The sequence below is a fragment of the Ptychodera flava genome, chromosome 8 (assembly GCF_041260155.1).
Source record: "Ptychodera flava strain L36383 chromosome 8, AS_Pfla_20210202, whole genome shotgun sequence".
Lineage (NCBI taxonomy): Eukaryota > Metazoa > Hemichordata > Enteropneusta > Ptychoderidae > Ptychodera > Ptychodera flava.
The window spans coordinates 38,501,718-38,573,806 of NC_091935.1; the positions used below are offsets into that span (position 1 = coordinate 38,501,718).

General features: G+C 37.1%; 2 protein-coding genes and 1 long non-coding RNA gene across 3 annotated transcripts; 1 reads left to right on the top strand and 2 right to left on the bottom strand.

The window, feature by feature from the left end:
- Window positions 1–2,879: 2,879 nt before the first annotated feature.
- LOC139137977 (deoxyribonuclease-2-alpha-like) lies at window positions 2,880–9,398 on the bottom strand. Its single transcript, XM_070706205.1, has 5 exons — window positions 9,326–9,398; window positions 8,786–8,947; window positions 8,246–8,419; window positions 5,668–5,939; window positions 2,880–3,401 (listed from the first exon to the last, which is right to left on the bottom strand). Exons 1-5 carry the CDS (start codon window positions 9,381–9,383, stop codon window positions 3,162–3,164), a joined length of 906 nt encoding a protein of 301 aa, XP_070562306.1. The 5' UTR covers window positions 9,384–9,398; the 3' UTR covers window positions 2,880–3,161.
- Window positions 9,399–25,762: 16,364 nt separating this feature from the next.
- LOC139139276 (uncharacterized) lies at window positions 25,763–34,544 on the bottom strand. The gene is made up of 5 exons (XR_011553766.1): window positions 34,221–34,544; window positions 30,268–30,383; window positions 28,991–29,248; window positions 26,447–26,589; window positions 25,763–25,836 (listed from the first exon to the last, which is right to left on the bottom strand). It is a non-coding gene; the product is annotated as an uncharacterized lncRNA (long non-coding RNA).
- An 11,524-nt stretch (window positions 34,545–46,068) lies between these two features.
- On the top strand, window positions 46,069–55,617 carry LOC139137978 (uncharacterized). Its single transcript, XM_070706206.1, has 3 exons — window positions 46,069–46,220; window positions 49,442–49,755; window positions 54,258–55,617. Exons 2-3 carry the CDS (start codon window positions 49,445–49,447, stop codon window positions 54,427–54,429), a joined length of 483 nt encoding a protein of 160 aa, XP_070562307.1. The 5' UTR covers window positions 46,069–46,220; window positions 49,442–49,444; the 3' UTR covers window positions 54,430–55,617.
- The last annotated feature ends 16,472 nt before the right edge of the window (window positions 55,618–72,089 follow it).

The following is a 72,089-nucleotide window of genomic DNA, read 5'->3' on the forward strand; positions in this document are numbered from 1 at the left end:
ACGTCAAAAGAAAAAGAGGCAGGAAGAAGGAATAAAAACTTCTAACTTCAACACTTTTTAACATATCTACACCAACATCAGAAAGACCAATGCCAGTGTCACAATGTGTCGCTAAAAGATGATTCAAAATTAAGTAAAGATACAGCTAAGAATAAGATGATGAAGACACATGAAGAAAAGCGAAGGAAATTTTGGCATTGGTTCAGAAAACAAAGGAGTCAATATCGCTTGTATTCAGGACAGACATGCATCAATTATAACTTTGGTATGAATGTCAATATTTTCTTTTCCAACTGCAGCACAAACAATCGGGTGCAATATTGCTAATTTTGAATTACAAAAATTTTTCTGTCAAAAGTTATTCCAGTGATGAAGTGACGACGGCAGTTTTATTTTGATAATTTGTAAACTAGCTATAGAGTATTTCTCAATATAGCGTGTATTTATGCATCAAATTACGATCTTATCAGTCTGTACCTTTTACCCCGTGTTGCCAGTTTGTCTTCACTACTTATGAATGTGGAACTCCTAATTGTGGAAGTATCTCGTCGACAGTCATATTTGGACGCGACTGCACATGGATGCCGTAAAATTGTATTGGATGAAGTGTAATGGACTCACAGTGTTAATGGTTCAAACAATCAGAGGCCTGGACCGGCAACGATCTGCATTTACACATAACTTAGCTTTATATAGAAAGACAAAAATTAGAAGGCGTTCGTCAAAATGTAAAATACTTTACAGGAAATAAACTATCATGGGCCAAAAAGAAGAAAAATACGTGACTGGATGACATATCAAATCTTACATTGGATGTAATTCTAACATTTATCATGTGACGTCAAGCCACACTTGTTAGTATTTACGATATGCTTTTGAAGTTGATGCCGAAATCTAAAACAATAGCACTGTTAAGTTCATCTAATATGCAGTTACATTATGACGAATTGTGGTGACAAAAATATCACAAATATATATAGCCATTGTGCAACCTTGTCTATGAAGTGTCAATTGAATTGAAGTACCAGTTCCACAGTAATGGCAATAAAGTTCTCTTTGTTTGTTGTTAATGAATCGTTAACTTGTCGTTTTTACCATTTTATTTTAAAATGGAAGACCGGTATAGCTGTATAATATTGTATTGAACGCACCGGTCGATATGCTTTCGTTAAAGGTATACTGTCACCTGCTCCAATTTTGCCACAGTTACCATGGAAAGAGAAAATCTAACCAATCACAGATTTTAGGCGGGTGGCCGCTTTCTAAAAACAGCGCCCTCACATGGGCATTTTGAATATCAAGGAACACCCCTTTGACCATATATGGGCATATTTAGATTACAGGTGACTGTATACCTTTAAACAACGGAAAGTAAAATGTTTACCACAGAGGGGCCCAGGTAAACCTTTACGGTTTTACCGACCATGAAAGTCTTTTGACACAGTATTGATTCATAAAAGTTAAAATATTAAATTTGTAACCACACGTATTGGATAGAAGTTTGTCGTAAAAAATACAACCTTAACACTCCCCTTCTTCAAAGAAAAAGTCCCAGTCTTAAAAACAAACATACCACAACATTTTGAATAAATTTGAAGAGCACATTTCGAGTTGCCTGTCCGTTGTTTGAAAACCATCATGTGACAATTGACCTATAAGAATGCTCCATTCGGAAGTCTTTATCTATTCATGAGGCCATAATGAATAGATAAAGACTTCCGAATGGATTATTCTGATAGGTCAATTGTCACACGATGGTTTTTTAAGCAACGGACAGGCAACTTGAAATGTGCTATTCAAATTTATTCGTGTCTACCATAATGCGAATCGCAATAGTGGGAGAGCACTGAAGTACAGGGAAAATGTGGGTAAACTCTACAAAAAAAGAACTGAATTAATAAAATGCTTTATTTATAACCTTAGAAATACGTGACAGATATTCATTACGAGGCAGCGACTTTTTATATAAAGCTTAACGTCCTTCAATTTTGTTCATCGAGAATTCGCCAACTTGTGACGAAGGCCGTGCCATTTTTGTCTGAAATATTAAAATCAAAACGTCAAAAATTGTCTCTTAAATGCTGTAAGAGCCTACATGCCAGCTGGTAAAGTGAATTTGGTATCATACACTTCTCGTCATTACGCTTACGGACTTCCAAAGAGAAATACTGCTGTTAAAGTTCAGTTCAGAGGCACCCAGCTCACTGAAATCAGTATGAAGTCTGTCATATTGTAAAACTGAAACACCTCGAGAAATTTTGTTTTCAGCCGAATCTTTCCAACGTCAGCTGCCCATTTTTTGTAACTGTGTTGTTTTTAGTACTCTCGTTTTCGCGAATATCTGAAAATCACTTTCGCTTTAAATCACATAAACAAAGGCGCCGAAGGCCTTTTTTGTGTCAACTTTTGTTCCTTTTTGTTTTAATACCAGTAGCATATGAAGTCTTAACAATCATGGCATAACAGAAAAATATACAAAGAAAAGAAATATACGTTGACACGTGAAGTTTCCTGATAATATACTCTGAAGTGAATTTGATGGCAAGCGAACTCTTCTTTTTAATTAAGAGACCATTTCACAAGTTTCGACTACAGACTGGGACTGGAAAATTGCTCATGGAACATTTATTCTTTGGTAGACGAGCATTATTACAATAATGCTAATAATGATGTAAGCTTACACTATTAAAAACCACTATATTAGCACAGGTAAACATGCAACTTCAGGTGTCATAGTAACATGGGTAAATAACATTAAATACACAAATATCATCTTAATTGTCTTTAGACGTCAATGATCAATGTTAGTGAAGTGAAATGAAAAAACAAAGTCCTTTTTATAGCCATTTGCCCTGTATATAATTTACTTATCTGTACACTTCTTCGCAAAACGTAATTAATTACAAAAGTGTAATTTTCATTCTGGAAGACAATATATTCTCTTTAAAGAGAACGGTTCACATTTACAGGGCTGCTGATTCTTCTTAAGTTATAGCTGAATACTCTGAAAGAGTATTAATTGCCATTGTAGGACTTGTGGTTTCTATGCTGCAGATTTTCCTCCAATTCTATACGCAACTACCTTCGAAAGGTAAACAGCACATCTGTTGACGTAAAGAGTGCTTTATAATTCATAGAGCAACGTTACTGCCAAAACATTTTTAATTTCTTGCACGGAGATAATTTGGGAGGTCCAGCGATCTTCTTGAAACGTCATGTTTGCGAAGTGGATCTGAAAAGTACGAAAAGACGTATTGCACGAAGTGAAGAGAAAAAACTCCCGGGCAATCTCTCCTGTCGATATTTGCCACTTCAATCTCACCACGTAGTCTTCTGAACTGCTCCCAGACAGCCAGATTGTTAAGACAAACGACACCACCGCCGCGCGTTCTCTGACTTACCTGAGAAAATGATGAATACAAGAATTTGAAGAAGATTTGTTTGGCTCACAAGTGTATGAGTCAAGAACGCGTAATAAATATATCCCAAACCATGCCGACATGGATTGTAACTGTTCACAGCATGTCTTGTAAAAGATTTTGAAAACATTTATACAATTTAGTATGGTTCTACTAAATTTGGGTCATAATAATTTGCCACAAAACTTGGACCTTATTATGCAAGCTATTCATCTCAAATAGGGCAACGTATCATGATCCTAAATTTTACGTTTTGTATAAATGGATAGAGCTTCTGCATTTACTTATCCCGATGCATCAAAATAATAATGGATCGATTCGCATATCCAGCGAATTCTCTATAGCGAAGGCATCGCATTCAAAACCACTCGGCTAGATCTCAACCCATAGAAAGAGGAATGGCAAACCTTATCAAATGAGATAGACCTATGCAAACCACGCCTTTAATATTGTAATGTTACTTGCACAACGTACCATTTTCAAGGATAAAGTGCAAAACATTGAGCTGTATTTATATTTGTAAGATATGTGACGTATATGCAAATCGATAATAATTAGTTCCAGAGACCAGCTCTGGAACTCTTAGTTTTTGCTCACTTTCCTTCTTTCTTTCTTTCTTTCATTCTTTCTCTATTTCCGGTATTACTACCATAGAACATGCTGAACACAAATTTTACCTTAATTACCCAGAATGCATTTCGACACGCTTATGACGTCATCGCTCAGCTCGGACGGATTTTACGGGCATTTCTTGTTTGTTTATGTATTTATTTTTTATTTTGCATTGCACAACTATCATATTACGTTCAGCTATTAATAATTCTAGCTTTCTTTCGCTTTGTTTTTTGTTGCTTTTTGCTTTTTATTTTTCTCTAAAAACTCGCCGTACTTGGCGCTATACTGTTATGTCATACGCCTTCCATATGGTTTAGACCGCTGGTTTTCACCCGGGTGCTCATGGGTTGAATGAGATTAACAATGGCGGCGGATACGAACGCTTCCCTCGCATAGAGAGAGAAAAGTAGGCTTTGCGTAAGTTTACAAGCGCGGCTGGGCACATCGTGTACCTAGGCGAGGTGGATGTGCTCGAAAACGAAGATCAATGCAAGTTTTGGACTCAAAATCGGCTGCTTTCGGCCGATAAAGTGCCCGCAGTATTTCCGAGGAGCCACCAGCGGGTTTTTTCTATATCAGTCTGCAGTGCTGTGGTGGGAGGCCGTTTAACGCCGGTAACACACAGCCCTGCCATGCAGAGCTAGGCATAGCATAGTGAACTGTCTGTCACCATACCGGCATGCGTTGGCTGCACGTAAAAGCAAACTCAACTTTCCAAGATCAAACGGTCAGTATCTTGTGAAAACAGCGACATAGCAATGAAAATTGTTTTAGTTAGTGCTTTTAATCAAATGAAAATGCATGTAGCCTCGGTTTTCAAGTTCAATGGCCTAGGTCCGATGTCTCCTCTCGTCTGATATACATTTCCGTGCTTTGTCGCCCCCGTATGTATCTGTTGCGTTTTTACCGTACATGTAGGCATTTGTAATCTATGTACTGTAATTCCCCGGACTGCCTTGCTTTTAGTTGTGTTTTGTTGTTATTGCTGACAACATTTTATTTGAACGATCAAAATTCCTATCACAGTTCAACTGTCGTGATGTCACTTCGGAACTCGAAATTATATGCATTAGTCGTACATAACACATCTCTTGCAAGGTTTAAAGGCCAAAGTTTGCGCCTGACTATACAATTTTGTTGAAATTCGTCTAGAACTCATTGATACAAAATTCGGTGGTCAGTTCACACATACATGTGGTGGAATACGTATAGGAGTGCTAAGAATAAACAAAATATTGCAGTCGTTTTGTTCAGGCATATTTGCGGAAAAAAAACAACATTATGGAGTTCCCGAACTTGAATCGCTTACAGTTGACTGATCAAGCATACTGTCATCCAGCAGTTTGAGTTGTTTGTTGTTTACAAACGCTAGTAAACCTTGTCCGACAAGCCCTCTCTCGTCTATACGTTATCTGCTACGCTTGCCGTGAGTCATACCTGTAGCATATACAACAGCGTTGTTGACGTAAAAAATTGTGTATCAGGATGAAATCTTCCTTGTACTGTTTTCAACACTTTGAGTAGAATGATCTGGGCAATATGTACATATCTTAGATTCGCATAACTCATATTAAGTATTCAGCCAAACAAGGAGGGTAAAATTAAACCACACTGAGAAAAAACCTACACTCACCATCCTATTGAGATCTCCGATGCAAACCCACGGCCTGCTACGATCATCTGAAACACACCACTTTGAGTGATCCTTTGTGCGTTCATATGTGATAGTACCACCATTGGGAGACGGAAATTGTAAGGTATCTATATTTTCAACTGAGTATTTTCCAGTGAACGTGTACTTCGTCTGACCAGTGCATGATGCTAGTTTTTCACCCATACCATTTCTCCATGTCTGCACGTCAAAGCCTGTTACACGAAGACGTTCGGCCACGTATTCATAAATATCTACAGCAATAAATATAGGTGAACATGGTATGAGGAAGGAACAAAACCGTTCAGAAGTGTTGGATCTATGTTAGGTCGAGAGCTGATGAAATTTTCGTTTGGTCAGGTCCATCGCAGTTTTGAGCTTGCGATGAAATGGCGCCATTAGAGGTATTTTTGCATGGGTCCAAGCCTATTGCTATAATTTCAGTAGGCCCTTCAACATCCTATTCGATGGAATGCCTCTGACATTCTAATGTTGAGAAGAAAATATTTGGATTTGAAAACAAATAGCTAAAACATCAATAATTCATGATATGGCGTCACAAAATTATCATGTACGACAAGCAGACATGCTTTTGTACCTCTAAAACACTTACGAGTAAGAGGGCGCTCGGATAAATGTGGTTACACAGAGTAATTTATGTGACATTTCGCAGAAGCTAATATTGATGAAGCTATCATTTTTCATGGCCACAGTAGGTGAGCAACTGCGCCCTCACACCACTTCTGCGAGATCTTAATGAACAGGAAAATACCACCGTTTGGCTCAATATCAGGCAACATTGTAGTTTTGTGATATATCTTGATATAAATTGTCAAAGTTTGACGTTTAAATGGTCTGCCGATGTCACGAACTCAATGGGAAACGCTGGCTTTTCAAAACAGGTTTGCATGTCGACTGCAAACTGCACTTTTAATTCCTGTGATTGGAGGTCAGTAGGCTGGTATAAGTGTAATCTGAACTATATTTTAATTTTGCATTTGGAACAATAACCCAAAGTAGGTAAGAACAGAAGCCCCAGAAAACAGGTAATTTGCATAAATATGTATCCTTTTACGTTTCTCTCTCACCCAACTTACACCGGCTTCAAGTGCAAAATATGTAACGCGTACTGTGAACTATTGTATGGTCAACAAAGTACTGAAAATGGAATGATTTCTTTTGTAAAAAGGTGATAAATAAGAAAAATAACGACGTGTAAAATGCAACATTCCTTAGAGCTATATTTACTCTACGTTTTGTAATTTTTTCCTATAAGATCGATGGTTTGAAATCAGCTGCAACTTATCTTAAGTGTGACCATGACATTTTTTTTTCAAATCACAACAAATGCAAAATTTTTGGACAACTAAGTAATTGTCGAGTAACAACTTGCGCCAGAATTTAATCGACCGAATCCATCACCACCAAAAAGACAAAATCATCCCTCCGAAGATTGGATGGCATTTTTGTAATAAGTAAAATGCAAAAAGATAAAGCTAATTGGACTGTAAGGCAGGGATTGAATAGGCAAATTGTGTCTTTTAAGGTAGAACGCACCTCGGGGACAGATATTCGGGCCTTCAAATTTTATCAATTTTCTTCTGACCTACCACTTGTGGGGGCTCATTTTGAAGCTCTTGGCGAAAGAAAAGTTTTCACCGTCTTAGTTTTTCGAAAATCGAAAATTTTATTTTTTTCCATAGAGTTAACACAGGGATGGCGGCCATTTTGAATTTCAAATATCGAGAAATCGCAAGTTATTTGTCTCTCTAGTGCCAAAGTTTGCACGGTGACCCCTGATTTTTATTTTTGCTTCGGTAAGAGAACGGTTGAAAGTTTCACTGAGGAAAGTTTGAGCAAAAGTTGAAGTCTTTCACTTTCGAGGTGCATATTACCTTAAAGAAATATTCATCTTACACGTGGTTTAACCCCTCTTTGTATGGTTCGTTCAATTTGATTCGATTTCCTGTATCCGTACCATTTTCATAATTGGAGGTTAGATTGGAAGAATGTGTATGTATTTTGCAGTAACGGTATCATAAAATTCTTTATACTACTGTAACAAATGTTCTCGCTGAAACATTACAAAATGCCCATAAACTAATGTTTTCCTAATAAAGGTCAAATAATGAACATTACTTATGTGTTATTGTCTATTTTAGCAATAAGCCACCAAAAGCAACGGGCATACCACGAGATTTTGACCAGTTTATAACGCACAAACGACATTGAGCTATCATATATGATGTCACCTTGATCATGACAGAGTGGTATACCCGTTACTGAGGTGGGTTAAATTTTATCATAATAGTATTTTGTAATTCTGAAATGATATGGTAAAAGTTTTATTCGCTGAATGAGAGTTGGCGCATGTTATGTTCGTGCTATATAGCTACTGTAGCAATATTATTCTCATATCTAGACCAATCAGACCGCTCTTTTTGCACGACACCTTGACAACATGCTAGCTGGTTTAATATAATAGTTGTACAATCCTACAATCGGTAATTTGGCACAAAATTTATGCGTAATTTTATATCAAAATAGCTCTATTGCTTACCCAAGTCATGTCCGTCTTGCTTCGCGATCGAAAGAAACTGACGGTCTTTCAACGTCACCAATGAAATCGGTGATGTCGATCCGTCAGCGCTCTGTGCTGCACTCGGCAGTGACAGTCCACTAGGCTGTGGATGACGGCTGTAAATATTAGGCTTGTAGAACAAAATTTGGTTTTCTGTAATGAAGAATATTGTCAATATTGATAGTCAAATGAATGGAAATTTAAATATGATATACATGAATGGCAAATTGTTTGACCAATAATTTTCACCACATAGACTGTACAGAAGATTTGCGAGAAGAGACGCACGACTGATATGATCAAGACCAACTTGCTCTATGAAGCGAATTGTGTCGACAATAACATCTCCTCATACTGGCCCTGTTTACATGAGCACATCTTATCAACAAATCCGTGTAAAGTATCGAAAATGTTATCTCTTGTGCCAATAACTTATTGACTTATTAAGGTTTCGTTATTAATATGCAAAAAATAACAAATCACTGGGTTGAAAGGTGCATATGCACCATGTCTACGTACTTATTGTATCCAATTCTTGACGGGGATATGTTACGCATAGAAATACTTGTCCATTGATATAACCATTTTCAGGCCATATATATTTCATAGATGGGTCGGCAGGAAATCTTGGCAAGGAATGGACCATCCAAAACCCCTCACTGCTATCAAATAAAAGAGCACCTGGAAAATGGGAAATATGGGAAAAGTACATAATAGACGTTTGCTGTAACGGGCTCGTAACCTTAACATAATGCTGTACTATCTTTGACAAGGATTTAAAGTTGAAGGTTGAGCGGCATCATTTAAAGTTTTGTAGACGTTTCACGTTAGTTCTCTATTAAGCTCCCACGGAAGACATAAATTCATATATCACGCAGAACGGTAGTTATTGCACAATGGCAAGCATTCATCGAAATTTAGAAAAAAAGTAAGAAGAGACTGAACTCAACAAGATGCAAATGTGGTATCGATATATTGATGTATCATAAACGTATGGCAAGTGCTCTTTTGGAAAAAAACGCCATTTTATTGATTTAATTGAAATATACTAGTATTAACCTTTTGCGTGAGCGGTGTGACTACTGCCACCATCTGGTTCCTGGTCACTGTACAACATATACTCAACATTACTCTGAAATAACCACAAAAATTACAGTTATGCCTACATTACCTTACACGTAATTTGTTTTAACACTGCAAGATCCGAGGTGCAAACTTTTTATAGACTACCCCTCGCTACGTATTTAAGTGTTGCGAGTGTAGCGAAGGCTAGGAAAAGAAGTCTAATTACAGAGAAATATATCAATGCGCAGCCTGTTTTAGATGGGACTATTTTCACATAGGGGTCTTGTATGGAACAGTTCGATCTTCCCATCGATTTACATATCGTGAATAATTATTCCTTTCATAAGAGAAAGAAAGTTTAGAGTAGTAAAATAGACAGGGTCAACGGAACTTTGTTTAAAGGACCAGGGACCCCTACGAATAATATAAAAACTATACTAGGGTACGTTGGCGATGGATGAAAGCTTAAACATGATAATTTTCAAGATATGTTGAGGTGATGTATGTAGATATTCAGTATGGAATACAGCATTCAAGTTGTAAAAGAGCAGTCGCGTCGTTAATTGCCAGAGAGACACCAATCTTGTAGCGTAGTTAAGAACGTGTAGCGAGGTGTAACCAAGTCTAGGAGTAAAATTTTGTGAAAATTGGAGAAGGGGGTGTAGCGAACGTAACGAAGTGTAGCGAGGTGTAAGGGGCTGTAAGATGGTCACTTTTTACTCGCCAGAGAGACACCAATCTTGTAGCGTAGTTAAGAACGTGTAGCGAGGTGTAACCAAGTCTAGGAGTAAAATTTTGTGAAAATTGGAGAAGGGGGTGTAGCGAACGTAACTAAGTGTAGCGAGGTGTAAGGGGCTGTAAGATGGTCACTTTTTACTCGCCAGAGAGACACCAATCTTGTAGCGTAGTTAAGAACGTGTAGCGAGGTGTAACCAAGTCTGGGAGTAAAATTTTTGTGAAAATTGGAGAAGGGGGTGTAGCGAACGTAACTAAGTGTAGCGAGGTGTAAGGGGCTGTAAGATGGTCACTTTTTACTCGCCAGAGAGACACCAATCTTGTAGCGTAGTTAAGAACGTTGTAGCGAGGTGTAACCAAGTCTAGGAGTAAATTTTGTGAAAATTGGAGAGGGGGTGTAGCGAACGTAACGAAGTGTAGCGAGGTGTAAGGGGCTGTAAGATGGTCACTTTTTACTCGCCAGAGAGACACCAATCTTGTAGCGTAGTTAAGAACGTGTAGCGAGGTGTAACCAAGTCTAGGAGTAAAATTTTGTGAAAATTCGAGAAGGGGGTGTAGCGAACGTAACGAAGTGTAGCGAGGTGTAAGGGGCTGTAAGATGGTCACTTTTTACTCGCCAGAGAGACACCAATCTTGTAGCGTAGTTAAGAACGTGTAGCGAGGTGTAACCAAGTCTAGGAGTAAAATTTTGTGAAAATTGGAGAGGGGGTGTAGCGAACGTAACTAAGTGTAGCGAGGTGTAAGGGGCTGTAAGATGGTCACTTTTACTCGCCAGAGAGACACCAATCTTGTAGCGTAGTTAAGAACGTGTAGCGAGGTGTAACCAAGTCTAGGAGTCAAATTTTGTGAAAATTGGAGAAGGGGGTGTAGCGAACGTAACGAAGTGTAGCGAGGTGTAAGGGGCTGTAAGATGGTCACTTTTTACTCGCCAGAGAGACACCAATCTTGTAGCGTAGTTAAGAACGTGTAGCGAGGTGTAACCAAGTCTAGGAGTAAAATTTTGTTAAAAATTGGAGAAGGGGGTGTAGCGAACGTAACTAAGTGTAGCGAGGTGTAAGGGGCTGTAAGATGGTCACTTTTTACTCGCCAGAGAGACACCAATCTTGTAGCGTAGTTAAGAGGTGTAGCGAGGTGTAACCAAGTCTAGGAGTAAAATTTTGTTAAAATTGGAGAGGGGGGTGTAGCGAACGTAACTAAGTGTAGCGAGGTGTAAGGGGCTGTAAGATGGTCACTTTTTACTCGCCAGAGAGACACCAATCTTGTAGCGTAGTTAAGAACGTGTAGCGAGGTGTAACCAAGTCTAGGAGTAAAATTTTGTGAAAATTGGAGAAGGGGGTGTAGCGAACGTAACGAAGTGTAGCGAGGTGTAAGGGGCTGTAAGATGGTCACTTTTTACTCGCCAGAGAGACACCAATCTTGTAGCGTAGTTAAGAACGTGTAGCGAGGTGTAACCAAGTCTAGGAGTAAAATTTTGTGAAAATTGGAGAAGGGGGTGTAGCGAACGTAACGAAGTGTAGCGAGGTGTAAGGGGCTGTAAGATGGTCACTTTTTACTCGCCAGAGAGACACCAATCTTGTAGCGTAGTTAAGAACGTGTAGCGAGGTGTAACCAAGTCTAGGAGTAAAATTTGTGAAAATTCGAGAAGGGGGTGTAGCGAACGTAACGAAGTGTAGCGAGGTGTAAGGGGCTGTAAGTGGTCACTTTTTACTCGCCAGAGAGACACCAATCTTGTAGCGTAGTTAAGAACGTGTAGCGAGGTGTAACCAAGTCTAGGAGTAAAATTTTGTGAAAATGGAGAAGGGGGTGTAGCGAACGTAACTAAGTGTAGCGAGGTGTAAGGGGCTGTAAGATGGTCACTTTTTACTCGCCAGAGAGACACCAATCTTGTAGCGTAGTTAAGAACGTGTAGCGAGGTGTAACCAAGTCTAGGAGTAAAATTTTGTGAAAATTGGAGAAGGGGGTGTAGCGAACGTAACGAAGTGTAGCGAGGTGTAAGGGGCTGTAAGATGGTCACTTTTTACTCGCCAGAGACACCAATCTTGTAGCGTAGTTAAGAACGTGTAGCGAGTGTAACCAAGTCTAGGAGTAAAATTTTGTGAAAATTGGAGAAGGGGGTGTAGCGAACGTAACGAAGTGTAGCGAGGTGTAAGGGGCTGTAAGATGGTCACTTTTTACTCGCCAGAGAGACACCAATCTTGTAGCGTAGTTAAGAACGTGTAGCGAGGTGTAACCAAGTCTAGGAGTAAAATTTTGTGAAAATTGGAGAAGGGGGGTGTAGCGAACGTAACGAAGTGTAGCGAGGTGTAAGGGGCTGTAAGATGGTCACTTTATGGAGGGAGAGGGGGTTTAAGAATGTAGCTGCGTTTGCATGATGTTAATTCAAGTAATACAACAAAAAGTTACAGAGTGTTGTTAAAAATGTTTACAAATTACTCGAACATATTTAATTTCAAAAATTGTCACTTGTATAGTGCCCTGTAGCCTCTATAGAGAACCTTTTCAGATTATTCAAATAACAGAAAATTCCCCAAAACGTCATTCTTTCTTCTTCGACCAAAACCCTCGATCTTAGGTAAATTCTGTAACCTTCGTACGGAGCTATTTAACCTCTCGAAGGCATGGCAATGTGAAGCTCACCGAGCACTCGCACATGCGTAATTATTAACAAAAACACTTCATATAGTACGCAAATACAAACACAGCAACTAACTTATACATCCGTAAATTGTGAAACAGATAGCCTTCCGACAGTAAGTGCATAAATTGGTTCTTAAGTATCGATGCCCTTATATTATCAGGAAGAGCATTTTCAATAAGGCATATTTTTGTCAAAAAACACTGATAGTTTCATCAAAATTTGTGACATAGAGCAGCTTTTGAAAAGGATATTATTGTATTATTGCTCTGTGACAGTGATTAACTTGCAGAGGATAAAATCATCAAAGTAAACCGCGTATATAAAGAAATGGCATCTTTATCAAGAACAACAAGTGGAACTGAATTAAAGCGCAGTGGTCGTCGCACTGCGCATGCTCCTGAGGGGTCCCCCCCCCCCCCCCCCCCCCCTTGTTGACAACATATCCGAGAATGCCGCATGAGGTTACGGGTTGATTATTATGTTTGCGATATTGTCGATAATATGGCGGCTGATTTGTCACAAGCATACCACCTTTCCAAATCTAACACGCAATAAAAGGTCAATTAATCTGAGTTAAATATCTTCTGAATATTGAACAGTAATTACACGCTGGATTGAGATCACATTTGATCATGATTTCCTTGAATCAGTTGAACGGGCCTCGCTCGAGCCATGGAGCTGAGTGTATGTCAACGCGGTGACCTTCTCCATTATCGAAGCAACAACACCTCCCTTGTGCTGCTCTGGCTTGCCGATCATGGTCTTGAGTGTAATTTTTGTGTTTAGGCATTGTGCTTGTTCCTGGTCTTCATATATATACAATGTTGATCATTTTAGTGATGCATTTTTACTGTGCTGTACATAGCATTGTGTACAACCAGCGTGACCGCGTGATCAAACCCATTTGTTCACTGTGACTGCGTGCAGTAAACTCGGCGACATAATGTGCAGAGTGTCTCAATGTTCGTAGCCTTACATGAGTTTATAGATAGAAATACACCACTGAAGTTCGTTTCCGATCTTAATATTTTACTATTGCATGATGTTGAGTCTTACAAAGGCGTTAACAAAGTGAGGGACCGCCCCCATCTCACTCCAATTGAAGTTGGCAAGACTTCTGTTTACAAACATTTATGTTTATCAACAAAAAAATCGCGCACGGGCAGCGCGACGACCACTGCGCTTTAAATTTCCTAAATACCACTCATACGTCATGAATCGGCTCTTCAATATATTTCATTTGCAATTTACTCAAACAATGACAATGAGAATGCAACATCGACGATGGACAGAGAGACAGACACTGAACAAATTAGGAAAATACATGTACAGCTGTTTTGCAGTAAAACAACGAAAACATCAAGAAGCCTCAGATCAGAGTGCCATGCACCAAAAGATGAAACTTCTCTATAAAATCATAAACATTGCGGAAGGTGGTACACGGATCGGTATTAGCTGTTCAGTGTTTCCTTACCTGCCCAGTGTCTGTTTTCTCTGAAACAACAGCACTCAATAGCTTGAAATTTAATTTTAAAGTGTACATGCAGGTTTGGTCTATGACAGTTTTTCTGAGATATTAATGTTATAGCTCAAGAAATATGAAATTGAGTTCGAACAAGAAAAGAATTAATAAAAAAAGCCAAAACTACCCGACCAAGATTTGTTTACATTTCCCAAAAATATAGCCTTACTGGGTGGCAAACCTAAGTTGTTTAAGGAAAAGCCAAGTTGATCAATTGGTATACAAATAAACATAGGGAGTGATCGCTCTATGACTTTAAAATTTTGTCATTTGTTTTTATGTTGTTGTTGTGCTAGTTTGCTGAACCAAGTTGATGACATAACTAATAGGCAATTGTACAAACATAATCCTAATAGTAATAAAAAATTCTAAAATAAGAAAGTATTTTCGCTGTAGTCTTATAATAATGTCGTATGAGCAAACTGTCGTTGCAAACAGCATTTTCATCTTTTTGTGTCCAAAAAATTTAGTTTGATCCTGAAAGGGGCTGAAAACATACTCAATTCAACTCAATACAACTTGAAATTATAAAGGTGGGTTGATCATGTCAAATGAGGGAATGGAAGGGATAGGAACAGGAATACCCGTGGTGTGCCGAATATGACTCCGTTCTACGACTAGGGCGATGTTCGGCCTCTGAAATAAACCATTTCATAGACAGATTGAAATATATGTGAGATGACAACTTTCACACCTCGGGTAGCATTCATTGATTAACCGATCGACCGGTAAGTTATAGGGTTGACCAGCTTCTTTGATAATGAGTCATGCTGTCGAGCGTCTGCAATGTCGCATTTGTCGTAGAAAAGGCGATACAATCTATACAAATAGAAGAAAGAAATTAGGCTAATCATCAATTTTCAAACGTTTCTTCACGTTGATGAAGCGCGCTTTGGCCCTTTTCGAAATGAACAAGTTTTCAACGCCGGTGAAACTATGAGAAATTGGTAAAAACTCTTGTGAAGATGGTACTTTGCGGACAGTCAGTATTTTCATATACAAATGTCATTGTAAATGATAGTTATCTTAGAAAAATGCCTATTTTCATTGATGTTAGGTAACTTGTGTGATGCCGATCACCTTTCAAAACTGCAGGTGGGAATTGGCGACTGCAACCTTATTTCCAATTTGCCATTTTCCGACTTCCTATTTGAGTTTAGGCGTGGTCTATGCTAAGAAGAGGCGGAGCACGAGACGAGTTATCATGACAACTAGATTGATGTCTAAGCATTCCCGCGAATATTACGATTAAGCTAATCACAATTTCATGAATGTTTCATCGTTACATTCCTGGCACTTCGCCACCTAATTATGAATCAGCCTATTCCCGACAGTGTACATATTTGGAAGTATATCCGATATAAATGAAAGGATTGACATGATTGAATTGTTCATTTTCGCCACCGGTATGCTCATGCAACTTCTCCGGTGCAAAATTAATATATGAAGTTGATCAACGGGCCGCGCTCTATCATTTCGTTAAAATACTAGCGCTCCTTTCGTACCTTATTACTGTGATGAGGGAACTAATAAATTGTACATATTTTAGAAATATATTTTTTACTATAACCCAAATGGGATTCGAACCCCCACACACTCACGGCAACATCGCCTAGCTGCTAGGCCTCACACAAAACCAGTCGGCTACCGTTTCCAAGAACATTAATTTAAATAATTTTATTCAGCCACAGGAAGTTTTTCCTATATCTTGAAATGCCATGACGGTCAAGATATTTAACATCGGGACTGTAAAGATGTTCACCTTGACTGAGTTCCTGCTGCTCCTCCCGGTTTACGTTGAACCGTTGGCTGTCGAAATTGAGATGCCAACACTCCGCTGTTATCATCTGCTGAGCCGTAATATCCACTAAACAATCAAATCTGCGAAAGTTGAAACATTAATTGACTTGCGGGAGGTCAGATCCAAGCACATCTGATAGCCACGACACTGGTTGATAATATTAGTGATATATGTCAACGTCACTGTTTGGTTCATTGTTTTGATTGATTTCGAGGTGTCCATTATTTACGTTCCGGAGGGAATTCCCAATAGACCACGCCTAAACTCTAATAGAAATTAGGATATGGTTGACTTTTGGAAAGTAAGAAAATAATCGGGTGTTAGCTAAGCAGCATTTTGAAAAAGATATGATTTTCAAATATTGAATGAAGTTTTCCAAGCAAAATTCTGATTTGCCGCAATGTACCATCCTCACCAATCCTTTTCCCTATTTCTCACACTTTAACTTGTGGCAAAATTTAATATATTTAGAAAAAGGCTGAAATGCTCTTCATCTGCTCGCCTAAAATATTTTAAATTAAATTTTGATAATTACCCTTCATTTTATTTTTAATTGAATAGCTACATTAGAAAATGAACTCACTGCAAAGTTCCACGGATTCGATACTCGGCGCGCTTGCCCTTTTTCTTTCTTTCGTTTAACACGATACACAGTAAACCGGCCGTTACAATTTCCATTTGCACTTTTAAATGGTTTTCAAACCTATACACTCAGAGTCTAGTCTTGCGTTTAGCCGAGCGTTGTCAGTGGGTTAGAAAAACGAAGTATGGTCTCCGTTCTTTCGAGTTGACAAGCAACCTTGCTATTTTAGTTGTACAATAAAACGGCTTTTGTTCCGTTTTTTCATGTAAGATTTACACCCTCAGATACGCATCGTGTGTAAGGGATAAGGCGAATATAATATTTCGTTTCTTGCGTTATTCAAGTTGGAGGATATAGCCCCAATGTTTTCGCCCATAAAAGCATCAATGTTTCTGTAACGTTGGCTCAAGCAACGAGTTTTCATTCATCTGTTCAACTGTCAGGACTCAACGGGTTTATTTATAGAATGAAATGCGTCTATTTCCTTTGTAAATTCATGGAACCTCACTTGAGATTATTCTTGTTACAGAAGAGGAATAGGAGAAAGATGGACTATTGCAACTTTTAATTTCCTACTGTACTTACTTATTGTTGTACTGTTACAGTATGGGAAATAAACGACGTACTGTTATACAAACTTGAGAAGAGAGCTGGGAGGGTTATATTGGTAGTACATGTTACGGTGTCTTCTCGCTTCCTTCTTTCACGTCAATGGGCTATCTATGGATTTACTTATTAATTATTTTGTCGCTGTTCAGACATTTAAATAATGAATGGCTTTTCACCTGATTATTTACAGTTTCCACGTTTTTAGATGTATCATTTCAATACTTGAAGTTCTGGCAACGCTGATTTGTACATTCCAACTTTTCAGACAGCAGCTAGATATGTAGTTTGTACTTCTACAATTGGATATAGTATTCCTTCGTCTATATAGGAATACCGAAAGTTTGCCACAGTTCAAAGCGCAGTTACGTAGTTTTGTAAATGATAAGTTTAAGAAAAAAGGCTTCGATTAGATTTCATTTGTTATTGTTAACTTTCGTATTTATATTAAATAAAGTCAAATTTGTATTTTCCTTATTTTTGCACTCGGAAGTCTCTGATGTAAATTATGATTTCAAATGGCAGAAAATGTAAAATATGTAAACTATTTACAACCTTGATACACATAAACATCGATCTCGTCATCCCGACAGAGAGGAGAGAGAGAGAGAGAGAGAGAGAGAGAGAGAGAGAGAGAGAGAGAGAGAGAGAATTGAAAAGCCTATGGAATATACTTGTTGGAGACCAAACCTGCTAAAATCACCTTCAGCTTTGCTATTTCAATACCAAATACAGTTTTAAATTACCATAGAAAATGCTTACTAAATAACCACATTGTATACTCTATGTTCCTGAAGGTATAAAATAAGAACAAGTTTTTTCACAGTATTTATTAATTTTGTTCACGTCATCACAATCTGAATATATAATGGTACTGAACTCAATGGAACTTTCATGCCAAATTTCAACCAGCATCGGAAGTGATTGTTGTAGGGATATTTTTACCAAGATCGACAAAGAAAAATAATAAAAATATCAGAATTGTTTATCTCATTCTAACATGCAATGTATGTATGACAACATTTGTAGGGATTTACAAACCTAATTTCCAATCAATACAAGGAACTATTTCTGTATTTTTTCCCGTCAAAAATTCCGAAAAAAACTTCACAAAAACACAAAATTGAAGATATTTCTCTGAAGCTAGAGCCTCTTGTGTTATATAGAGAACTTTCTGTGACATATGTGTTGATGAAGGAGGACATCTTTGACAACCATTCCAGGCTAGCCTGACCAAAAATGGCAAAAGTAGCTGCAAAAATACTTGATTACATATGTCATCATAATTTTGACATATTAAATTAAGATCATCCATGGGAATATGTCTACCGAATATCAAAGTTATCAGACGAGTACTTTTTGAGAAACAATTATTTAAACCCAAAAATGACAAAAATTTTCCCCAAAATACAAAATTGTGGATATCATCAGACTTTCAATACATCACATTTCGATTAAGCTTATGAACTATTATACCAAATATCAAAGCTATCATATGAGTAGTTTTTTGACCAAAAATTTTGAGAAAATGCCCAAATATTACCAACAAGAGATTTCACTACAATTTGGATAAACTTGACTATAGTCATCCCATGGAACATGGATACCAACTTTCAAAGCAATCGGACAAGCCGTCTCAGGGAAAATTTTTTGACTAAACACTGAAAAAAGCAAGTCATTGACAATGACATAGTCCCCACTTGTAATAGGAGTATTAGTCTTGATGGGGCAGGGAAATGTGGTCATTAAGAAGTATCACTGGAGTGTATATGTTGAGATCTATGGGCACATAGGTCTATGTCGTTGTTCCCAATTTGAAACACATGAGGCATGTCTAAGTTGTGGTTCTAAATCGGGAAAAAAGATCAGACCTCTAGCTGTATTGGCCAAGCAAGAAATACATATGTGCTTAAAAATGAGGTACAAGATGTGACATCTGAAGGTCTAACATCCTATCAAAATTGGAGGGTATAGAACTTGTGTGTATATATATATATATATATATATATATATATATATATATATATATATATATATATATATATATATATATATATATGTATATGTATATATAATCAAGGTCAAAGGTCATTGAGGTCACGTGACATTTTCAAAAAAAATTGTATTGCTAATTAATCCCTACATGCCAAAAATCAGACCTCTAGCTCTATTCGCTTGCCAAGAATTAGATATGTGCATAATTAATGAGGTACAGTATGTGCCGTCATAAGGTCTCCCATCATACCAAATATGAAGAGTGTACCACGTGTGGTTACTGAGTTATGGACAAATATGTATATTTCAGGTCAAAGGTCATTGAGGTCACATGACGTTTTGTCAAAAAAATTGTATTGCTAAGTTATCCCTTTATACCAAAAATCAGACATCCAGCTCTATTGGCTCGCTCAAAATTAGATATGCACATAATTAATGAGGTACAATAGGTGGCGTCATAAGGTGTCCCATTACACCATATATGAAGGGTGTAGCACTTGTGGTTACTAAGTTATGGACAAATATGTATATTTCAGGTCAAAGGTCACTGAGGTCACGTGACATTTTGTCAAAATATCTGAGATATCTGCGTGAACGGATGGACGAACAGATGGAGGAACGGACTGACATGACCCAATCTATAAGCCCCTTGACTTCATCCAGGGGGACTAAAAACTGTGTCACTCCATCCTTTTTGCAATATGAATACGATGAGAAATGGAGTTTTAAACAAAAAAGTCCTCTAACACGGCCAAATTTGATCGCATTGTGAAACAAATCGACGTGCATCTGTATGGGGTAGGGTACTGTCCTTGTGCAAAGTTTGAAAGAAATTGACCAGGGCATGTCTGAGATATCTGTGTTAACAGACGGACGCACAGACGCACGGACGGACGCACTGACAGACTGACGGACAGACATGACCCAATCTATAAGTCCCCCGGACTTCGTCCGTGGGGACTAATAACCCCAAAAATGCAAACATACATATTTCACCTCAATTTGTACACTCCTTACTCTGTAACTTACTTAGTATACCTAAAGGAACCTGCGTACACCACGTTTCAACCCAATATGACCTAAGGTTACAGAGTTTTAGCAAGCTGCCGCATTTTTCCTTTATTCCCCTAATTTGCATATTTTTGGCACCGACATTTGAACAAATTCTCAACTACACCCCTGGGTGCACCTGTACTTGAAATGCTAAGATGGTAGGTGCTGCGGTTTAGGAGTTTCTAATCTTAATTGACATACATACACACACACACGCACACACACACACGCATGCACACATACAGACATACATACATACATACATACACAGATATGCAAATGAACTGATTCATCTTATAAGATAGCCTCTCACTGATTTTGTACATATACCAAATGTGAGGTAAAAATGTTTCTGTTTCCTGAAAACCATGGCTTTCTGAAAATCTTAGAGAAATTGCAATAAATTTGCCTGTTTCCATTGAAAAATTCTACAAGTGAAATTCCACACTGAAAGATCTACATCTGTACATCATTTTTAGGAACTGTGCTATGACGTGTTATCAAATTTGATGCAGTATTTCTTAACGTATTACGATTATAAGTAAATTTCATTAAATATGCAAATTAGACCTTAATTATCATGATACTGGTAAATGTCTTTGCACACTATTACAGGACTAGATTTTGTAAACTTTGCAGAATTTCTATACACATCTTAATTATGAAAATTCATCAAATATGCAAATTAGCAATTAATTGACTTAACACTGCTAAATGCCATTGCACACTATGGTGGTCCTGGGAGATCAACATCTGTACCACATTAGTCAAATTTGATGCAGGATTCCTTACATTACACTTATCATAAATATTCATTAAATATGCAAATTAGCAATAAATTGACAAAATACTCATGTAAATCTTTGTCTGTTATCAGAGTTGTGTGACCAACACCAGTACTAAATTTCATCACCATCTTTCTAGAAACCTAGCTTTTTCAAAATTCACTAATCATGCAATTTAGTACTAATTATTCACGCCACGCCAAAAATAATGGTTTTGCATATGTATTTCATAGTTTTATGTCCTTGTACCAAGTATGAAAAGAATTGGCTCAGGCATGTCTGAGATACCTGCATGCACAAATGCACAGACTCATGCAACCATAAGTCCCTCACTGAACTTACCTCCGTGGGGACTAAATGTGTGTACACAATGCAACAAGACCTCTAATATGTGATATTTCTTTGAAAAAATATCATATAGAAAATATAGTTTTACTGTACATAGAAAGGTAACTGATTTTTTTTTTGGAGAATATACATTTTCATGACACGTAAACGTTTACTTAAATTTTTCTTGAAAACATTAATGCTTTCTATGATAAAATATGCATAATATCTCTGACACATTGAAATTTGTGGGATTCAAGATTGATCAACTTGCCATTTGGCACAGTGTATGAATGTGATATTCAAGATGGCTTACATCTATTTGAATATATTCCAATACATTTTAAAAAACACTAGAGAAACACATACCCGGTAGATCATCCTACGATATGACAGAGACAGAAATACATGTTATGCTGTATAAAAGCTTGTTAGGAGGTTTTATTTACCATTAAAATATCTGTATTACATTGTAAAAGAGTGATACACAATCAACCAAGTGTTCTTACATATGCAGGCCTTGGAAAAAACTAACATATATTTTCCTTAATTACAAAGGTTACAAATGCAATGTAATTTGAACTACTGGAGGAATCAATTAAATCTTACATACGTGAGGAAGTTTCAAGTATACATGTACATCAGTGTACAGCTGATACAATGTCAATCCTGCCAATTGGGGATGAGATCATTATCCCATGTAAATCAGCATGCAGTATTGTGATAAAAGTCTTTACTGTGTAACAAGAGAATTTCACAATACACAGCTTTAATACTTGGCTGCATATTTTTACAGGCATACCAATGGGAACATAAAGCCTAAGACTGACCATTGTACATAATCTGAAATATTCTGAGGAAAATGATGCATCATACCTATAGCTGCATAAAACAGGTTCACAAAGTTTTCTATTCTCAAATATGTTGCTTCTAACCAACTGAACTGGGGTCCACTAGACCTATTCAAAGTATTGGTTGTTATGTTGTAAAGTTGGTTGTAAAGTGACCTAGTGACTGACAGAGCCCTGCTGTGGAGTCCAGAGAATAACTATGTGTGACAAATTTGTTGGTATGTACCTGTCGGTTTCAGTGAGTGTTTTTCCAAGGATTTGGAAAGGTGGGACACTGTGATCTATGATGGTTAAAATAGGGGGGGGGGGGGGGGGGGGGGTCACTGAGTGAGTGAAGCACAGCAAAGTCACTGAGGAAGAAATGTAGTGGAGGCTTTTTCCAATTGACAATGATGTCATGAATACATTCATTTCTAAACAACATGGAAACTCTCTTTTAATGGTTTGTGACATATTGGTAGCATTAAAAGTTCTCATTTGTAAGCAAGTGAATGGCAGCGGATAGAGCTCAACTGTATTATGTAGAGTGTAGAGACTATTTCTGACACTTATTGATGAAGAGGGTGGAAATCTTTGCTAGCTCATTTCAGGACAGCTGTAAAAATTCACAATGTCACATTAAGATCATCCCTAAGAACATGTCTGCCAAATATCAAAGCTATCAGATGAGTAACTTTTGAAACACAAATATTTTGACCAAAAATGGCAAAAATTGACCAAAAAATACGAAAATTGAAGATTTCATCAAATTTCAATATATCACACTAAGACAACCCCTAGGAACCTGTATACCTAATATCAAAGGCATCAGACAAGTAGTTTTGAGAAACACATTTTTTGACCAAAAATGGCAAAAATAGCACCAAAAAACAAAATTGCAGATTTCGTCATATATTCAATATATCATATCAAGTTTATCTGTAGGAACCTGTATACTAAATATCAAAGCTGTCAGATGAGCGGTTTGATGAAATAAAGTTTTGACCAAAAATGACAAAAAAATTCCTTAAAAATACAGATTTGCACATATCATCACAATTTGAACAAATCTAAGTTGGGCTATCCCTTGGGATCTGTATACCAAATAATAAAGCTGTCTGACCAGCGGTTATGAAGAAGAAGATTTTTTACCAAAAACGCCTTTTTTGGCACTAATTTGGATATTTTCAACAATATCAAAAAATTGAAAAAATTGGTTCTCAAAATCATATAAATCATCTACACAACAAATATCAAATCAGTAAGTATGGCGTTTCTCAAGATATTTGAGAGGACGGACGCCTCACAATTAGACATACATACATATACATACATACATACATACATACATACATACATACAGACAGACGCCGGACGGATACCCATCCCAATAGCTTCTATAGACTATAGTAGCTAAAAATAAGCTCATTCACACTAACTGCAGAGCTAAAATAGAATTTAACCATTTGATTCCATGTCTGTTCTTTTTAAAGTTATATTCCTTGGAATACAAGTAACAAGTACTGATAACATATATACTTGTAAATATCTATTTTTCATAAGCTTGTCAGACTGCTAAAGGTGTGCTTGTGATTTCTGATAACATGAATTTTTACTTATTGCAAGCAATAGTTTTGATCTCCAAAGCAAGTTTCAGATGTAGTTTTGAGCTTTTGCTCTTGATAATGGAATGGGACTTCATGTACTGTATTCACGAGTTAGTCCAATTTGCAATAATCTGCAACATAAATCTCTGTACCCTGTCCACAAGTTGACATTGCCTGAAATCCATATCGCACAAGCTTGAAGATATGTCTCCTTGGAAGCCATCATTGTTTACAGCCTGGGGGGGGGGGGGGGGGGGGGTGTCAGAGGAATGTGAAGGGGGTCACTCAAAATATTGAAAGCTATAAGGGGGGGGGGGGGTTACTCAAAATGTTGAGAGAAAGAAGGCGGTTACTCAATTTTTGGTGCAAAATGTATTGAAACACGTACCTCTCAGATTGCACCACTTCACACATCAATTTCTACAAATTTTTACTCAGTAAAATTACACATTGAAAACACCCCTGAGATTACGCCAAACTGCACCAATGCACACTACAATTTCTCAAATTTTTCCATGCAAGGGAGAGGAGCAAGCCCGTCGGACACTTTCCCCATCAGCCTTCCGCATGTTCTTCAATCAGTACTTTCAAAGTCTACCCTATCAGATATCCCAGTGAGGACCCTGTCATGATACCCATCCATATTAAACAATACTGTATGTAGTTGTATACTGGTTATAGTGTGACCTTTGACATCTATGTTTTGTTGTGACTTTGAATTTCATTTTGTTGGTTTCACCTTTTTCAACCGTCATGAGATAACCAATGATTATCTAGCAGGGTACACTAGGATTTGAATGGTCTTTACTATTGCTGTATTTATGTAAATTATAGAAATACATGTATTGAAATTAACCCTTTTCCTGCCAAGTCCATTTTTCACCGCCAGGTCAAGATGGTTAAAATTAATGAAACACAACGTATTCCATATGATGTATTTTAACATAATACTGTACATTTGAAGGCTGTTGAAAACATCATACTGTGAAGTTGATTTTTTTGGACAAAAGATGCTATAACATACCAAGCCAAGTGGGTGAAAATACGTCATTTTTTTGCTCAATACCACTTTTTACTGACTTGGCTGATGGGGAAGTGATACAGTTATTACCGTCTGGCAGGAAAAGGGTTAAGTTTTCAAAAGTGAGTGTGGGGGGGGGGGGGGTCAGTCAAAATTTCCATGTAAGAGAGAGGGGGTTACTCAAATCATCATGGTTTGGGGGGGGCGGGTACTTGAAATTTTAGAGTTTCCAACAAAATTCCTCCAACATCCCCCCCCCCCCCCCAGGCTGTAAATAATGACAGCTCCCAATGAAATTTGGGCTGCAGTGTAGCTGTATCTTTTGATGAATTTTCACAATTTTTTTAATATCAACTCTAGTTTCTTGTTCTTCTTCTGAAAGCTTATGGGAAACAAGTACCTATATATATCATACATGTGCACATTGCAATGTTATTGACCAGTATATGTAAATCTGGGTCCTGATTGACATGTACACCTCTGGAGCAGAAAAAGTGATAATGGAATGTTTATAAACAATCATCACAAGTGACAATTACCTACAGGTTGTTATTATACTACAGAGATCACCATGATACTGAGGGGAGGCATGAAATAATAATTGTGTTTTCTCAGTGCTCTGAAAGTTGAATTTTTCCTCTCTTTGAGCTGGACTACCTTAAACAGTTCTGTGTACAAGCTGTAATATGATGATGCTTAGTATTGCGGGTTATATCTGTTAAGTTGCCCACTGTTCGTCTGTGGTAGGTGTAGTGGTTTAGGAGTTTTTGATCCTAACATACATGTACATACAATCTGTGTGCTGAGCAGTGTAAGGGTTACGTCTGTCCACCATACTGACTAATAGGAAATCCTCTACCAAATGGAGGTGCAATCCACTGTCTTCATCTTGAGAAAACTGTCCCTGGTAGCTGGTTCCTTTCTTTGCGGTAAAATGCTGCCTTAAAGTCGGTTTTGGATTTATCTTGCTTCCTCTTCTGCATGGATATACACACCTGTTCCCTAACATAGTAATAATAATAAACTCATGGAAGACAATCATGGACCAATCATGGAACATAAAACATATAATTTCTCTTCACAAAAAGTTAGTTTATTTGTGTGTTAAATATCAAAGAATTCTTGTGTAAAAAAAAAACAAATAAATTTATTTTTCTCTCCGCTATATACATATTTCTCTAACGTAGACATCTCAACCACACCGTTTTCTTCTTGCTCAACCAATGTCCTGCGCAGTTTAAGAATGAGAATTGCTGTAACATGTATGCTGTGTATAGTATCTGGATGGATTAGTGTTAAGCTGATGACCTACATAGTTGCTGCTGGCAATGTCAATTAAAATACAGAAATGTATCAGTGAACCTGTGTTTCTAATTAGTATTCTTGTAATCGTAAACATGCTAGCTATATAAAGACAATTAAAATACAGAAATGTATCAGTGAACCTGTGTTTCTAATTAGTATTCTTGTAATCGTAAACATGCTAGCTATATAAAGACAACTAATATAAAACACTTTGTGCAAGTTACAAGATACCAGTTCCAGCACATCTTTGCAACAACCACTTGTGTATATATTCTTGGGAGTAAGGACTGAAAAGGAAAAAACTTACCTGTTGTTTGATCATTTCCATTCATCTTTCATTGTAAATGTCATGACAAAGTCCTATTCAAAGCCCTCCACTTTGTTCTTTACTGCTCTTTGTCAAGGCAATGGTATTTCTCATCCTTGACATTGCAGCATTCACTGCTGATCCTGAATTGTAAACACATAGACTCATGATTACTAACTCTTTAAATGACAATGATAACCTGAATGATTAAAATACATTTGATGATGGGATGTTAATGAATTTCAAACACTCATAATGTCCTTAACCCTAATGATGATAAGCATTACACACATGTAAACATTCTAAATAAGATGACCCAGGTCTATCCACAATACAATTACTCAGCATCGCAGGTGACCCCGGTCAACCATCAACAAATACATGTACACGCTATGGAGATGATCCTGGGCAATCCAGAATACAAATACAGGTACACATTATTGAAGATGACCCAGGCCTATCCTGAATACAATTACAAATACAGGTACAGTGTTTTTATTGAAGATGACCCAGGCCTTTCCTGAATACAATACAATACAATACAGGTAAACATTGTTGAAGATGACCCAGGCCTATCCTGAATACAATACAATAAAATACAGGTAAACATTAATTGTTGAAGATGACCCAGGCCTATCATGAATACAAATACAGATACACATTATTGAAGATGATACAGGCCTATCCTGAATACAATACAGGTACAGACTGTTTGTATTGATGATAGACATTGGTCATCTCCCATTATGTATTCTACATAGGCCTGAGTCATCTTACATATACATACTGTGTGCATGTATGCGTATTGTGGATTGGCCTAGGTCATCTTCCGTTGCATATATTATGTGTATTTTGGATATGTCTGTGCCATCTTCCATACCATGTGAATGCATTTGGATTGAGGATAGGCCTGGGACATATTCCATATCGTGTGCATGTAGGCCTGGGTCATCTTCCATACCGTGTACATGTATTTGTGGATAGGCAGCGGTCACCTTCTGTCATGATGTGTACCAGTACTGAGTAACACTGTATTGTGGATAGGCATAGGTCATAATATTTGCATGAAGATATTGCCCAGGATATTGTCCAGTTGAATGTTTACCATGCTGAACAACAAGCAGCACACTGCGACATGCTAAGTCGTGTTCGATTGCAAGTAAGCAAAAACGATAATTGCACAGGTTGTCCGCAGAGTTGCAGGGTAGGACTAGTTACAAAAAATGAAAGTGTACCAGGAATAGTTTGCTGAATTTCCATGGCTAGTGTTTGAATAAGAGACGAATCAGTTTTTTTTTCTGTAAGACATCAAGTGGCCATTATAGGAAAAAATTGTGAGACTGGAACGAGAGTGACGCTTTCTCACAATTGGTGAGAATCTCTTAATTGCCATTCTCACTGCTATCGGTGAGAATAGTTTAATTCTCACCATTGAGCACTGAGAAATGCACTTCTTGATGAGATAATAGATTCTCACCGATGGGAATGGAAATTCTCTCTAAGCACTGTGAGAATGGTAATTTTTACAGTGAGAATCAACCAGACTAATCATTCACTGGTGAGAATCAACCAGACTCATTGTTCACTTGCGAGAATTAACCAGATTGTTTCACACCAGTTAACAACAAGTCTGATTCTCACCAATGAATGGTGAGTCTGGTTCATTCTCACCTTAAAAATTACCATTCTCACAGTGCTTAGTGAGAATTTCCATTCTAACTGGTGAGAATCTATTATCTCACCAAAGAGTACATTTCTCACTACTCATCGGTGAGAACTTTTGAATTCTCACTGGTAGCTGTGAGAATTGACAAGAGATTCTCACAAATTGCGGGAAAGCGTCACTTTCTCTCTCCAGTCTCGCAATTTATTCCTATACACCCAGTTTGATTTTGAAATTAAAGCATTCATTGTTTGGACTACCAATAGAAAGAGGCGACTGTTTACACCTAGTGTACAAAATGTGATTATCTGCAGTACACCTTCTCAAAGTGAACAGTTGGTTTAAAAATTAGACTCTGTGATTGGAGAACTGAAAGCACTTGATGACTGAGGCAGAAGGGAAAGGGTAGAAAGGAAACATCTTGAAGTTACCCTGTAAATAATGCAATACTTATGATACGTCTTGATACATTAAGTGCAAGTCACATAAGTGTGAAGCACACGGGAAATAAAATTTGTTGTGAATCTTATAAAGAAAGCAGTTTGTTCCATAAAAAATAGTTGTTTATTTTCATTGCCACTAACTATCTGTGGTTCAGGATGGTCCTACTTAAATTTGAAAATCACAAATGTCCCATGGACCTGGTAATGTATTACTTTGAATGGAAATGATTATGGGACCAGTTTAATGTCATATTGTTACTGTAGCAACTGATAGGACCTGAGTATACAGCTGTCAGTTGGCCAAAATCACAGATGAAATTATATGTAATTTGGATGGCTATAGTTCTAGCTAGTCAACGTTGGTCTCAATTAGCCAGAATGGCTTAGTGGTAAATTTAGCCAGTGGAAACACTGAACAGGATATATGTAAGTACAAACCTGTGCCACAGCAAGGACCCACTGCCTTAGGAAAGTAAATATATTGATGAAAAAACTCCCTCAATTCCATGGGTTTTTGCACTGCATTGATGACAACACCACCATCTCTGTTCAGTGTTGGCTGTTTGCATAGCCACACACTGTGTATTTGCTTTGCAATGGAGGATGGTATTGTCACCATGTTGTTTTCACCAGGTTGTCAGACCAGTATCCAATGACAATGGGACGCACTGCCTCAGTAAGGGATCTCGAATCTGACTGGGTGAAAAGAAAACATTAACAAGGATGTAATGTAAATATTATCTCCTGCACATTGCTGACATTACTTTACACATCAGTTCATTCTAAAACATGGCTTTTATATTCATTAAGATAAGAAAACTTGATTGTTTATGACTTCTGTAATTTTAATTAAACCTTTCATCACTGGTATAACTTTGCACCAAACCCATTGTAATCACTGATGATTGTGCACCTTTTTAAAGAAAACTATAATGTAGGTCAAGACGTGCATTCAAGCAAGTAGCAATAAATTCATTTATACATTTATTTCAAGGGAAGACCTGGAACAGGCTCCATAAAATATACATAAAAATATGAATGCATGAAGTACAATAAAACAATAAACAACACACAACAAACTATGTGAAACTATTAAAAATATGTACAAATTTAGGCATGACATTCTGACCAGGCATCTGAAACTTTGACAAGATAATGTGTTGTCAATGGCAGGGTTGGAAATGCACACATCAAAGTAGCCATACATCTTTGAAGAGCCAAGTACCTAAAACCATTGAGTTTTATACTGTGAGTCTAAAAAACAGTGCGAGTTCTAGTATTTGTAGTTTACTGAGGAACATCAAATTTAACATGAAACATGATTGGGGACAATCATACATATTATTAAAATATTCATATAAAAATATAGTATGTAAAAACAATCTTCGATGATAAGGTTAAAACGCTTGCAGAATTCTTCATAATTATTTCAGCTGTTAGGATGCTATGTTTGAAACAAAGGAACTTCATGAATTTCATTTGCACTTGCTCAATTTTTTCCTGTTGATTTTTTTGCCAAGGAGACTACAGTACAGACACATATTCTAACATGTATTATATAAGTTATGTACAGAGCGTCAAGGGAGTTGATGTTGAAGAAAGAACTACAACTCCGCCAAATATAACCGAGCATGCGAAAAGCTTAACTGATAATGAACAAGATGTGCAGGAAATTAAAAATAAAAAAATGACTAAAAATTTAAAACAAATCTTACCTGATGAAGCATTTGTAAAAGATCAGTTGTCAATCTTTTGATTCTTGTTCCTTCTACGTTCCACATACATATACCTCTGAGGCTTTACGACCAGGTTACATGAGGTATACTAACAGCTGTAGACAAATGTCAATGAATACAATTAGAATCTTGAGATAGTCCTATTTCTCACTGTCTGTACAATGGATACTCAACTTTATAATCATGGATATGTGTCAAAAGATTAGTAAAATCATACACTCATTCATTATGTATTACCATGCCACAAATACACAGTAATCATGGTTTGCTTTTATGTCCGTGAATATGAATAATAATGCTAACATTGAAACTTTTCAGCAAAAATGTAAATAGTCAATTGTACAACGATCATAATCAATCACAAAAACAAAATGAAGTGCTTGTGGGCCAAATTATACACTTTTTAAAAAATCTCCAGATTTGCCAAATTTTTAGGGTGGGCATGACTGTGCATCAATGCTTATTACATGCCTTGATGTGGGTGCAAATCAGTGAATTGATTTGAAAAGAACATCGGGGAGTTAGCGGGTCGGTGTGAACATAATGTACTGACTGGTTTTAATGGTTACCCCCATCTTCGCTTGCCAAGGTCTCCGCTCCGGGCAGCTGGATGCTTCCCGAAATCAGACCTTGGCTGATAGACCCCCTAAATCGTGTTTTTTAAAGCGCCACCACACGACTGTATGTGACCAGTAAATAGCCAATCAGATAATCGGTTACTACCAATGTAGTAGTATAGGTCTTTTCCACTTTTTTCTCGGTGTTACATTTACAAGTATTCGTGGTCACTGTTTACATTTCATGCTACTGAAATCTACTGCTGAAATAACCGATGTGTTCAAAACGTCAAAACAAAGGCCCAACTGCCAGCGCGTCGTACCGCAAGATATTCCCAGCTGTCGCTCAACTTGTAAGGTGAAAACATCAACCCGCCAAACTCAAAAGATCGCGGCGCGAAATAGAAAAGTTCTACCCGCCGAAGTAAATCTGTTAAACCACTCCTCCAATTTTGACCTCAAAATTTCACGATGAACCCATTACTCAGACGTTGTTCAGACATTGTGGTCCTTTCAACTGGCGCGGCCGACAGCTATTCTGTTGTTCATATCTTTGGAAAATTGTAAACATACGATGTTTGTGAGACGATGAACAGGATTTACCAGAACAGAACATCGACACGCCGCGGGAGAAACAACTACAAGCATGGCTCGAAAACATGGACTATGACTTTCTGAAATATGCTAGAACTGGAAATCAAAGAACCGGATTTTGTTTGGGTGTTGTTCAAAAAAAATTGACCTATTCATCTCAGCAAGCAATATACTCATCGGTGAATTTTTCATAGACAACAAACGTCAGTTTTTCAAAGTCATCTTCTGCACTATCACCATATTTATTCGTCGATTTTTTTTCTTTGGGAGATATCTAACGCTTCACACGATACAAAGCATTGCCATACATTTCGTAACCCTCGATCACTGAAACAGAACTTTTCGCCACCTCTCTGAATGACGACAAAATCGCCCGTAACTTTATCCCCACCACGCAGTAAGATTTCCCCATGCATGACAATTAAATCCTGTATTAAACTCGGGCAAGATTGCCTTCCCACTCCTAAATCTCCGTTTGAGCCATTAGGGTGTCACAGGACGAAGGTAAACCAGAGACTTGGTTCAAGTCGGTGAATTTTCAAAAAATAAAATGATTTGTAAAAGTTCCTCGTGTAAAATTTGGTAGCGATCGAACGCGTTTTTATTTAGTCTGTGCAGCTATAGCAGTAGTGAGTTAGTTTGTGCCGGGTAAAATTCCCCTGTATCGCGTTCACCCCACTCAACGCGTTCACATAATCCTACTCACACATTTCACATGAAAACAGAACACAGATCATTGCATTCCAGACGTTCACACAACTCACATGCTCACAATCACGCACTTGAACCAAGTCTAGTAAACCAGTGAGTAAATCGAGAGAAAAGCTGTGCACAAACAGTGCGGTGGTCGGCGTTTGGAAGGTAGGCGTGGTTTTCTCTTTGAGTGTAACGCGTGCTCTGATTGGTCCCGCCTGATTTTCTAATTCCATCAAACTCCTTAACGCAAAATAGTTGGGGTATCCCGCACGGCGTGGTTAGTGGAAGACTCCTGTCTGCTAACGAGCCGTGCGAGCGGACGATGTGGTTACCCGGGCAAGTGAAGCCCTTCAACGTTTTTAACATCCAAGTAGACACTTAATGAATAGATGTAAAATATACATGTGCACACTTCTATTTTGACTTTTGTTAAAATCCTTTCAATGCTGGTCGATAATGGTAAAATTGTTTGAAAATGTCCTGCATATATACGTATGTAACTAAATGTGATACAGCATTTATAACCATGAAGATATTGTTGCCTGAATACATGGGTTTATGTCTGACTATTGCCCTCGCAGCAGGTTGATAATATCATGGAAATAACAGACTCTGCTCTGACCATTAACATTTATCTATAGGCTTGGGCAAGACTGAAAGCCAAAATAAGCATGCTCGCCAAGCCTTGTTAATTTTGGATTTTCCTCTTGCCCTTGGCCATAAATTAATGATAATGGTCAGGGCTTCTCCCATTTTTTCTATAATATTAATTTCATTTATTAAGGGTTAAAATAAGTGTGATAAGGCCATTTGTGTACAAGAAATTAAATTTTGGAATTTCAGCAAATGCACTATTCATGTATGTACACAAGGCTGCCAAAGGAACAAGGAACAATTTTTTTCCAATACAAAACTGACAACATTTTTGCACTCTTTAGACTTTCGCCAAGTCTGTGGGCATGTAAATATCAAAAATGAATACATTGAAGCAATGAACTTCGCAGACTGGCAGGCTAGGTGGTTGGCTGGTGCTCAGATAGTGGGGTGAATGCCATTCCCTACAGACTTGTGAACCTTGCAGGGTTTCAGTAGCTATAAATAATTCATATGACATCAGGTAATAAATATGCATGACTAATCTTAATCTTAATCAAGCATAATTTTCCAACTCATTTAAAGTTGGAATAGAGAAGAATAGTGAGTATAAATATGTTTTCAGAATTTTTAAAACAGTCTGTGAATCTTTCTAAACATGGGGGATATTTTGCCTTCCCTGGGGAATCGCAGCGGTACAATTATCACAATGAATCATGGTAATCTCCAGTCCTATGAAGTATCAGTAAATTTCACAATTGCAATCACCTTCCCTGATTTTTGTACCCATCACAGCTCTGCTCGGCTCCATACCCAAACCGGGTATTTGATTCCGCTCTTGCTGAAAAATTGTAATTTTTCAATAACATTGTTTCCAGAGAATGTTATCGTAGGAATTATAACAAAAGATGATTCATTCACTGGCAATTTTTTAGTAATTCTGGGTAAGAAATACATATATGATTGCAGAAGATGGCATAGAATACCAAGGATTCGACAATTTACAATAAGGGTACAAGAAAGAATAACGGTAGAAAAACATTATTTTAAGATTCAGCGGTGAGAATAAGAACAGATTCTAACTAATTGCGAGAAAGCGTCATTTTCTCGCTCGCGTCTCACAATTTTTCCCTATGATGCTGTACGTGTTGAGGCTTACAGACCACAGACGTTCTGTTGAGTGGATAGTTTGTAAAAGTGGAGTTTCCGCTACGTTCCGACGTTCTCCTCCGTAGCCTTATCACCATTTGAAGAAAAGGCTACAGAACAGAACGTCCGAACGTAGCATAAACTACACTTTTACAAACTACCCACTCAACAGAACGTCTGTGTTACAGACAAGCTGCAGTACAGTAGCTCGCGCTCGAGGTATTTGGGTCGGACGGCAAAACGTGACCTCGAGCCACTGTGCAGTTACACACACTGCCACACCAGCAGTGCCACGCAGAGCTAAAGCGGCAGCATACTGATACCATGGAGGTAGATACTTACGTGGAAGAGAGGACTTCGCCAGTCGACGAAAATACGTGATCATCAGCTGCTCCCCTACAATGGTGAGACTTGGCTGCAGTACGATGTACGGCTGAGTCGCCCCACGATGTAACAAACACAACTCATACGCGATCGCGTGGCCGCGCATTGAAGTGACTTGGGGATTCCTCGTACAGCCTCCGGTCACCGGGGTGACCCAGGCCTGGGGGTGACCGGGCGTTTGTGACAATAGGGCCGCTTTACACAGGCATATCCTTCCATGACAAGCAATCAAGTACGCCATTCATGGCTTTATTTTGACAATACATCAAAGAAACTCGATGTACAAATTTAACAGAATGCTTTATAAAATATAAACCAACACTCCTAACACATTACGCTTTCAAGTGTAGTGTTAATTTAGCTTCGCTACACTCTCGCTACACTTGTTCTCATTGCATACAACTTCCCACCTCCCTTCTTGAATTAGATGATTTGTTTTGAAAGAAGGGGTAGTGTACTTGGGTTTAGTTTCAAAGGTGCGAATGTGACAAAATATGTAAGAGGAATAAAGGTCAATCAATCTGTGACGTGCCCGCCATTTGTAGTTACAGACTATTATCAACTTAGAGCTTGTTCTGCCACATTGCACATTACTATCAAACAATGTCGAGTATTCAGTTGACCTGAATTTTGAATGAAAAGCCGTCTTTCAATGACTTGTAGGAGAATCAAAAGTTTGCATTTATTTAAGAAAGGAATTCGATGGCATTGTCGATTGTCGATTGTTCACTTTCGCTTGAATAGAGGATGCTGACGAAGGAGTAACGGTCGACCTAAATAAGACCAAATTTAAGGTGACAATAGAGTATTTAGTCCTCGCGAATTCGTGAGGTTGATCTATAAAGTGTAAGTACAGAGAAGCATTTATAATCAGGTCATCCTTTGGAAAGTAGTATGGAATGCTGATTTCGATTGACAAATTTCGAAATCATTGGCTCAGCACCAGATGTACGATTGAAGGAGTACGGTGATTTGTTTATTGAAGATGGCTATTGCAACACTATTATAAATCTTTTGCCGTTGCTAACAAACAAAAACAACTAAGGTATCCGAATAAGAGGGAGGGGACGCACATCATAGAAGGGGCTTGACTGAAAGAACGGATAGAAAAGCGTTCAAACTGAACAATATGAAAATGGTCTCAAAAGATCCTTCGAGCTTTCAATATGGACGGCGTTTGATTTTACTGTAATGTCAATGCTATGAAGACATACACACCCGCATTAGCATATTATGTTTATACCAGCGGTTTTCGTACACCGGACGTTTCTAATAATTTATTTATATCGATTACCCGAAAGTTATTGGCGTACATTTGTCCAAGTGTGTAGCTTATCGCATTATCATTGTCTATGGCGGTATTCTGCAATGTCCAGGTGGGATTATTTGCATCCAAGTAGCAGAAACCACGTCCATGTCTTAGGAGAGAGCCATCAGGTTGATCTGTCAATATTGGTAACTTGTACACAATAAACCTTAGGGAAGAAATGAGAAACACACAAAATTCAAGAATGCTATTCTTCGCTTGTAGAATTTTATTTCCTTATGTGTGTCGTTCATATTGTACGTGGCATCATATAAATTATGCATATTGTCGACTGGTATGAACCATTTTGTTCGAGTCATTCATAGAACTTAGAACACATTTGAATGATTCCGGGGTTGTTGTGACACTGACCTTCTTTACTTATCCTAAATTCTCCTGAGACCTCTAACGTTGAAGAGATATATTTAGATCTGCTATGGAACGACAATCAGTGTTCGACGTTTACAAACTTCATTTTCAAGGTATTCTACGTAATTAGTATTTTTGTGATCTTAAATGGCGTGATTATTACCGAGTCGGTAATTGAAGCTTTCGTCTCTTTCACTAGTTTAGTGATCGCATACTTTTGGCACAATCATGTAACGAGAATATGTGATGAAAGCGTAATAGGTGAAACAAAATGGTCATGCTTTAAAATTTAGCAATAAATAAATAAACACGTAACTAAAACTATCTATATCTAACCAGTGATTTTGCAGCTGAAATGACTCACCAGTCTACATTCTGCTGATTATTGTTTTTACAAGAGAAGCCATCAACCAAACCAAGTCGGAACGCTCCGCAGATGAAAATTAATGCGTTGAAAATGGCTGAACTGTCTGATACCATTATGACAATGTGCAAAGTGAACCTGTGGTACGGTGCTTGGTGGTCGTCACTTTAACTCCTAGGAACCAGCCTTTAGCATATTCATTAGGCAGTTATGAGTAGCAAGTACGTCACAAAAGTTTAACTCACAACGCGTGAATGCACGTCTAGTAGCTGTGTGGGCTATAGAAGACATGTGGGCATTGAAAACTCGTTATTGGAATTTTGTCTCTCGGCCTGACCAATGACATTGCGCTTTGAGGTCCCGCCTACCGAAGACAATAGCGGCAATACTCAGAACGTTTTTGTGTCTAACATAAACTCCATCTCGGAGTCCTTGCGGTATCGAAGGCAAGCGACTTTACAATATGAGGTGTCAGTAAATCAGCGCCTTTACATCCCCATATGTCTTCATCGTTATTTTACATAGAAACTTATCTTGGTTCTTAAGATGTAGGCCATCTTGTACATGTGCACTGGCGCTGTACGTATTTTGTAGTGATGGCACAATTCAAATTACTGTTTTCTCCATGTTTACACAAAAAGTCTGTAATAAATATTTAATAATTTTAAGTCGTCAGGGGCGGCACTAAATTGTGGATGCGTTTGATACATTTGTGCGGTGACATAACGGGCGCATTATTAACTATTAAACCCACAACAGAAGCGTTTGAACAATATTTCAGCATCACAGCTTTATGAATATCCCAACGTAGACACGCAATCCTTATTCCGTTTGATCTATTGGTAGTCGATATTTAGGCATTGATTGTTTGTACAGTATAATCGTAGCGCTATATTGAAGTTATATATATACTCGCCTTTATATGCTAACTCTTTTGTCTCAATATGTATTACAGTACTGTACATTTACCAATGATTTTGACGATGAGATACAGCTGGATATTGATACACTACCTAATTAGGTTTGTCAGTTTCTCTAGAATTTACCCTTTTAGTGGTCAACTTTTATAACTTTGCGCCAACATCAGACAGACTAAAACAGCAGGTGACGCAGCAAGATGTCTGTAAACTAATTTACTATGTATGTTTATATCTTTACAGCAGCTATCAGTTTCAATGGTGACACACACAGAGACTGGTTGCCAAGTTTTACAAGCAGTTCAAATTCATGGAGAGGTGGTAAAAGAACGACGTTACTGCAAATTTAGACTCAGAGGACAGTGTTCTTTGTAGTTGAATATCAATAAAGTTCATGACTTCAAACAAAATCTAACACTAACTGTCTGGAAGTCAGGGCTTTGAGTCAGCAACCAGTCTCTGTGTGTGTCACCATTGAAACTGATAGCTGCAGTAAAGATATAAACATACTAAATAGTAAATTAGTTTACAGACATCTTGCTGCGTCACCTGCTGTTTTAGTCTGTCTGATGTTGGCGCAAAGTTGTAAAAGTTGACCACTAAAAGGGTAAATTCAAGAGCAAACTGACAAACCTAATTAGGTAGTGTATCAATATCCAGCTGTATCTCATCGTCAAAATCATTGGTAAATGTACTGTAATTGCATTAAGATGATTCAGAGAGATTAGAAGCATAACACATGATTAACAATTAATCAATACTGTGACTGATGCACAGACAAACTGGTGAAGTGACTAGTATCATCCTTCTTTACCCTGCTACAGTTAAAACAACGTTACACAACTGATGTCTGACCATAGAATATGTGGTACCTATACCCATACTTACAGGAGCTCGTGTCAGCCACTGGCTTACAAAATAAGTAGTCAACTATAGTAGACCGTACGGGCTTTTCGGATGCTGTCTCTCTGACTTGTCTAATGATAAGCGACCTAGAACAATAATTCCAACAGAGGTTACAACACAGTCCAATGAAAATTGAAATGATATCGATTATAAAATGAAGAAGACATATCAATATTTGAGAAAGATACTGTGAAAGGATGTCATATGAACCTGTTTAAATGCCAGATCCGATTCTGTCGATTTCTAGTAATGATATCGACTGGGAATATAATGTGAAATGTTGGTCTTGCCAAAAGACTGACACAGTCTTCCTTCGGTGGCCGAAGGTCAGTTAAAACGATTAGTCACGCGTGGTTTGTGAAATATGTCTTCTATCACTAAGACAGGACAAAAGTCAACAATGGAAGTGTTCCCGTGCAACTCTCAGTCACTTTATTACAGTCTGAAGTCGACAATCGGCGTTTTGTCCCTATTTACTTATGAACAGGGCTTTCTCCAGAACAATATTCAATTGTTTGTAATCAGGTGGTGTGATTTCAGCAAAATAAACAAAACTCTTAAAGTGCTATCTGAGTTCGCAGTAACTTTTTGATAGGTATTCTCAGCATGACCTCTTTATTGTTTACGATAGCAATGTGAAAATTGCACTTGCGCGACACTTTACCACTCATTGATGTTTACTATCATTTGTGTATATCTCAATAAAAAAGGCAGATTTTAATAATATTTTGCCTTCCGGTTGCACAAGCGTCTATAAAGAGATTCGAGAAAATCATGAAAAATTTTCATTTACCAACTTGTGTCGTCAGGTATAATGAATTTACATTGATTTGGACACAGTATATTTTTATTTGCATGTACGTTCCCCACAATATTATTTAGAACTGGCAATTAATTCTACGTTCCCATAACAATACCAAAATTGGTATGCCCTTGTTGATTTTGGTTATTATTAATATTTTACTTCAAACCAAGGACGACAATTTTTGAGCGGGATGAAGCGTGCTCGATTTATATGTCTTGAACAGTGCCATCTTTCCCGAAAGCAATTCATATTTATTTAAATGTAGTAAGTACGTCCATCGGGAAAGTATACGGCCACCCATAGAAAGTACAAATTGTAATGATTTTTAGGCACAGGGAATTCAAGAGTAATGGGGTTTTGGTTGAACAATATTGGAAAGTATGGTATACTGTCACTTCGATGCAACAGATTGTCTGACAAAAAATCTGAAAGCGCCCTTTGTAGTGGGCTTTGTAGGCATGCAAAAGCTGCAATAGCCTGTGACGACCACAGAACACAAAGAAGAATCCTTCCATTCTATCAGACACAAAGGGACTACCGTGTCAAAGTCTGAAAGGGTCTTCAAAATGTGTTCCCATCTGTCAGAGGAATTCATAGTTTTCATAGATCGTCATTTCACACACACAAACTTGCTGCAGAGTTATCAGTCACCCACCGGTAGTTTACACAAAGAAATCAGCTACACACAGGATAGGATAATAGTGTAATTGAAGTATATTTCACTTTCAAGATAAGGTGAAACTGAAATGTTGAATCAGTGAAACAGCATTCGATGGCGCAAATAAGGAATATTAGGTATGTCGAATACTGAAAACTGCATGTTGACACAAGACAATGACAACACATTGACTTTGCAGAACAATGCTGTGACCAGTGTGTACGCGGGACGAAATGAAGCCAACAAATCATGCCGGAAAATAATCAGGTGTTAGGAATTGATAAACCAAGTACCAAAATTTGCTGTAGTCCATTCAAGAACATGGTTTCCCTTCAATATAGAAATGAATGAATATACTCTACGCTTCGCGGTGGAAATTTCGGTACCAGAGAAACAAATTACCTAATACTAACCGATATCTAAAGTGGCCACCATCCATTAACTCTACAAGGAAAAGTAAACTTTTCTATTTTCGAAAAAAACTAAAACAGCGAAAATCTTACTCAGAGAGCTTTAAAATCAGCCCCACAAGTGGTAGATCAGAAAAGAATTGTAAAAATTTAAGAGTCTGAATATCTGTCCCAGAAGCGCATTTTAATTCAATTAAACAAGTTTAAAGGCGCTCGCATATTCTAATTTATTCACTTCCAACGTACAAATTTTCTTTCCGCAATGGTGCATGAGATTCCGTCACAAGCAAATCGAATTCAAAAAAATCCCCTAATGTGTCTTTTTTGTCTGAGGACCACAGCTAATGAATGTGTTACAAATTACACGACAACCACTTAGAAGTTGCGTTGGAAGATGACAAGTTAGAGATCCGTCTTTGTAAATGGATTAAATACGACCAACCATAAATGACTATTCAGGAAAACACATCAAGAAATGAAAATGTCGATTAATAATGAAAAGGGTGTTTGAACTCCTTGGTGTAGTTTTGTACTTGTTATACTGCAAAAAATTCAGCTTGCTATATGCATGAAGAATTTGCAACGCAAGCGTAATGGCTAGGAGCACTTCCTTCGCGCATTCAATTAAAACAGCTTGATGTGTGGACAAAGGAATTCACTATGAGAAACCTCATTCATTCGTGCCTCAAATTAGCTTATTGTGTTTATTGTTTATTGTTTTGTTCCCGATGGTATATCTAACCAACATGTTTATTCAGGAGGGAAGGAAAATGTGCCCTAGAGAGTAACCTCGAATGGGTTAGCCCACTCTATTTGGTTTTCAGAGACATTTCATCGCAGTAATCAGAAATGAAAAAAACACATTATTGGCTACTTCACAATGACATCACGCATTAGCTATATTATCTCAATCGGAAAATAATGACTAGATTCTGCGGCGTTTTAGGATTAGACAGATAGCGTTCCTCTCAAATCAAACCTTTCACACCCCATTGAAGGAGTTAAAACCATGAGGTTGGCCAAAATTCCGTGATGCACCCTTTTCTTAAGTAACAAAGTTTAAGGCAAAGTCAGTTTCATCGTTAAATAAATGAAAATGGCGGACGTCCTCATCAAACCCTGCATTTTATTGATGCGGGAAAATTAACATGAGATTCAGTCTATAAACAGAATAGGTGTAGAAAGTAAATTACGAGGTAATCTCGAAAATAAAAATTAAATAAGAGATATTTCCAACACAGATTCATAGAATTATTATTGAAATCTTTTCTATCGGTGACAACAACGCTGTTGTCATTTGTCTCCATTTGATATTTTAAGTTCTGTACAAATGTGAAGCAATATCTAAAATTAACTGCCCGTACTCTACTCGTGTTACTACCGGCATTTCCAGAGGGTTTGACCTGTAGGCCTTAAAGTTGAGGGTGGAGGTGTCGGCCTATTTCCCAAAGATTCCTTTCAACTTATCTCACAACACAAATATTTATCCCCGAAGCGCATTTTAAATCAATTAAACAAGTTTAAACGCACTCGCGTATTCTGCTTCATTGAATAACAATATGAGATTTTCTTTCCGCAATGGTGCATGAGGCTCCCTCTCCCACGCAAAGCGAATAAAAACAAATCCGCTCATATTTCTTTTTTCTCTGAGGACCACATCTGATAAATTTGCCACAAGTTACACACAACTACCACTTAGAAGTTGGTTTGGAAAAAGGCAAGTTAGAGACACATTTTTGTAAATGGGTTTAAATACAACCAATGATACATGATGATTGAGGAAAACTCTTCAAGGAATGAAAATATTGAAAATATTTGTTTACCTATACTGTATTGGATGTTGTAATCACCAACATTATATTTATGGGAATAAAGAATTCAAAATATCGATTTAACAATACAGGAGTGTTTGAACTCCTTGTTGTAGTTTTAGAGGCTGATTGCAAAGAATTTAGCTTGCCATGCATGAAGAACTTGCAATGCATGCGCAATGTCTACCAGCACTGAGGACGCCCTACGCGCGTATTTTAACTTGTTTTATTGACAAGTGAGGTCACTATGAGGAACCTCATTTATTCCTGCCTCAAATTAGCGTATTGCGTTTTGTTGTTTGCAAATGTCTTTCCGAAAACGTCTGTGTGTAATATGCCGTGCATCTGTTCTGTTCCCGATGGTATACTAATCAACATGTGTATTCGGACGGGAAGGAAAATGAGAGTAACCTCGAACAGGACAGCCCACTCTATTTGGTTTTCGGAGACAGTTATTGCAGTAAGCGCAAATAAAACCACATTTCATTTTAATTCCTTACATTGCCTAGTTCATAATAACAGTGATATGGCGCATTAGCTCTAAAATCTCAATTGGAAAAAATGACCGGATTCTGCGGCGTTTTGGGAGTAGATAGGCCGCGTTCCTCTCACATCAAACATTTAACACTCCAATGAAGGTCTCGAAGCCAAGAGGTTGGCCAAAGTCCGTGATGCACATTTTCCGTAAGTAACGAAGTCAAGTAAAGAAGCAAAGTCAGTTTCACCGTTAAATAAGTGAAGTGGTGGACTTCCTCACCAACCGTCCATTTTATTGATGCAAGAAAATTTAAATGACATTCAGTATATACACAGAATAGGTGTAGAAAGTAAATTGCGAGGTATTTTAGAAAATAGAACTTAAATAATAGATATTTCCATTACACATTCAGTCTTTTCTTTCGGTGACAACAACGCTGTTGTCATCGTGTTTCTCCATTTGATATTTTGAGTTCTGTGATGATGTGAAGCAATTTAGAACTGCCTGTGCTCTATTCGTGTTAATACCGGCGTTTCCATAGGGTTTGACCTGCAAGGCCTTAAATTTGACATGAGAAAGATGAGGGCGGAGGTCCGTGGCCTATTTTCCAAAGATTCCTTTCAACTCATCTCATAAACCGAATATTTATCCCCGAAGCGAATTTTAAGTCAATTAAACAAGTTTAAACGCATTCGCGTATGCTGCTTTATTGATTAAAAACATGGGCATTTTCTTTCCGCAATGGTGCATGAAACTCTGTCTCACGAAAAGCGAATTCAAACAAATCCACTCCTATTTCTTGTTTTTCTATGAGGACCAAGCTGATACATTTGTCACCAGTGACAAACAGTGACTCATAACTTGCTTTGGAAAAAGTCTAGTGAGAGGCACACTTTGGAAATGGATTTAAATACAACCATCGATAAATTATAATTTAGAAAAAATGTCTGTGTGAAATACGCCGTGCATATGTTTTTCCCCGATGGTATATTTAACCAACATGTGTATTTAGATGGGAAGGAAAATGTGCCCTAGAGAGAAACCTCGAACAGGACAGCCCACTCTATTTGGTTTTCAGAGACATTCATAGAATTATTATAGCAGTCTTTTCTTTCGGTGACAACAACACAGTTGTCATCGTGTTTCTCCATTTGATATTTTGAGTTCTGTGATGAAGTGAAGCAATATTAGAACTGCCTGTGCTCTATTCGTTCTTTGACCCTTTGCAGGTCAAACCTTTCACACTTCATTGAAGCACGGTCCCTCCACATTTTGTGGAGGGACCGTGATTGAAGGTCTCAAAACCAAGCGGTTGGCCAAAGTTCTGTAATGCACCTCTGCCGTAAAGAATGAGGTTTAAAGCACAGAGACATTTCATCGCAGTGAGCTCAAATAAAAACACATTTCATTTTAAAATCTTACTTTACCAAGTTCACAATAAAAATTATATCACGTATTAGCTCTTTATCTCAATTGTAAAAACATAACTATATTAGCGGCGTTTTTGACTTAGACAGGCAACGTTCCTCTTAGACTCTCTCACAGCCCCTCGCTGGCTTCACCTGAGATCATAATCGCTTGTTAGAAAGACCGTTGAGGGCGCATAACTGCGTAGCCAACGAAGGGGCTGTGAGAGAGTCTACGTTCCTCTCACATTAAACCTTTCACACTCCATTGAAGCACGGTCCCTCCACATTTTGTGGAAGGACCGTGATTGAAGGTCTCAAACCCAAGAGGGTGGCCAAAGTTCTGTAATGCACCCCTTCCGTAAAGAATGAGGTTTAAAGCACTGTCAGTTTCACCCTTAAATAAGTGAAAATGAAGGAGTCGTCATCAAAATTCCACTTTATTGATTAGGGAAAAATTACATGAGATTCATTATATACACATAATTTCTGAATTCAGGTAAGCTCTCTTCCGACTGCTGGTGAACTGCTTGATGATACTCCTCACGAGTAATTCCCCTACGGAAACAATCAGTCTCAGTCTACCCGGTATCTAATCAGGCTTTTGTCACAAAAATATGTTGTCTCCGTTCATTTTGCACTTAGCTCTCTCTTTCTGTTAAATTTGGATTTTCAAGACTCAAGTACTTTGGTGATATCTCTTCATTAGAGGCTTTATGGAGACAATTGTCTCATAGTTCGCTATTTTAGTCGTCAGTTTGACATGTAAATGTGTAAAAGTCAGTATTTTTACTATTAACATTGATGATAACTTATCGCAGTGATATACCTGATCACAAGACATTTTAGTCATGTAACATGCCATGCCTCATCAAAACATCGCTTCTCGTTACATTGCCTCTTATTGTGTTGTCTTGTGAAGTGATTTGGTGTGGTGACACGATATAATGCGATGTGACATGATGCGTTTTTTTAGACCCGATTGAAAACACCATATTTTGCCATTTTGTTGCATCTGTTGGTTAGCGTTGTGTGTCATGATCTAAACATATCGACATAATTAGTAGAATCTCATATTACGTTGCTCCAATATAGCGAGGCCAATGAATGAATGAAGAATTTCAATAAAAAAGAAAAGTAATTGTCAGTCCATTGTCAGACGTGGTAGAATAATAACGTTGAAGTAGATGAAAATGTTACAGCTACTCTTTGGAACAGAATAGATAAATAGTAATATCTGCATCTAACAGTAATTATTATTCCTTCCTTACAGATGTCAAGGATTGCATTTGGAGCTTTAAATGGCAGTGGCAACTCCCTGGATAAGAAAACGTGTAGTAGACTACATATTTCGAACCGATGCCGAGTTTTCTGCTCTAGCTTTTGAATAATAATTACTTGCAAATATCTTTTCTTTCATAATTTTGCGAAATGACATCATTTATTATCAGACACAAACTGTTCTCCGATTCAAGAAGACGTCTTTTGACACTTGTTTGCGTTTTAAGACAAGAACCACAAACTCTAAAAGATATTTCAGGTCAAATGCCTTTCAAATCATTTTATTAACCGAAGTACGTCAATTTATTCAAGTCGAAATGAAAGTTTCGAAGCGAAATTCACAGCATTTTAGGTAAAAGACTGTGCATTCACTGTCACTTGGATCATGTAACAACGGTACAGTGTTGTCAAGCAGACAATAAAACAGATCAAGAGAATTCAAAGTTTTCAACATCTGTAAAATGCGTATAAAAAAAATTAAAGTGATGAATGTATTTCGTATTTCCCTTTTCAACAACCTGACTTCTGGCGATCTCTTTTGCTTGAACCCCGTACAAAGGGCCTTCTGGCACCAAATGATTTGGAAACTTGTCTGCTATGAAGCATTGAACAACATTGCATGTATTGTGACAAGAGGAAAGTCGCAGGGAAAATCCCATCCTCACTTCATCAACTAAGTATAAGAAGTACATACTCCTATTCATGACTGTTGCGATTCGAAGCCAATAATTGACAAGGTTTGGGCAATGCATATATTGTTCACACGTAACTCTGTATTGGGTCAAAGTGTATCATAAATGTTTGTTTTGTTGCTTCGCATGGTATTGGTTCCGGCTCAAACAGTACTGTTCTTTCTTCCACTTTGACGTTGGATTCTAATTGCACCATGCTTGCCTGTAATGTAGGAAATCACAGCCTAAAATATAATAATCTATTGGAAGACAGACCAGCTTATCGCCTGTGACTCATTCTATTGGTATCTGCCGTATATTTCTGTCCTGACTTCGAAGTCATTTCGCGCGGAAGCATTCTTAAAATAGCTCGTTATTCGTAGAATACAGAATCCACAGTTTTTTATTTACCTAACGTGACAGGTATTCTTTCAGTCAGTTGATTTTAATCGTGAGTCAGAACCTCGAGAGGCTCAACGGTTAAAGTTTAGTGGAAGATTTTGTAACAGAATAGGTGCAATAAGCGCACGTATTTGGATTCAGATTGACGGATTTTTTATCGTCAGAAAATCACAGGTGAGTTTCATTGCGAGAATTTAATTCCTTGTATACGTTTCCGGCTGACTGATGAATTAAGAAGGAAATGGTATGTATGTACGCTTTACTGCTGAGAATTTCTAAGAGAACTTTACAGATTGAATTCTTCTCTATTATCGACTAGATCTTTAGGTAATTTTTTGTTCTTGACATGCTTAACAACATAGTACTCGATACAACAGTAGATAAATCTTGACTACAGTTTGAGGTTAGACGTAAAGTGGCACGATTTCAGCAACTCACCCCGAAGTACAGTGATATGTTCGTTATACACTTTGAGGGCGGCTTTAATAATATCCTGGTCTATTTTGCAGTACAAAAAACCGAGTTATAAATACAGTGCCTTCTCGTAGAATGTCTGCCTGTTACGAATTATTACACTATCAAGGCACGTTTGAGGTTTGAGGTTTTCTACCGATTGCTGAACAATTGTATGGAACATGTGATTTGATTTTAGAAAAAGAAACCAAATCGTTCTTCAGTATGTGTTTACCCTGTATATTTTCGACGAATACTAATTTTAGTATCAGACGTAGGAAAACAAATTCAACCGTGTGCCAGGTATGTACAGGTACTAAAGATGCCATCTGGGACCACAAACTGGGACTCCCAGTTTACTAAAAATTTAATCTGCGACCTGTCCCAGATTGGGGTTTTCCGCCACCTGGACATCTGGGACCCCTAGTCCCAGACCATGTTTTTTAAATGGAGAGACAGTGGCTTCTGGCCGTCACACATTGTATGTTGTTCTGTGAACTTTTCTAAATAGATTAAATGGATTTTGTTGGTGGTTTGATTATTACATAGAATGATATAGTGTGTTTCAGGAGAATTACTCCTACATATATCCTTTCATTTTAGCGACAAGTTTGCTTCATCATTCATGGTGTTTGCGCATAAACATGGCACTGTTTAAGACTTCGGTTGTTCATTTTCTTTCTATATGAGGGCATATTCCCTATAGTTGGTTTCATTTTGACCATCTGTATGATGAAGTCAACTGTATTCAGATATGCGTTTCCCACTCATGCACCAAATTATTTGCTATGAATGTTGTATCAAGAGCTGGAGCTGGCGTTTTTAGACCGTTTGCCTGAAGCATGGCATTACAAGTCTTGCTTGTACCTCCACGCTTGCAAGTTGTTAAAACCACGGTCCCACTGTGATAGAGGGATCGTGTTAAAACAGATCTAGAGCTCCTTGAACAGTAGTGGGAGATGCCATTGTGGTGTCTGTGTTTGGCTGGAGGGATATATTTGTATATGTTGCAGTAAATATATTTATTTTTGTATGTGTAATTATGCATGATGTATAATCTGCTGTTTGTATATTTGTCATTATTTCACAATTATGTAAACCTTTGTATCAAGGAACAATGATAGTTTTGACTGTTTTGTTGGCTATTCTTTCAGACATTTTATTTTCTGTTGAAAAAGGCGAGATTGGTAATTTCTAATTTTGTAAAGCTAGCACAGGAGAGTGTTCAAAGGTGTTTTTCTGTTGTTGTGTTAATGGTATTGCTGCTTGAAGATGATTTTTCTTTAAATATTTGCATCATTTATACAAGTCTGATTTAACTGTTATAGCCTTCGAAAGTCGTTTTCTGTTTGCAGTTGTGGTTTCAGGGAGGTTATCATGTCAGTTTCAGTCTTTTAGAGCATGGAAAGTGTCAAGGAAGAAGAACAGGACCTTGGCAATACATAGTCATTTCACTTTATTCATTACTTATAATAACAATAAACTACCGATAAACCTAAGACTGTTTGTTAGTAATTACTTTTAGAAAAGGTGTTAGTTACAAGTGACAGGTTGAATTTTTTTACTTTTTTCAGACAGAAAAATTAAAGATCGATAAACGAACAAAGCTTCAAGAAGTTGCATTTAAGGTTCTTTTTGTGCACAAATCAGATATACTGTGAAATATTAATTTTTGTGGATTTCAGGAACAAACTAGTCTAGCACTGTCAGATATTTTGTTTAGTCAGATCACAGTCCCTCTAGGACTGTGGTCAGAACATAGAGCTAAAACTTTTTTGGGTAAACAATGTCTACTCTCCATAATTTCTGCCTTTGCACTCAAACTGCCGTCCATGCACTTTGACATGAACCTAAGGAGGAACTTGTCCCTAAAGCGAACGTTATGACTTATCCATCAAGAATGCAGAACGCACAACTGTCCCAGTCCCAGATAGCCAAAAAAACCCAATCTGGGACCGGTCCCAGATTGCAAAGTGGGAGTCCCAGTTGGCTGTCGCAGACTGCATTTTTAGTATCCGTACGTACCCCCGTGTGTGGGCGCTAAGTGACACATCCTCTTCTTTGGAGCTCCAGCATATGTCACATCTTCAGTTTTGTATTGACATTAGCACAACATACATCGATGTCGCCTTTCAAGAAATTAACATGAAAACCTTAGGTCGTTCAAAAACACTTGAAGATAGCATGATGCTGTATTGTATAAATTCCAGTCTAGAAGCATTCAACAAATACCTTATCCAAGTACGTGTCGGAAACGAAACCCGTTATGACGACGTCGTGTTTGATTTCAAGTGAGAATATCAGAAAATTAACACCACACAAGGGACGTCATTTTGGTATCAGCACATTCTACCATTGTATGATAAATTTACATGTCTCTCCTTTATATTTTACTTGTATCATAGAGACACAACCAACATTTATGATCCATGCAGTGGATCTCTTAGGAGTCGATGATCAATATATACCATATTAATATGTCAATAGTCATTCAATGGTTTCATCAAACGTACCCCAGATTTATTTTTTACGTAAATTTAATGACTTCTTGAAAGTTCAGGCAAGATCGGCCTCATCACTTTTCAAACACTGACTCTACCCCTGATTTTATATAGGATTCTAGAAGAACATAATCGGCATTACATTTATTGCATTTTCGCGAGAAACTATCAGCTGTTGAAATTACACATCTCTGCATTACCTGGTAGAACGAAAGTTTTGCGAAATGTTGGACGCTAAATATTGATTTAATCATTGTAACAAAATTTGAACAGGTGTATTAACTCTCAAATATACCAATTTTCCACCTGTAATTGCATGAATTTCTTTCAGAAACAAAACGTCGGTTCCGTTATCGGTTTAGCTTTTTTGTACTTTATATAAACGAAATCTCAAAACTTTGTCACGACTTGAACCTTGACTATTCCTTTTCCTTTTATCAGACGATGGCAGGCTTCATGGCTGAAATGAGAGGAGAGTATGTTGAAGCTATACAAGCAGTGATGGCAGAGTACGATGTTGATCCAGTTAGTGTGCCCTCAAAATACAGATATCAAAGCGTACACGGCAGATGCCGCTCTGGGTGCAGAAGATGCAAGAAATCGTGGGGTTCTCATCTTGGCTGGCTTACAATTGATTTTAGAAGACAATGCGTTGCAAAATTCTGGCGTCAGAAATGCAGAGGTTGTAAAGATAGTAAAATTATGATATTCGATGACAGTACCAAGATAAGGATGATAGAAATAGCTCTAATTAGGTAAGCTTTAGCAAACGCACTTACCGGTAATATATATTATAGATGGCTACAATGACTTCGATATGAAGCCAAATAAAATCAAAGTGAGACTTGAGTGGACACCGTGGGTCACCAGTATGTATTAGGGAGATGGTGCAGTGGCAAAGAATGTGAAATTTTCAGAAGAGTTACTTTCAGAATGGGCTTAGGAATACAATTCAGAATAAAATTCAGACACTCACTATGTGAGATAATATTCTGTATATTCCAGAAAAGTCCTTTCAGAATGTGCTTTGGAATACAATTCAGAATAATATTCAGACACTCACTATGTGAGATAATATTCTGTATATTCCAGAAGAGTCCTTTCAGAATGTGCTTTGGAATACAATTCAGAATAATATTCAGACACTCACTATGTGAGATAATATTCTGTATAGAAGTAACAAGTCATTGACATTGACATAGTCCCCACTTGTAATAGGAGTATTAGTCTTGATGGGGCAGGGAAATGAGGTCATTAAGAAGTATCACTGGAGTGTATATGTTCAGATCTATTAAGTTATGCATATATATGCATATTCAAGGTCAAAGGTCATCAAGGTCACGTGACATTTTGGAAAAAAACCCCCATTGTATTGCTAATTAATCCATATATGCCAAAATTCAGACCTCTAGCTCTATTGGCTTGCCCACAATTATATATGGGCATAATTATCGAGGTAAAGCATGTGTTGTCATAAGGTCTCCCATCCTACTAAATATAAAGGACATAGCACTTGTGGTTACTTATTTATTGACATAATCGTGTATTTTACGTAAAAGGTTATCGAGGTCACATGACATTTTGTCAAAAATTTCTATCCTATAGTCTGTCCCTATATACTAAAAATCAAACATTTACCTCTAGTCGCTTGCTCAAAATTAGATATGCACATAATTAATGAGGTACAATATGTGGCGTCATAAGGTGTCCCATCATACCAAATATGAAGGGTGTAGCACTTGTGGTTCCTGAGTTATGGACAAATATGTATATTTGAGGTCAAAGGTCATTGAGGTCACGTGACATTTTTCAAAAAAATTGTATTGCTAAGTTATTCCTACATACCAAAAATCAGACCTCTTGCTCTATTAGCTCGCTCAAAATTAGATATGTGCATAATTAATGAGGTACAATATGTGGCGTCATAAGGTGTCCCATCATACCAAATATGAAGGGTGTAGCACTTGTGGTTACTGAGTTTTGGACAAATATGTATATTTGAGGTCAAAGGTCACCGAGGTCACGTGACATTTTGTCAAAATAATTGTATTGCTAAGTTATCCCTATATGCAAAAAATCAGACCTCTAGCTCTATTGGCTCGCTCAAAATTAGATATGTGCATAATTAATGAGGTACAATATGTGGCGTCATAAGGTGTCCCATCATACCAAATATGAAGGGTGTAGCCTTGTGGTTACTGAGTTATGGACAAATATGTATATTTGAGGTCAAAGGTCACCAAGGTCACATGACATTTTGTCAAAAAAATTGTATTGCTAAGTTATCCCTATATACCAAAAATCAGACCTCTAGCTCTTTTGGCTCGCTCAAAATTAGATATGTGCATAATTAATGAGGTACAATATGTGGCGTCATAAGGTGTCCAATCATACCAAATATCAAGGGTGTAGCACTTGTGGTTACTGAGTTATGGACAAATATGTATATTTGAGGTCAAAGGTCACCGAGGTCACGTGACATTTTGTCAAAATAATTGTATTGCTAAGTTATCCCTATTACAAAAACTAGACCTTAGCTCTATTGGCTCGCTCAAAATTAGATATGTGCATAATTAATGAGGTACAATATGTGGCGTCATAAGGTGTCCAATCATACCAAATATCAAGGGTGTAGCACTTGTGGTTACTGAGTTATGGACAAATATGTATATTTGAGGTCAAAGGTCACCGAGGTCACGTGACATTTTGTCAAAATAATTGTATTGCTAAGTTATCCCTATATACCATAAATCAGACCTCTGGCTCTATTGGCTGGCTCAAAATTAGATATGCACATAATTAATGAGGAACAATATGTGGCGTCATAAGGTGTCCCATCATACCAAATATGAAGGGTGTAGCATTAGTGATTACTGAGTTATGGACAAATATGTATATTTGAGGTCAAAGGTCACCAAGGTCACATGACATTTTGTCAAAAAAATTGTATTGCTAAGTTATCCATACATACCAAAAATCAGACCTCTAGCTCTATTGGCTTGCTCAAAATTAGATATGCACATAATTAATGAGGTACAATATGTGGCATCATAGGGTGTCCCATCATACCATATATGAAAGGTTTAGCACTTGTGGTTACCGAGTTATGGACAAATATGTATATTTGAGGTCAAAGGTCACGTGACATTTTGTCAAAGCGTCTGAGATATCTGCGTGAACGGATGGACTCACATGGATGGACTGACGGACTGACATGACCCAATCTATGAGCCCCCTGGACTTTATCTGTGGGGACTAAAAACTGTGTCACTGCATCCTTTTTGCAATATGAATACGATGAGAAACTAAATTTTTATTTTTCTTGGCCTTATACATGGGAGTCTATGGACTGCCTTATACATGGGAGTCTATGGACTGTCTTATACATGGGAGTCTATGGACTGCCTTATACATGGGAGTCTATGGACTGCCTTATACATGGGAGTCTATGGACTGCCTTATACATGGGAGTCTATGGACTGCCTTATACATGGGAGTCTATGGACTGCCTTAAACATGGGAGTCTATGGATTGCCTTATACATGGGAGTCTATGGATTGCCTTATACATGGGAGTCTATGGACTGCCTTATACATGGGAGTCTATGGACTGCCTTATACATGGGAGTCTATGGACTGCCTTATACATGGGAGTCTATGGATTGCCTTATACATGGGAGTCTATGGACTGCCTTATACATGGGAGTCTATAGACTTCCTTATACATGGGAGTCTATGGATTGCCTTATACATGGGAGTCTATGGATTGCCTTATACATGGGAGTCTATGGATTGCCTTATACATGGGAGTCTATGGATTGCCTTATACAGGGGAGTCTATGGAGGCGAAAACTAAAAAGTCCTCTAACACGGCCAAATTTGATCGCATTGTGAAACAACTCAACGTGCATCTGTATGAGGTAGAGTACTATCCTTTTACCAAGTTTGAACGAAATCGCTCCAGGCGTCTCTGAGATATCTGCGTGAGCGAAAAAAGTCATAAAATATGCAAATGAGCAATTAATTAATAAGTCACACCCACCAAAATCTAATCAGATCTAAGTCTCATCATGATAATACCAAATACCCAATTGCATGACATTGGACCTAAGGGTTCTTAAGTTATGAGTGGAACAAAATCTGTCTACGGACGGACGGACAGACGGACAGACGGACGGACAGACGGACGGACGGACGGACGGACGGACAGACGGACACACACACAGACATTGTGGCGACATAGGACACCTTTGGTGCTTCGCACCACGGTGTCCAAAAATGATGTTTCCGGTGACATGCATTCGAAAATTTTGGTAGGTAGGATTGGAGGAAATTACGTTTATTAAAATTTGGCCTGACGGTGGGTATCATTTGTGTTACGCAATGCGTATGAAAAGGTACATATGGAGAGAGAGAGAGAGAGAGAGAGAGAGAGAGAGAGAGAGAGAGAGAATAAATGTGTACTTTGTTTGCCCTTGTCAATCAACGATATTTCTGTCAAAAACATGTATTTATGTATTTGCTACCAACAGTCTCTTCTCCCTTTACTTACATAAAGAGACGTATTGCTTGATGTGGGACACCTTTTGTACTTGTTGATATGTGCGCTATGTAAGAATGTAAGAGCCCGTTATACGAACCTATTATATATATATATATATATATATATATATATATATATATATATATATATATATATATATATATATATATATATATATATATATATATATATATTATATATATATATATATATATATATATATATTTATATATATATATATATATATATATATATATATATATATATATATATATATATATATATATATATATATATATATATATATATATATTTATACCTATCTAATTCATACCATAAAAATATTTTTCCCGTTGACTCCTTAAGCCCATAGGCAATACATGCCTCTTTAAACACTTGCAATCCTCTATCACTCAACCACACACCGCAATTATCAGCCTACAAACATTGACTAAGGGCAGCACCTGTTGACCTTATCATATATTACACCGTCATATATCAGAGGATTGAATCACTAGGTTGACATCATGCGGTATGCTATTTAGGTGTCTTTGCACCACATTAGTATATCGTGAATTGTTGCGCGATAAGATTGACCCAAAAATGTCACAGATTGCTTTAATAACCTGCAAGTGTCAATTGTCTGTTAATCGTTATATTACGAGTTGGTTATTACTTCATTACTCAATCTTATTATTGCATTGCCCCTTAATAGGTTAGTTCGGTTTATGACCGGTGAACATCAATTGGAGACAGGTGATGAAGGTGACTACGATCCACCAATAGATAACGGTGAAGATGAAGAGGACGATGATGAACCTCATGAAAGAATGTTATGCGAGAAATGTAGATGGGGAAGACAGCGTTGTCGGAGACGAAGACGTTAACTGTTAATGCTACATCGCTTTTCTTCAAGACATGAACAACGCTCCTTTGTGAAGAGAACATCGTATCCGGTTGTAACATTTACCGTCTCTGACGTTCAAATATGTGGAACGTCCTTTTTGAAAGCTACTTATTTGTTTGATTTTGAGTTTCAAGGGTAACAAAGAAATGACATTAATTTGTTGTTGCGATGAATAATTGTAAGTGCCACCGCACAGAGTTGAGAGGCAAAAAGACGACTTATTTACCTGCTAAGTCTTTTGCAAATGGCTGTGGAGAAATATTAGAGTACGAAGAAATTATTTTCTTCGAAAAGAATAACATTGTAAGTCCCGTACACATTCAACTGACACACCGTTTAACTTTGCAAATGGTTGTCGAGAAATATTAATTTATGAAGACATGCCTTTCACTGACAACTTGCAGAAGATCATCGTAAATCATTTCTCCAACAACACCACATAAGAAACTATGTGATGATCAGTACATATCCAACTAAAACACCATTAAGTAAGGCTTACATGTAAGTTTCCTTGAAAACGCACCCTTTATTTAAAATGCACAGTTAAAATGTTATTCGCAAAAAGACGACTTATTTACCTGCTAAGTCTTTTGCAAATGGCTGTGGAGAAATATTAGAGTACGAAGAAATTATTTTCTTCGAAAAGAATAACATTGTAAGTCCCGTACACATTCAACTGACACACCGTTTAACTTTGCAAATGGTTGTCGAGAAATATTAATTTATGAAGACATGCCTTTCACTGACAACTTGCAGAAGATCATCGTAAATCATTTCTCCAACAACACCACATAAGAAACTATGTGATGATCAGTACATATCCAACTAAAACACCATTAAGTAAGGCTTACATGTAAGTTTCCTTGAAAACGCACCCTTTATTTAAAATGCACAGTTAAAATGTTATTCGAAAAACCCAAAGATAATACAAGTTGCAAGTGCCAGCTTTCACAATTCCTGGTGCTTAATGAACATTTTGATCATTACAAAAATAAAACTATGAGGAGAAGGAGGAGGGGGAGAACATTAAAGCATTTAAAGAATTTAAAGAATTATGTGGACTCTTCAATGTTAAGGATATTTTACTGACGTTTTACCCAAGACCACATCGTCTGATTATGATGTAAGGTTTACACATTACTGATTGTGTTGTACTTAAAATAAAGACTTTTGGACCACATATATAAAGAAATATTGCAAAACTCTTTCGTTAATATGTGATGCTATTTATATTACATTGTTTAGAGCAACCTTCACAAATACACGAAAATCGTAGCCTTCTCAGTTTACATGTTATCTGTACGACAACCTCACATTTCTCAGGAGGATGCTGGCACTGACGCTTTCGTTGTGTATAATTGTTTCCTCTTGTTTTCATACCAGTAGAAGCAGATGTAAGATTCATGACATAATGGGAAAAACACATAAAGAGAACAAATTTACATAAACTCAAAAAGTTCACCTTTCACACTTGACGAACCGAAGCACCAGTTAGAAGGACAGCCTTAAATTTCAGGTGATATTGCTATTGTGGTCGCAACATCCCATCTGAATATCAAATGAACAGGCGACAGTAGGCATGTAGGGATTATTTTACTAGTGGTCGTTTTGGCTACAAAGTAGTTCACCATTGGACGATGAGTATTGATAATATATCGCTTTTACTGATGGATATAAGAATGAAGACAATAAGCATAGCTAAACACTCAAGTATTGAAAATAATTAATAATAATTAAAGCGTACGATGTGTGAACATCCAAAGAGTTATCGTTGCACAGGTAAACGCGCGTGAAAATTCATGTACATGGTGCTGGGTGCTGCATGTCTTCAATTTTAATGTGAGGTTAGACAAAAATTTAGTGTACATTTTCACCAAAACACGCCACTACAATAACCCTATATTTACCCTCTTATATGGCATTACGGTAGCTATCGCCACAATCCTCTATCATAAAGTTAATATTTACTGAGATGTCGTTTTTAATCAGGAAGACAGTGTATTCGCTTGATAGAGAATGGCTTATTTTCTTTTATGTAAAGAAGTTCATACCTTTTGATGTTACATGTACACTATGTGATGGGTTGTAAGCCTGGGCTAATATTTTGGGCTAAAACTTACTTTAGGCACAGAAGAAACAAAAATATTATTGCTTCATGGAAGAAAAATAATGAATATGTATTTTAAAGTTTGAGTTACATGTATCACCCGTTTACAGAATTGAATATTATTAAGCTGAACAATTTTCAACAGCATCGACTTGCAGAAGGCTGACGTTCAATAACAATGGCAATAAATTCATCGTTGTGCAGATATAGAGCATCTAATATCGCTATTATGTAAAGTGACTTTCCTTCAACAAACAGGCTACGATGACATCTTTGAGTCAGGTTGATTCGATCTTCATGTTCTCTCTTTTCCAGTGAACTGATGGACTCACGGATGGACGATCAGACGGACATGACCCAATCTAAAATTGTGTCACTGCATCCTTTTTGCAATATGAATACGATGAGAAACTAAATTTTTTTTTTCGTGGCCTTATACATGGGAGTCTACGGAGATCTGCCTTATACATGGGAGTCTATGGAGGTGTAAACTAAAAATATGCAAATTTCACCACGATTTGCCCAAATTTGGGAAAGGTCACTCATATGCACTTCCATACCAAGTTTCAAATCAATCGGACTTGTGGTTTCAGAGAAGATTTTTTTTGACCAAAAATGGGAGAAAATTACAAAAAAATTCATGAAAAATAGCAAGTCCAAGATACTGACCCAAGATGTGCACAATCATTTCATGTCATGTCAGCCCAAAGTACTTACATGCTAATTTTTCATGTAATCTGCTCAGTGGTTATTGAGTTTTTTCAATTTAATGACCGTTCTTACATTTTTTCACTTAATTTGCATATTTTTGGCAATGACAACTTCTTTTGAACAAAATCTCAGTGTTCTCCCCAGAGGGTTTTAGCGTATCGGGGCCGATAAGCTTTAATTTTGGCCGATATGCTTTCACACCGGCCGATACGCTATCCGATACACTATTTGAACCAACCGCCGTGTACAAATGACCTGCTAATGCGTAGCTGATTACCGTTCACCAGCAAGTTTATTGTCAGTGACGGACAAACAGTGTACTTCACAAGTTTATTTTTAAATAATTCACAACAAAAAAAGGTGTCAAACGTGATTTGATGTTGCATATGGGACAAAGAGATCGACATTTGGTAACAGACAGACGGTCGTCCGTAACTTTATCAAGAATGTTGACAGCTGCGTCCGGGCAGCTAGGTTTGAATTACGGTAAACACAAACCATCGACCGTTGACAAGTTTGTTTCCTGTGGCAGACATGCTAAAATAAACTCTAGGGCCTACAGTCACTATTAATTTGTAACTGAAGAAGTAAATCAAGGTTATAGGGCCACGGAAATTCAGTGGTAAAGCATAACGACATCTCTGAAGTGTCAGTGTCTCTTGTCTGTCAATTACTATTACATGCGTACGCTGTACTCTCAATTGAGCGATACATGCACACCGTCTTTCCGTCAATGATAATATACAAACAAGCCATTTACAAACCTTTTGTTCAAAGAATTCATCGTTTTTTGGTCCAAAACAACATAAAATGGATAAATGTGGCATTTTAAGTCTCAAAGTTTGACAAGAAATATCGACGGCATCCAAACAACCACATTGCAGCCGACATATTGACAGGCCATTTTACCGCGTCACAAAGGTAGACACCCTAAGATGCCGATTTGTGATTAGACTCCCCAAGTCCTGAATACGTACAGTTCAACACGAACACAGAGGAAATGACACAATACAATATATCATCTTCAGGTTTAAATTTTTTTCATGAATTTTAACGAAAATAATTAATTAAAATATTCATGACTTATTGTTATGTAAATTTATGCTAATTAGCCGATACTCTATAATTTTTTTCTGGGGAGAACACTGAAATCTCATCTACAGCCCATTATCCATGTACACACCAAATATCAAGATGAAATGTACAGCGGTTTTGGAGTTTTTGATGTTGACGGACATACATACAGACAAACATACATACAGACATTTCCCTAGCCTATAAGAATAGCTTCCATTGCCATATTTACATATGGCTATGGGAGCTAAAAATTATTGAACATCCATGATTTCATTCTCCTTACTTGCTTAATATTTGATGACTAACTGGCAACAAACTTCCACACAGGGCAATCCCAAATTAGTATTTTGTATTGATAACAATAGATTTCACTTCTTTGTTGACCCTTTGAGCACTGTAATATTTCCCACATGAATTTTAGTGCATCATTTTACCAGTTTTTATGATTTTTTTGTAATCATTTTGATAATTTTTGACTGAATGGACATCACATTTCATTGGCTACATTTCTTCAAAATTTTGGCAAAAATCTGAAAACATATGACTGGGGTTACATTTCATAAGGGACGATTCAGAATTTACTTCCAGGGGGAGGGTGGAGGATTTTCTATTTTCTCGGTGATTTTTTTCCATGGCCCCCCTAGTAAATTATAGAAAAAATCTATGGCCCCCCCCCTCATCTTTCCTGTTTTTTTTCCATGGCCCCCCCTAATATATACATGCATGCTTATACGGTACATTATAGACATATCTAGTCTAACAAGTTGCAGGAACTGTAGGGCCTAGTGGACATTAATCGATGATATAACAAATCATTTCAGGCTTATGTGACTATAAAAAGAATGATTTGCAGGGACTGCAAGTGGCACACTTTTGGAAAGGGTAGCAATAAACATATCTGGTTGTAAATTTCTGAAGAAAAGTTAATTACTAAATATGAATACTTTTTTCGTTATGTCTCACTAATACATATGATGCACACAAAGACAAGCAAAGATGTCAGTTAGAAACGGTGAACAGAAAATCAGAGGAGCAGATAATTGGCAAAGTGATATATATCTTGAAGTTTAATGGTACATCTCATTTGCAGATATCCAGATATTTCTGGAAAGTGAGATGTACATGTACATGCACACGTTCAGCATACATTTTCATTTGATGATGCTGAATATTTGCAGACTCACGGTGAAAGTTTTAAACATTAGGAATTAAAATTGGTGAAAGCCAACTTGTTTTTAATTTTCTCTTTTTTTCTAATTTGGTTGTCATAAAACTAAGTTGCTGCCACTGAAAGCAACAATGCTGAGGAATATTTTAGAACATTTCTTGAACAAAACACCTTATCCAAAACATGAATTCACATGTTATTCTGCTCATTCCATTCACAATCCAATGTTCATATTAAAATGCAGATAACCCTGTGTAAGTCAAAATTCACATTTTGTCAGCAGTATTTTTCAAAATTGACAGAGCATTCATATTTCAAATTTTTTTAACAAACTTTAATTTAGAATAGTCATGATGCGCATGTTTTCAGATGACACGAAGCAATACATGTTAATTTGTTTTTTTGCCTTTTCTGCCAGCCGCCACTGTGAAATCTTTGATTATACATATCAGAATGAATGGGACACAAAAGTAATTAGCATCAATACACAATATGTAAGCCTATCCACATTTCTCCTAGCCTCATACACACTGAGATCACTTCTTGGACTACAGCAAATTTCTTGTGTACACAATATTTCAACAATCTCGACACCATAGCATTGGTGCAGTGCCACATGATCTTCTGGATGCACATACAGGATTATTGGAAAATCAACCCTTTTGTAAATTTTTCACCATATATTTTTGACAGTAATACATAATATTTTTATTTTCAACATTAAAACCTATTCGTTGAAAAGCACCTTGAAGATGAGACGGCCATAAATTTACTTTCAAAAAAGTTTATAGTAGATGTAAGCACTGTAAAAAGTTATGTAGAACATTTAAAAAATTTAGAAAGGGTAAAATTGATGAGAATGAAACATAGAAAAAAGGAGCAGAAAAGAAGAGTAACAGTAGCAGTAGTTTACTCAAAGGATGATATGGGTGTATATTTGGGATAAAAAACCTCAATTTTTGTATTAATGATAAAAATTAATTTAAGTCGAAAACTAGACAGTATTTTCTGAAATGTAATATTTCACTTGAAAGGATAGTATTCATGTAGATAAAAACAACTATTTTACTTGGCATTATCCATCTTCATTTTAAAATTGTAGGGGTTTAAAGACTGACACTCTAATAATTGATTAAAATCATGATCAGCAAAATTAAAATGCCTCTTATTCAAAATGCCTCATTAAAAATGTAAGAGCTTTATTGCCAAACAAAACCAATTGATAGTTGTTGTGTTATATAGCATTTAAAAAACATAATGTGAAATTTCAGAAAATTTGACCCAGCCGGAGTGGAGTTAAATTCGTTGGAAATTTTGAAATTGGGAGGCAAAAGAAGCCAAGAAATCAGGTGATTTACATACATTTGCATAAATTAACACTTCTTTATCATGCAACTTTCAACTGCTTTACAAGCTACAAGGTAAACCCAACCTTAAAAGACATTTGCTGTAATTTTTAGCATTTGTTCAATGTTCATCTCTGTGTATCAGCATTTGTTTGTTATTCTATCACTACATAGAACACCCAATGCTGTATTTAGCAACATACCAGTGTGAACATAAATGACCATTGTTATTGTTGATAAATGAATTCTAGTCTGGACTTGATCTGAGATCTCTTTTCAACAAAAACAACCCTGACTGTTCACTGTATGGTTTGTATTGACACGCTAAATACTGGACATTTCATAACGCTTCAGGGAGGAGAACAAGATACTGCAGTAGATGCATAAAACAAACCACTGTGAATATTACCGAATTTTGGCAGCTAAAGGAGTTTAACTGAACATGTTGAGTTTATCTGTCACCCAGGTAGCGTCTACGGTGCTCTTTTGTAGAGATCAGAAATTCTGGGCAAATATTGAATTGATGTTTTCTTTCCTTGGCCCCCCCTAAAAGATAGGGATCCAGTCCTCGGAGCATTCGATATCACAGTTCCAGCGAGGCCGGTCGGAAGGCATGTAGTGAAGTTGCTTTTACTAGTGGTCAATGTAAGTCAGAAATTACAGATCAGCAATGTCCGAAAACTACACGGCAAATTGTTCAACGAAATCTTCAAACGCGCAACGGTTGAGACGTTGGATAATCGCGGGGTCTCACATACACATGCTATGGTGTTATTCTCACACAAGTGGATCTCGCACAGTCTCGCTCACAAGAGGGCGCATGAACGTAGGAGTACGTTCTGTACCTCTGCGGCCTAGGCTTCACTTTTTCAACTCTAAGTATTACGTATTGCTCAATAAGTTTCCTAAAACTTGTCGCATGAATCATTCCTGCGATTTTCAGCCGAAATAAACTATCACAGGAATCTCAGTACTCAGTCAACCTCACAGGCGCCCGTGGGTCGGGTAGTCTGCTAGCTCGATCGATTTCCTGCTCGATCTGTCCGCTATTGCATTTAGATTGAAGTGGTGGTTGCAGTGGTGGGCAGATCGAGCACGGGATCGATAGATCAAGTAGAAATCGATCGATTTAGCAGACTACCCAACACATGGGCGCCTGTGGCCAACCTCTTTTTTGCAGTGACGGTGTTGGCACGAACGTAGCCTGACCAAATTGCGAATTTCAACTATGTCTTTGTGCAATCATGCATTTAAAATTTTAAAAAAGTTAAAATTTCGAAGGATAGCAATAAATTTGCAGCCGATTTACATTATAATATCCATTTACGAAAATGGAATTACATAATGACATCGCATATTTTGAATGAAGCTGTAGAAAAATGTCATCATTTAGAGTAATAAAAGAGAAAACAAATAGAAAAATGTATGATGCTTTCTCAAAATTAAAACTTATAAGTAATGAGTCGATTTTATTGTTTAAAAAAAAATGAACCACTGTAAATTCAATTCTGCCACCGGCTCCCCCATCAAGTGACGTAATCTTATGACTCTTGGATCACCACCTTGCGGATGCAAATTAAATATATGAACACGCACTCATCAATTTAAATATATATACACGCACTCATCAATTCAAGAAGCACCTAAACTTAATGTACAACTTACATTTCCAAAATAGTTGGACCAAATTTAGTGAAAACCTGAAATACGAGTGTAATTACTATTTCACGGATTGCGTAAAAGTGGACCAGTGAGTGTAATTTTCAAAGCTGCCTCAACAACTTTCACAGAATTCATTTCATACTGGTTGACGTTGTTTTGCTCAATTGCAACTTGAAGGGCTTTTCTTTTGAAGCCAATCAAATCAAAGTTCACGAGAGTAATTTCCATTTGTCCATAGTATAATCTAAACCCTGGCTCGCAGCAACGTTTCAGTTGAGAAGAGGCTCAAAGCTCTGATTCAGAGTGATCATTTCGATCGCTCACAAAGCAAACGGCCTTTTTCGAGGCCACGAAATATTACAAAAAATATCTGCCTGCCATTAAAAGACGATACATGGATGCGACCTGACGTCACGTTGAACGACTTTTTCGTTTGATGACCTGCTACAAAATAGTATCCTTAATACGCTGCCTGCTTCCTGACAAATGTTCACTGCTGGACACGACGCCTTTTCTCCCGACTTTCATAATCTGACATTTTTCACCGGCGTTTAGCCCCCGGCATTTACCCTATAGTGACTTACACCGAAATGGCCGCCTGTTGATAGAGCGCCCTCTAAAGGCAATGTTGAAATTTCTTTCATAATGCATTTTTGTAAAGAAAACCATTGATTTAATCACTCATACATAGTATAAAATGCTGTTTCATAAATATTTTAAGTTTAAGAGAGCATGAAAGTCTCTAATATTTCATCTTAAATGATATAAATGATTAACCTTTATTTGAATTGTTACCCGATCTTTTCCAGTTACACACACATGCATGCATTTATACATACACAACACACATACAAGTATGAATGCATGCGTACATACATACATACATACATACATACATACATACATACATACATACATACATACATACATACATACATACATATCATGATTGGGAAACAATGCCATTCATTATCAGGCTGTAGGATAGGGCTGTGGCAAGGAATGTCATCTTATGATTTCACGGATTTGCAAAATTAAATTCCCTTTATTAGAACTGCTTAAATATTTCTGTTTTCTTCTCAACTTCATCACCTGTTTCTTATATAGTTTCCATTTCAGAATGTTGTTTTTTTAATTACAGGTGTTGCAATCCATATGCACTACTGCAAATAAATATGTAAACCTATTGCACACACTCTTTAACAGGTCATAATAAAGACATTTTCATGAATGAAGTCTTTAACTTGTATTTGTAAACATTAATTAGAACAATTATTACACAGATTTATGTAAGGGCCTGCATATTCATACAAATCTAACTCCTTATTACACAAAAATGACAAATTTCACTGTCTGAGGGCCCAAACCTCAATGAGTCCTACGTTTACTTTCTACGGTATGCAGGTGCAGCCCCCGGTTGTAGCCAACGGAGCTATTCATTGAAAAAGCTATTCCGGAATCAATTTTTGAGGGTAGGGGAAATTTTAATTTTGCTAGGGCAGGGGACATAATTTTAGGTGGCAGGGGAGCAAATTTTAGTTTTTTTGGGCAGATATTGGTTGATTGTCTTGGGGACAGGGCTTGGCGAAAAACGAGGAGAGGGGAAGCTACTTTTAAAACGGGGTCACGGGAATTTCAGCCATGGTGTTTCCGGGAATGGGGACACAGTGCAAGTACTTATACCTTTTAAAGAAAACTTAGCCTATCGATTGACCCCACATCTGTAACCTCCACAAATGTAATAATCTCCACAAATGTAATATCAACCACAATTGTAATAAAATCAACCACAAATGTGATAAAATAGTCAGCCATTAATGTAACAACCAACAACCACAAATGTAATAAACAAATTAACCATAAATGTAATAAAACTTCAACCATAAATGTAATAAACTTGAACTTGCATATGTGATCATTTGTTTATCAATGCCCTGAGTAAATTATAACTTTAATAAGACTAGTGTAATGTTATTGCATACTTTCCTGAAACTAGGTTTCCTTTCCGAAACACAGAATAGAATACTTTGAGAACGCTATCAGAAAACGGCGAGGTACTGATCAAACCGTTAGATAATGGAAGTGGAACAGCCGTTCTAGACACTGATTATTACATAATAAGGAAGCGTCAAAATAAGTAGTCAACCAGTGATACCACACAAAGTTTATGACAGATGACTCAGAACAAATAACAGAGAAATATAAAACCTTATAACAGAAACTTGCGACTCAAACATGTTGACGAGAACATATATTTCAATCTAGTAAAAAACAATACGAACACTACCTTGAACACAGTAGAACAAAATTAGACATCCTGGCATCCCTAGTGAAGGAACAAACTTCAAGTGGGACAACATAGGAATACAGACAATCTATCGATTATTCCACACAATTTATCCACTGAAGACGAATTTGAGGCGATAGATTAAGAAAGTACGGCAAGTTTCGAAAAAACGGCGTTAAAGGATCGTAGTGTTATACAGTCTTCCCCACTCTGGAGTAGAGACTGCACTGACGTTCAGATTACAGCTGTGTCTAGCCGTGGCCAATCAGTTCTGTACACAAAACAGGGAAACGTAAAATACACTTTCAAATATGCAAAACACACTTAACGCAAACCATTAAGAAATGAATATTGTGGGGAGTTGCTTTCCTTATTACATAGATCAATATTTAAGGGCTAATTCCTCTATTGCAACGACAAAATAGATTTATTACATTTATGGTTGATAAGTATTACATTTATGGGCTTTTTTATATTACATTTATGGTTACCATTTATTACATTTATGATGGTGTTTTTATTACATTTATGGTTGATTTTTGTTACATTTATGGGCGATATTACATTTATGGGTGCATTTTATTACAATTGTGGTCGATATTACATTTCTGGAAATTATTACAATTGTGGAGGTTACACACATCTCACTCTATGTACTGAAAGATGGAAACCAAATACAAGGCCACTGCAGTATGTGTGTGCATGGGAATGTTAATTTTCAGGGGAATTTCGTTCTCAGGTCAGGGGAAAATCGACATTTTTTTTTCATCACAGGGTAGGGTAGCTTCATGTCTGCAGGGAATGGAATGACAAAATTTTGAGGGGATTTTTTTCAACAGCAGGGGGAAATCGGCAAGTTTTTTTCGCCATGGGGCAGGGGAGCTTCAAACATTCACAGTGGGGAGGGGAAATAGGCAAAAATATGTGGGGAGCGGGTAAAAATGAAGTTTGAGTGCGGCAGGGTAAGTCGAAAAATTTTCAGTGGGAGGGCAAATTATGAACAGCTAATTAATTACCCTCATGACTTAAAATTAGTCAGTTCACATTACTTGTCATGTACAATATATCTTATCATAGTAAGGACCCCTTTAAAAGTGCATTCTTCGTCGGCTGCACCTGATATCTAACTAGAATTGAATGTACAGCGCTTTCATCCGCAAGATAACAACCCCAGTAATGACTCCTACGATTATCAGTGCAGAAATAGTATAGAGGGGAGACAGGACACGACCTTGCGGAGAACAAGTTGATGTCAGTAACATGTTCGATATAAAATTAACAAACACTCTTTGTGATCGTTTTATAAGAAAATGTTGAAATGAAATCTTCTGAAAGGGGATAGGTAATCAGAAATTAGCAGGAATAAACAGATGTTTTTGGCTCTTGTCGTTTTGTATGGTATGTGGCCAATAGCGATATCGTATAGATAAATCTAAATCAAGTTTTGCACTGCGAAAAATTTAAAGCAGTCGTTAGCGATAAGGTACTACAACCTAGCTATAAAGTTGCCTATAAACTGCGACAAAGTTTAACTTAATCCAATGTTGCTACATAGCCAAGTCTGGTATACTATAAGCATGTACACTAAGGCAGGTCAGTATTGTTTATTTATAGTAATATTTATTTTCTGTTTAATTCACTCAGCAACTATTCAAAAATTAACAAGTGTGTGGGCACCGCTATCCACTTTGGTGTTATTCGCCTCTGAATAGAGACGGCTTCAATCACATTTGACCTTACTGGAGAAACTCGTATTCAGATCTGCTTTTTATATAGTTGAAACTTCATCACGATTTCTGTGAGAATTTAGATGTGCAAAGGAATCGCATTCAAAAATCGGTCAGAATATGCAACTTTTGCGAGATTTTTTTATTTCGTCCTAATATGACTGCGAGCCAAATATAATCACAATATATTCCCGACAGACGTTCTTACAACAGACACAAAAATAATCTTTTTTATGATTGCATGTTTGTATTGTTCTTGAGTTATTTAGTCTGCTGGAGTTTTGTATACTGTTCTGTTTATGTGTGTATAATGTTACTAGCATACTATGGGCACAGTAATAAATCAAAACCTGAACCTTCACGTTTTTTGCTGTGGCAGACTAATTGTAGTGTCTAAAATGTCACAAAGTGTTTGACAGATAAAGACGTGGAATCTGTCACAGATAAAGACGCTGGAATCCTGTCATTGGAAACAAAAGCAATACTTTGAATATAATCCATTTATAAACTAGCTTAAAGGACCTCTATCAAAAATTGTCCAAAGTGATATATTTGATATTGTTCGTTCCTTTTGTTTACCAATACAATCAAGGGCTGAATGGCTGCATCCACATGCTACATTGAAACGTAATGCAGAGCCTGATTGCGTGGGATTCATACGTCTTGCCATGCTTTAATAAATTACAGTGTATGTGTGATGACTACCAGCACTGTGTGGACACGTGAAGTCAGCTTAAACCTCATTTATTCCTGACTTACATTAGCGCATTAAATTTATTGTTTTCAATGTTTTTCCTTTCTGTGAAACATGCCTTGCATCTACTTTACTACACGATGACTTTTTTCGCCAATATGAGTATTTTCGCAGTGGCATATGAAAGCAAACTGTGTTCAAGAGAGTAAAGTCTAACACCCTTCAACAGGAGAGTAAATTCTAGCAGGTTTTCAAGTTGGGTGGCGGTACATCCAGCTGTAAACGCAAATCAGAAATAATGACCTCGTCCTTTAGTAATTTCTGAATACATAACCAAGTTTGAGGCAAATTCAATTTCACCGGCAAATGGAGTTGAAATGATGGAAATCCTCATCAAATCCCATATTTTTTTAATTATGCAGCATGATGTACATGAGATCAATAATCTACCACGACAACAATAGGATTTTGTTTGCGCTTAAATAAAATTTAAAGCTAATTTATGATAAGATTTTAGCATTTCAGTTGATAAAACTCTCTTTCTGGCAAGTTTCTCTTTCAACGTATCCTGTGTTTCTATAATATAGTTGACCATGATTTTGATAGATAGGAATATGTCATTAGGACTGCCCTGACCTCGTTTTTGATGAAGTGTCAACTGCAAATATACCTACTATCTTATCACTTGTGGTGCACAAAAGACGGTTCGCTAGAGTCTCGGTCATTTCTTATGTAAACTGATCTTCGTAAAGAACATACCTTGTTCATATTTACTACGCTACCTTTCGTCTAAGTAAAGGCCCAAATGAAGGTCTTGTAAGTAAAATTGGCAAAATGATTGACTCAAACAGTTTCACATACTCACCATTAGGGATAGCACAATGCAATTTTTGGCAATACGGAAAATACACTCAACCATTTTTCATAGCTTTTTTGTTGCATACGTAACAGCGAAAATATATATCAGCAGCAACTAACTGACAGTGTTATATTCCTTCAAGAAATCAACAACGTTTTATTTCACATACAATTACCTCTGAATTCTTTAAAGTGACAGACTCTCACAGACAAATCTGGGACAGAAAGTCCCGGAATTTACTAACATCTCTGAATAATCTTTATTGCCTGATAGGCCTTATGCTAAATATAACGAACCCTGTGTGTAAAATTGTAAAAACAATCATAAAACCCTTGAGTCATTTGCGTCTTTGTGCACTGCCTTTTACCCGAGTTTTGACCAGAAGTGGGGATACTTGTACATCCCCTGTTCACAGCGTCAACTGCATAACGAGGGCATTGTAGATCATTAGTCATATGCACAGATTCAATTGAGTTCAAACACTTTTCACGACAATAAATTTACCGCCTTTATTTACTGCTATCACACAAGTCAATGTTTGTTACAGTATTGTTTGTACCTGAAACCTGTTACAATCTTCATTTTTTTGCGACCACTTCTTTTGATTTCAAACAACAGGTGGCGCACATATTTATCAAACATAAGGCGCACTTCAGTTATTATCCATCCAGATCGAAAGGCATTTAACTAGCTTCAACAATCTAACTTCGCACACTCTCGAATTTTTAAACTTACTTCTCACACTTTCGAATTTTTAACTCGCAACATTCTTTTACATTTATTTAACAAGTATACCTTTACGCACAACTATGTACCAGTCTACAAGTGTCAATATATTAAAAAACTAGCCGTATATTAAACCGATTCTAAAGCAGTGTGGGACGCCCCATGGCACTTCTTAACTCGAAATTGCGAAATGTATTCCACTCATTTGTTACAGGAAACTCTTGGTGAATATATACCGGAAAAGGAAAGTAATTGTCATCACTCACCAATTCTTAAAACAAGATAATGACGTTCTTTTGCATCGTTTTTAGCTCACGTGTGTAAACACGTGGGCTATTGTCATAGCGATGTCTGTCAGTCTGTCCGTGTGTGTGTGTTAGTGTGTGTATGTGTGTCTGTCTGTCTGTCTGTCTGTTTACACGATAACTCAAAAACGCCTGAACGGAATCAAGTCAGATTTGGTACACAGGTACCATATGCTACTTGCAAGAACTGATTAGATTTTGGTTAGTGTGGTTTGCATATTAATGAAGTTATGAAATATCGTTTTTTTTCCGTACAATGGTTTCCCTATGGAGACGGTAATAACAGTGTAGACATATATCAAGAAATACTGCACAAAATTTCATGAAACTTTTCACAGATGACAATCTAAGAACATTGTGATGATACTGTGAGTGTCATGTCAATTATCTTCTCATTTGCATATTTAATGAACTTTTGTTATTAGTGTCATAACTGTGAAATTCCTGCACCAAACTTGATGATACTTGCAACAAATATTGATTTGATATATATCTAATTATACTTAGAAGCATTAGGCAGTGGCAAGTTAATAAATAGCTCATTTGCATATTTTATGAAGGTTTGTAATTAGTCATATAACTCCGATATAACTTCACCAAATGTGATGAAATCTGCTGAAGATACTGATCCGACTGAGATCTAACTGTAGTGCAAAATATTTAGTTGTGTGAAGTTAATTAAGGGTTCATTTGCATATTTAATGAACTTTGTAATTAGTGATATTACTCCAAAATTACAGCGTTAAATTTGATGAAACTTGCTACAGATGTTGATCTGATAAATATTTAATTGTACTGAGAAGCACTGAGCAGTGTCAAGTTAATAATTAGCTCATTTGCATATTTCATGAAGTCTTATAATTAGTCATATAACTCCAAAATAACTGCATCAAATGTGATGAAAACTGCTGCACATACTGATACGACAGATATGTAATTGTGTTGTAAAGCATTTAGTAGTGTAAAGTTAATTAAGGGTTCATTTACATATTTAATAAACTTTGTTATTAGGTATATAACTCTGAAATTTCGGCACATAAATTTTGTGAAACGTGCTACAGATATTGATTTGATAAATATTTAATTGTGCTATGTAGTCCAGTCAAAATATGAAATGACCCACCACAAATTGCAACAGAATTTATTTTTTCACTAGTCACCTCAGAAAAACCCATAGAAAAACATATCAAAAGTCTTCCAAAATCCAAGGAGTGGAAAAGTGCCTAATTTGCATAAATCCAAAATGGCCGCGCCGGTATTAAAGGTTCAATGCTTTTGGCCACTTACTGCCCAATATTGGTCCGATTTTGGTAATTTTTTTTATTTCCATGTACCTTGTACATTTTCATCATATTTTAGACATGTTTACAAAAATTCCATTGTTTTTATTTACAAAACAGGAACATAATTGTAAAACAATGGTATTCTCACACACTATGTCTTCTAATCAATACTTGTTTCATGATTTTATAAGGTGCCAATGTCTGTAATGTTAAATAAATAAATAAATAAATAACTAAATAAGTAAATAGATAAATACACAAGGAGTGGAACAATGCCTAATTTGCATAAATCCAAAATGGCCGCCCCCGGTATTATGGAATCCACACTTATGACCACATATTACGCGATATCAGTCCGATTTGGACAATATTTTTTTATTTTCTTATAAATTATACATTCTCTTCTAATTTCCAACATTTTTAGGGCATTTCCAATTGTAGTTATTAATAAAATAGGCACACAAGTCTGAATATCAGGGTAAAACAATGGCACACAAACACACTTCACCTTCCAATCAATACTGGTCTAATTTTGCAAGATGCTAACATATATGGTGTGAAATATATTGAAAGCAATCTCAGTATAACTAATACAGAATATGTATCCATTTTGTTTTTGGCTGTTAATTTGCCAATAACCTATTCCCTATTTCACATTAAAAGCCACCGGCTGAACTTACGCATTTTTTAGAACATTCGTCCCATAAAAAGTTGGCGGTTTATTCATATCAAACACAGTCAACCTGGTTTGAAGTCTAGTTATATCTTGTGTGTTGATATTGTGTTACCAGGGTACACTGGTTGTCACCATAGTTGTGAAACTCAACATGAGGTTCAATACTAGCTGGTAATTGTAAAATTACCAGTTTCCCAAATGCTGTTTATTTTACCCAAATTGTAGATAAACAGCCGTGCCTGAATTGACAAAGTGTGCCAGCGCGGGAGAGCCGAGCAAAGGGAGAGGGGCTTTAAAGTCTCCTGGAAGGTGTACAGACCACATGGGAATTAAATAGTATTGGTAGTAAAGGGAAAGCAACTCCACATATCGTTCATATTTGGGTTGTTTGCGTTTTGTGAATGATATTGTGTATAATATAAGTGTATATCATGTTTGGCTGTTTTATGTAAAATGTTGCTCAGCCATGGCGAGACGTACCCATAATCTACGTGTCTTGTGTTAATCCGCACTGGCGCAGAGAGATTGCTGTGACACTACGATCCTTTGGCGCTACGTTTCGAAAACAGAGTTTTCTTCATCAGCCACTTAAAATTCATTTTTGATTGGTGAGCACAATTGATTGATTGTTAGATTTTTTAATTTGCTAATATGTTGTTCCACTTACGTTTGTTGTTGGGAAGCTAGAATGTCTACAGTTTGATCTCGTTGTGTTTGTGTAGGTTCGTGTGACCCTGAGTTTGAGCTATTGTAGTTTTTGTGAAGTCTGGCGCTTATAAGTGTGTCACCTATATTTCTGTTCCTTCTAATAAACATATGCGATTATAGGTTTGTTTTGTAACAGTTATTTTAGTGTTTCGTCTTTTTCAAGTTCACTCCAGTTTTCTGTCAGGGCTTGCTTGATTTTTGTCGTTTCTATGAACAGGCTATATGTTGGTGTTGTTGGTGGCGTTATTTCTTTCTTTTTGTTGTTCAAGCAGTCTTTTTCTGCTTTTATGATCTGTCTCTCTGA

Bases quoted from the DNA above. Each gene is read 5' to 3' on its own strand.
- LOC139137977 (XM_070706205.1), bottom strand. From the start codon at position 9,383: ATGTTGTACAGTGACCAGGAACCAGATGGTGGCAGTAGTCACACCGCT. The intron at 8,948-9,325 runs GTTAATACTAGT...CCCATTTTCCAG, and splicing joins TCACACCGCTCACGCAAAAG to GTGCTCTTTTATTTGATAGC. The intron at 3,402-5,667 runs GTGAGTGTAGGT...TCATTTTCTCAG, and splicing joins TCGGAGATCTCAATAGGATG to GTAAGTCAGAGAACGCGCGG.
- LOC139137978 (XM_070706206.1), top strand. From the start codon at position 49,445: ATGGCAGGCTTCATGGCTGAAATGAGAGGAGAGTATGTTGAAGCTATA. The intron at 49,756-54,257 runs GTAAGCTTTAGC...GCCCCTTAATAG, and splicing joins ATAGAAATAGCTCTAATTAG to GTTAGTTCGGTTTATGACCG.